The sequence below is a fragment of the Populus alba genome, chromosome 1 (genome assembly GCF_005239225.2).
Source record: "Populus alba chromosome 1, ASM523922v2, whole genome shotgun sequence".
Classification (NCBI taxonomy): Eukaryota; Viridiplantae; Streptophyta; class Magnoliopsida; order Malpighiales; family Salicaceae; genus Populus; species Populus alba.
In genome coordinates, this window is record NC_133284.1 from 33,667,455 (window position 1) to 33,738,397 (window position 70,943).

Here is a 70,943-nt window from a genome sequence, read left to right on the forward strand (position 1 = left end):
ATATTAACATGAAAGTCTTGTGAATAGATTAACAACTCGGAATTTAATAATAAATAAAAAATAATTAGAGAATAACCTTAAACAAAACTTAAAGGAACATGTACGGTACGTGGTAAGAACTAAGAAGACCGCGGACTGAAGAAAATTAAAAGCATGTCTCATGTGGCAAGGCAAATATAAAAGTGAAAACGGTCTCACACGCCGGCAATGAGTCACCATCAATGACCCACATCTATGCCCCCAAAGCAGCCGCGTGGTGGCTGACGCGTATACCATTTTGCCCCACAACTCTTCGCTGACATGGCGGTCACCTAACCCCACATGCCTGCCTTATTTCTAGCCATGTCTACGAGTTGTGGGACCCGCTTTGTCTCCTATTACCCCTACATTTTGTCAAGGCACAAGTGTTTGTTTGTGTCCAAATTTCCCGTCCCACACAGACCCGTCAGCTTCCTTCCAAGCTCTCTTTTGCACCTTTAGGTCCCACTCTTACATGGCTCATGACGTGGCATACCATTTTCCCTCACGTAATGCCAGTGCTGACTGACTTGCTTCCCATACATAAAGCCCAACAATCCCTCCCTCCCTCCTCACTACTCAACTCTCAATTTCTTAAATCTACTGCAGCACACCCCATCCCTCTCTTAAAACACAAATCTTTTTTCTTCTTCAAAAATCTTTCCTTTTTTCTACATGGCTGTTGATGATGCTCTTTCATCACCTTTGGGTCCTCCAGCGTGTGAGAAAGATGCTAAAGCTCTTCAATTCATTGAGGAAATAACTAGAAATACTGACTCAGTTCAAGAGGATGTTTTGGCTAAAATCCTGACCCAAAACGCTGAGGTCGAGTACTTAAAACGGTTCAACCTTGATGGTGTAACTGACCGTGAGACTTTTAAGTCTAAAATACCCATGATCAGATACGATGATCTTCAACCTGAAATCCAACGAATTGCTAATGGTGATCGCTCTTCCATCTTATCAACTCACCCCATCTCAGAATTCCTTACTAGGTGAGTTTTATACAAGCATATATAATACCTTAAAGTTTCCTTGATTTGGCCTGTTTGGGTTCTTAAAAAGTCTACTGTGATTATTGGCCTAATTAAGTTTTTGTCTTCTTGAAATTTTGTAGTTCTGGGACATCTGCTGGCGAAAGAAAGCTCATGCCAACAATTAAACAAGAGCTGGATCGTCGCCAATTACTGTATAGTTTACTCATGCCAGTAATGAACCTGTAAGTTCCAAAAAAAATAAATCCCAATAAACGCGTTCAAGTTAATTATGCGGGCTTCATCTAATTCCAGCTCATATGCATGTGTGAGTCTTACTTATAAAATTGCACTTTTTATGCAACAGGTACGTGCCTGGCTTAGACAAAGGCAAAGGCTTATACTTCTTGTTCGTGAAATCTGAAACAAGAACCCCAGGGGGTCTCTTGGCTCGTCCGGTGCTCACGAGCTATTACAAGAGTGACCACTTCAAAACACGTCCATATGATCCTTACAATGTGTACACCAGCCCAAATGAGGCCATTCTTTGTGCAGATTCATTCCAGAGCATGTACACTCAGATGCTCTGTGGCCTTCTAGAGCGTGAACAAGTGCTTAGGGTCGGTGCAGTCTTTGCTTCCGGCCTTCTCCGTGCCATAAGGTTTCTCCAACTTCATTGGCGGGAACTTGCTGGTGATATCGAGTCAGGAATGCTAAACAAGGAAATAACTGACCCTTCCGTCAAAGATTGTATGGTGAAGATTCTGAAGCCAAACCCAAAGCTTGCAGAGTTTGTCAGAATGGAGTGTGGTAAGGAAAACTGGGAAGGGATCATTACAAGAATTTGGCCTAACACCAAATATCTTGATGTGATCGTCACTGGAGCCATGGCCCAATATATCCCTACCCTCGACTACTATAGTGGTGGTTTACCTTTGGCGTGCACCATGTATGCCTCATCAGAATGTTACTTTGGGTTAAACCTGAATCCAATGTGCAAGCCATCGGAAGTTTGTTACACAATCATGCCAAATATGGCTTACTTCGAGTTTTTACCCCACGATCCTGCTGGGTTCACTCATGATTCAACTCCAAAACTTGTTGACCTTGCTGATGTTGAGTTGGGTAAGGAATACGAGCTTGTGATCACAACCTATGCCGGTTTATACAGGTACCAAGTTGGTGACATCCTTCGAGTTACCGGGTTCCACAACTCAGCCCCTCAATTTCATTTCGTAAGGAGGAAGAATGTATTGCTTAGTATTGACTCGGACAAAACAGATGAAGCTGAGTTACAAAAGGCAGTTGAGAACGCATCACAACTTCTACGTGAATTCAACACAAGTGTTGTTGAATACACTAGCTATGCTGATACGAAGACAATTCCTGGACACTATGTGATTTACTGGGAATTATTGGTCAAAGACCCAGCCAACTCTCCTAGTGACGAAGTACTAAACCAATGTTGCCTTGCTATGGAAGAATGTTTGAACTCAGTGTATCGACAAGGCCGAGTTGCAGATTGCTCAATTGGACCACTCGAGATACGTGTGGTGAAAAATGGTACATTCGAGGAGCTGATGGATTATGCAATTTCAAGAGGGGCATCCATCAATCAGTACAAGGTTCCAAGATGCGTCAATTTTACTCCAATCATGGAGTTGCTTGATTCAAGGGTGGTATCCAAGCATTTCAGCCCAGCTTTGCCATACTGGACACCGGAAAGAAGAAGGTGATTTCTTTGGGCACCGACCAAAATTAAGTCTCCATTGGTGTGTAGAATAATAATATTAGAGTACTTATTAATGTTAGATTAATTCTTAATGTGTGTGTGTTTTTTTTGTTTTTTTTTTTTTTTTTCATTTGAGTGAGGAGTAGCTTTTGTGACAAAAGGTTAAAGGGTATTTTGACTAGGATGTTTCAGGGTCAGGTTTTGTGTTTCGGTTCAGCTAACCTGTGGAAATGATCTGACCTTGACTGAGATGTTTGTCTAGTGCATGAAATGTTTCTTTCAGATGCGATGGACCATGTAGTTTTTTTTTTTATCGTTTTTGACATATTTATATCATTTTCTTGCGGGCGAAAACATGCCGATGATCGATTCAGCAAATGCCGACAGGAACGGCAGCATAGAAGACTATTAGAGCAAAAGAGCAAGACCATAATATATATGCTCCTCTTCTGGATAATTTGTTCAGTGTTCTGTGGGTCTCCCAGGAAAGTGAAGTGAAAGGATAAAAAGGAAAAGTCTGAAATGTTACAGCAAGAAGTTACAGTATCACCATTTCATCCGTAGAGATTCGGGCGTTGGATGAGTATTATTAATTAATTAATCATAAGAATAGAATAATACTATATATTTAACCAGCGCTTCTTCGTGGGTTATCATTTTTTAAAAAATAATAATAAATATGCAAGCTGCTTCTATTTGTTTTCTTGCATAAAAATTTCAAAGTGTAAATTAAAAAGATTATGCAAATATCTAATTAAATAAAATGATAATTATTTATATAAATAAATGAAAAAAATAGTTAACAATAACCAAAAGAGAATTGAGAAAGATAAAATATTAATGTATATTTGATTGTTTTTACTTAACTTATTTATTTAAATCAATAAAAGATAAATCTACATACTAAAAAACTCATGACTTGATCAAAAATAATCACAAATAAGACTAATTGAATAAACTCATTCTCTTAAAAAATATTATGTGAGGCCCAACACATCAATAATATTTTTTAAAAATGAATATTTTTTATTTTTAGAAATAATATCTTGAAAAATCAAACACAAACACAAACACAAAATAATTATAAAAAAAATTATATTAAAAAAATGACATATAAAACTCGTGACCTAAGTAATAACAATGTGATAAACCTATTGGAAAAAAATTAAAGATAATCACAAAACCAATATTTTAAAAACAAGAGTAATGTAGAACAATAATATTGCACGAAGTCGAATCCTGGAAAAAAAAATATTCAAAGATGAAACCAGAAAAAAAAAAAATTACACAAAAGGATCTAAAAAAATTAAGGTTGAAAAAAAAAAAAGCATTCATTAGAGGTCAAATAAAACTTTTCAGATGGAGGGTTGAATTGAATTGAAAAATAACTTTAACAAAAGAAAGAAAATCAAAAGAATAAGGGTTGAATTGGAAAAAAAAAAAAAATTTGATTGAAGGATGAAATTAAAAGAAAAAAAATACATCAATAGGGCAAATGAAAAAAAAAGTTACAAATAAAAAATAAGAACCGAAATGAAAAGTAAAACATTTGAGAAATTATAATTGAAGGAATAAGTTGAAAAGAAAAAAAAACTTCTATAAAAATAATAAGAACAAAACAAAAAATTAAAAGAATGAGAATTGAAATTAAAAAAAAAATGATAAATTGTAATTGAAGGACTAAATAAAAAAAAACTTCTTTAAAAGGAATAATAATGAAATAAGAAATTAAAAGAATGAGAACTAAAACTATAAATGGAAAAAGAATGGAATAAGAAATTAAAAGAATGAGGACTAAAATTGAAAAACAAAAAACAAAAAACAAAGAGGATAAATGTGTAATTTATCTGTCAGGAAAGAGAAAAGTAGGGGGAATGATCACTGGTGAAAATTTGACCATCACAAGCCGACACGCATCATCTTGTGTGGAAGAAGACCTAATCACACGTTAAATGAGACAACGGAAGGCCAAGTTTAGCAACTAGATGGTGTCACATTTGTTTCCATAAATGGCACAGACACACAACTAACACATTATCAATACTTGCCAGTAATTTTTTGATTTAAATAATCAAAAGTAAACATAACAAATATCAAAACACCTTTTCATGACCTGTTAATTACACAAAATACTTGTGAAAATTTACAAAAATAGCCTTAAATACAAAGCTACTTTTTATTTTATCTAATCTGAGGTTAAAGTCGTACTTGTACTTGTACTATACATGGTCAATGAGAAAACCAAAAAAAACCCTTGTCCAGTAGCCCAACAATTTTTTTATCTTGGGGGCAAAGAAGTAATTTAACTGTTAAGAAACTTGTGAAAAGTCAAGAAAAACCTTGGTCAATAATTTTAAATTTTGTTGACTTTAAAGGTAAAATAATATTTTTATTATTTAAAAAAAAAGGAAAAGACACATACACTCCCAATCTTTTAATGAACAATGCCCTGGTAAAAAAGACCAACAAAACCCTGGCCTCAAGGCCTAATTTTTTCTCATTTAAGGGTAAATAAGTAATTTCATTATAGCAATCCATAATAAATAATGTATATTGCTACAATGAAACACATTTTAAAGAAATAAGAGATATTAACTATTTGAGTTATAACACCAACTGAGATTAATAAGTTGGTTTTATTTTAACTAGACGATAAAAGAAAAGGCAATGATATTAATTGGACAATTTTAAAAAAAATCATGATAACTTGGGAAAAAACAACGAGAGTATGAAATTGAATTAAAAAAAATTGACAGGTCAACAAACTCTAAAGAACATAACGAGGAAAAAAGAATTAACTACTAAAAAGAATTTAATATAAAAAATGGTAATTAAAATAATGGGGTGAAAATCAAAATAAAAGGTAAATTAGAGGACAACTATTTCTTTTTTATTGTAGGGTTAAATTGAAAAGAAAAATAACTAAAAAAAATGAGGATAATAATGAAAAAAATAACACACCATAAACTTGGATTAAATGGTCAGATTAAAAACCAATAAAACTTTTTATAAAAGTGATAAGGAAAAAAAAAAGATATTCGAAGGTTAATGACAAAAAAAAAGAGTATATGAAAAATTGAAATTGAAGGATTAAATTTAAAAGAAATAACACTTATACAAAAAGAAAATGGACAAAAAAAGAAATTACAAGAAAAAAGGACATAAGTTTTTGTTTGCAGTGTTAAATTGAAGAAAAAAATAACTCAAGCAAAAAAAAAATAAAAATGGAGGACAAAACTGAAAACAATAACACTAACTAAATTTGGATTGAAGGGTGACATTGAGAAAAAAAAAAAAAACTTTTATAAAAGGGTAGACTAAAGAAATCAGAAATTAAGAGAACAAGGTCCAAATTGAAATATATAATATATTACAAATCGGAATTAAAGGATTAAATTAAAAGGAAATAAAACTTTTATTAAAGAGTCAATGAAAAACATAAAAAATAAAAAAAGAATTATTGAATCACAAATACAAAGAAGAAGAAGAAGAAGAAGAAGAAGAAGAAAAGAAAAAGACTAATTTGTGATTTTTATGAGTGGAGAGGGAAAAAGAGAAGGAGGAAGAAGAATTTGAAGAAGAGATTCACTAGAGACAAACCACTCAACCATTAATGACATGTATTGTATTAGTTGAAAAAGAACGCTACAATGCATTTAACTACACGGTGGATGGATAGTTATAACCAATGGGAGGTGTTGCACGTGTCACTCGAAGTATGTAGGTGTGATATGTGCAACGCACGCAACAATAACTTTTTAAATTTAATATTATTTTATTATTATAAAATACAATAATGTCCTTGATAAAACAAAAATAAATAAATAACTTCGAAAAAAATATAAATATCTCTCTACCAAAAGCTTTGATTTTATTGATTTAAAAAGCATTTTAGTAATTTAACCGTAATAGAAAATATAAAAGCCTTTAATACCCATGAACTAAAGGCATATACGTTTTTTTCTTCAAGGGAATTTTAGTATTTTAACTATTCATATAAAACAAAAGGACCTTAATGCCCTCCTAAACAAGGCCGCTAGTTATTTGAATAAAGGGTAAAATAATAATTTTGCTATTATAACTCACATGTATCTAGTGCTATAGTAAAATCATTGTTATAGTCGTCCTACTGTTTTAGTATATTTGTTATATTCTATACTAGCATATACTAGCATAATTACTGACACAATGTCGCAATTAGCTTTAGAAAACCCGTTTTAATATTTTAATTAATTTAGAAAATCAAAATGAATTAATACACATTTTGTAATATTTAATATCATGCGTGTTCGTGTTTTTCTTTATGGGTTTAAATTGAAATCAAGAGGTGTTCAAGCAATTTACACTGGAAGTGTATTTAATTTTGAGTAATGAGTTCATAATACTGATTACAATGACGTAATTTTGAACTCTAATTTTCGTTATTCGAAATCAAACTATAAATTTTAAAAGGAAAATAATAATATCAAGCAAATTATTTGATTTGTCTATGTTACCTGAAAAAATAATCAATAAAAAATAAATATAAATTAAAAGATGATAAATTAATAATCAATAAATTACATTTTTTTCTATTAAATGTTAATCTATCATAGTTTTGATTTTTTAAAAAAAAAGAAAAGAAAAGAAAAGCAAAGCAGTTAGTGTTATTTCACTCAATTTCAATATCATTGCTATAAATTTTTTGAAAACTATAAATGTTAGATTGATTAATTATCAATCATCGAAACCTCTATTATGGTAAAATTTCTTGATAAATGATCATTACTTTTTGTAAACTAGTTATATGGAGAATCACAATTTTTGAATAATAAAAAAAAATTGTGAAAAATAATCATTAATTTTTTTTATAAGATTGTATGAAAAAAAAAAATAACCACTAATTATTGAGAGAATTTGGTTTTGAGGAAGTAATGAAAAAAAAGAAAAATAAAAGTATGTTTAATTATTTTTATTATAATATTTATTTAATTGTCAATATATTTTTAAGATTTCGTTAGCTTTATTCAATAAAACAGCTGATTTTTAGGAAATTAGGAATTATATATAATTTTATTTTGATTTATGTTTTGTATTATTAAGATTTTCTTAATTTTCTATTTATGCTACTATATTAAAAATTTTGAAGAGGATATTTACTTTACTTTTAATGAAAACCCTGCTTCACGACAGCAGCTGCACATTATGATGTCCACTTCATGTTTTTTTTTTTTTTGGTCTGCTTAGGATAATTGGATAGATGTTCAACGGCACTAAAGGCAGCTATTGAAATTCACGAGGCAGACTTTAACCTGGACACCTGTTCTGTCTATCATTACTAAAAAATTAATAAATTAAAATATCAAAATCAATATAATTCTTTTATTAATATATTACAGTGATATTTAATAAACAAATTTATCATCATCAAATCTATTGATAAAAACCGACAAGAATATTCTTACAATATATATCAAATAAATCACAATAAAAAAAAAGAAGTAAATAATTAGATGACATGTAAATTTTAAATACAATGTTATTGAATTTAATGGTAAAATTCATGCATGAATATGCTAATAAAAAAATTTAGCAGCATATACTGACAACATTAATTATAAAGGGTATTATTGTGATATTCAAAAAAAACAAATCATATGATAACATAATATTTTTACAATAATATTATCGAGAGAGTTACTGTGGATGTGTTTCTCTTTTCAATTCATCATGTTTTTTTTTTTTTTTTCTAAAAATAACTTTCACTTTATATTCAACTTTTCATTCCTTGCCTTTCCAGTGAATTATCCAGACTGTCTGCCAATAGATTTGCCATGGAAATGAGGTGGATAAAAGCTCAGAGAATCAATAAATCTAAGATTTAAGGCCCCTTAATCGTACCAAGCAAGTAATATAAATGGATATTGTTACCTTTCTCTCTTACTACCACACTCAAATTTAAAGAATATTTATTATTATTATTATTATTATTACTAATGTAGGTATTCAAACTAGATTACATACACTTTAATTAGAGGTATTTTTTTCTTTTTTCCTTCAATTTAATAATTTGATGACATAATCATTAGATCTTGTTATGAGGCCATAGAGTGGATGGGGCTCTGAAATACAGCAAGGAAAAAGACAAAAAAAAAAAAAAAAAGGAAAAAACACACGCCCCTGCCTAAACCAAGGCAAGTTAGTGTTTTCAAGGTAGGTATGATGTATTATTCATTGCAAAAGTAGGAAGAAAGAGTAGTGAGAAGGCAGAAGAGAAAATCTCTTCTTCGGAATAAGCGAATATGCTTGCCTCTCCACGGAAAGCACGGAAAGAGGTGGCCCTAAAGGGCTGATGCATTGTAATTAGCAAGCATAGTTGTCAATTCATCAAACGATAAAGATGAATAATTTTTCTTTTCGTTTTTTCAAAATCATATTCGTGATAGATTGAAAAGTTCGACTACAGAAGTTCTTGACCTAGAAGTGGGGGTTTACTCCTCGCATTTCCTTTTTGGCATAAAGTTTTTGAGATCAATCACGGATTATGAGTTAGCATAATTAGTATGATTATTATATTATTTTCCGAGCCATATTATTTTTAAAAATAAATCAAAATCATGAACTCAAAATATGACACATATTAAATAAATTTTTTTTAAAAAATTATTAAACGAGAATATATTAGATTGACTCGAGTTAAAAATAAATTAAAATCATGGACTCAAAATATAATACATATTGAATAAAATCTTTTTTAAAATATTAATACAGTGATATATTAAATGATATTTTTAAAAAATATTGAGACAATAATATATTGGATCGACTCAAGTTAACCTGTTAAATCTATACTTGGACAATGAGACTGCGATAATCTTTTAAAAAGAAAATCATAATAAATTATAAAAGTCAATTTCTAATTATCTCAATGTTAAGGATAAAATTAAAAATGATAAAAACAACTACCCAAGTTAACTCGAGTGTTAGCCAAACCATAACTCGGATCATGAGATCTAGACAACTCTATAGAAAGTAAATCCAAAAACATTATGAAGCATGATTTCCAACAAAGGTTGGAATCAAAAGAAACATCAATTAAAAAATAAAAAAAAAAAAAAAAACAACAACAACAACTCAAGTCAGCTTAACTAATTGGTTAAACTCTTGATTTGGGTCTTGGGTTCGGGATAATGTTTTTTTAAAAAAAATTATGAAACTTCATTTCCAACAGATCCAATCTTAACGGTTGAGATTGAGGGGAAAAAAAAACTAAATCCATTAGACATGGATTATGTAAACCCCTGAAGTAAAGTAATAAAATTAAGGAGGGAAACAATAAGTCAAATGATGGAAATAAATTTATTAGATCTTGTGGGAATAATTATTCATGTGAGAAATTAAACAAAATTATGGTGAAAGGGTTTTAAGAAAATGAATTTGGTGTAAACAAATGTTTTGAACAAATAAATATTTACCTAGAAAAATAAAAGGTTGAAAAGTGGGACACAAAGATAATTAATCAAATTATGATATGTGTGTGTCTATATATATATATATATATATATATATATATAGGAGCCTTGGGCGGCCAATAGAATGAGGGAAAAAGAGAGAACTCTATATAGAATTCTAAAGAAACTTAGGAAAAAGAACCTACAAGAAAGTGGAAATTAGAGAGAAAATCTTGAAGATTAGTAAAAATCAAGTACAAAGTGGTAAAAAAAAAGAGGAGAGGGGGTGAAAAGGGCCAAACAAGGAAAATCTAGGAAGTTATTTGGAGCACATTTAAGGCTTGTACAAGTCTTGGTAAGGTATTCTCCTTTGATTTGAACAAGTTTACATGAAAAGTAGATAAATTGAGTTAAAATTCTCAAGTTCTCTTTAGGATTTTTTATGGATGAATTGAGTTTTTTTTTTTGTTTTTTAATGAGTTTGAATTGGAATTATTGGTTTGTATATAGTTTTGATACCAATGATATTATAACAAAATTTGACAAAACTCATGGTTGTGTCTTATGATGCATAACAAATCATGAAAGAAAAAAAATTTAAGGGTGAATTAAATTAGTATGTCTTGAATGTGTGCATATGTAAATCTAAAAACATTAAAGAAAAAATTATGGTTATTGGAAGGGGAGGAGCTGGTCATGGTAGGTGAAAATAGGAAAATATTTGATATAAACTTGTAAATGAGGAAATTATAAGTGAATTGTAGTAACAGATGAAATTGTATTAGAGGAATAAATAGCTTACACAATGTGATGATTCTAGTGTATTTGGTATTGAGTTTCTTAAGCGCTTTTGAAAAAAATGTAAATTTTATTTATTTATTTCTTTGCTTCAAATTAATATTTTGATCTGCTGATATTAAAAATAAAATAAAAAAAATATTATTTTGATGTGTTTTAAAATGAAAAGCACTTTGAAAAGAAACCGCTACCACACTCTCAAATACACTAAAAGAGAAGTTGCTACTAAAAAATGAGGGTTACTCAAAGGAAAAAAAAGAGAAAAAGAAATGAGAACTTAAATAGGTAAGTGAATTGTTGTATGATGAATGGTGAACTAACTAGGGAAAAGTTAAAAGAATATGTTGAAATCATGTTTATTTTGTTAGTGTAAACATATTGATGATGTTTTAAAATTTACTAGAATTTAAAACAAATTAGTATACGTTGATTGATAATGAAATGGACTGTTTGATATGGTTTACAAGTAACTGGACTATTTCATGCAATGATTTTATTAAATAATTTATTGCGTCTTGACATTAAGCACATTGAGTTTATGAAGTTTATAATGAGTTGGAATTCTCTTATTATATTAGAGGTTGCTAGGATAGGAGCTCGGGTAGAAGGAGTTGGGCTATTGCGAACATGAGATATGTGTTTTTCACCTCATTTAAATTTTGAAATTTATATTTATAATTGCATTTTCAAATTTTACTGTTATTAGATGTGTTTGTACACACATAAGAAACCAAGAGAATATAAATAACAACGGATTTATAAATAACCGTGAGGGGTTAACAAATTATTTGAAGTCAGAGGAATTGTTGAATTTATGGGGATTTATGGGCAACCATAAGGAGTTACTAGAATAATAGAACATAGGAGTTGCCAGATTTATGGGTAATTGTGAGGAGTTATCGAAGTATTGGCAATCAGATGGATTGCTGGAATTATTAGCAACCATTAAGGTTATTGAATTAATTACTATCAAATTAATTGCCAGAATTATTGTTATAACCCAATTTTGGGTTATTCCTCAAAATTTACTCTTATTTAAAAAAATAATAAAAAAAAAAATTGTCAATATGAAGAAAGCATGTTGGGGGATATAACTGCAATTTTAGAGGAAATTTAAGGCCCAATTATATCCTATTCAAAGCCCAAAAATAGAGAAAAATATAAATTAAAGGTCAAATGCAAATTAACTTGAAATAAAGTGGGTTAAATTAAGATTTAAGGAATTTATTAATATAAAAAAATAGGAAGGATATTTTAAAAATAAAAATAAAATTAAATAAAAGTGACGAGACACTTGATAAATGGAGAGAAGAAATTAATTAAAAGCTTAAAGGAAAATTAGTATTAAGTGCATTGAGGGGTAAAAGGTAAATGGCCATGGAAAATAGAATAAAAGGGGCTTTATTTTTCTTTTTTTTTTCTCTCCTTGGACTTGGCAAAGAAAGGGGAAGAGAAAAAAAGCCTCATTTCCCATCAAATTCTTAGGAAAAAAAAACCATGGATAATAAAAAATTTGAGAAGAGATTGATGAAAATTGTTACACACTACATCTTAAGCATATAATCAAGAGAAAAAAGAGGTGAAAACCAAAGGGAGAGGCTATACTATTCATGACAGCAGGGAGGAATTAAGGGAAGAATTGAAAATTTTTGACTGATTGCGATTTAAAGACTAGAATAATATCTGATAAAAAGTTTTAGACTTATTTTAGCAATTTTATGCAATTCAAATAATATTTAAAGTAGAAATCATAGATTTTAGGTTAGGTTTTATAGAAAAATTTAGGGAAAATTCAAATTAACTATGAATTGATCACATTGGGTTAGATTAGGCTATGTTTGGTGTTAAACTTAATGGAATTGATGAAGAAAAAAATATAGGGTCCTTAAGAGCCTAAGTGGCTGACTAAAAAGGGATTTAGGTTCTTGATGTATAATTGCATGTTATTGAGTGAAATTGTTTTGAATTAATATATTTCTATATAGGGAAATGATTTTCAAAAGAATTGAATTATATTTTGAATTTTGATTGAAATGCTTGTCATAAAAGATAAAGAGTGAAAGGAACTTGTTTTCTTGTGAATTCTCTTTTGATTTCTTGGTTGTTAGAGGTAACAAACTTATTTAATTAAGTTTTCTAAATTTTTTTTATATCTTCTTGAATGATTAAGTTGCTAGAGTCTTATGAAAAAAAATAGGTTGATGAGATTAAATGTTGAAGTATATGTTTTGATGATTACATGATGCTAATTGGGATATGTGATGATTGAATAAAGGTTTAATAAAAGAAGTTTTAATTGTAAAGGATAAATTCGATTAGGTGAGTGAAAGAATCATATTGAGGATGATATAAAATGAATTAAGTGGTTTTGATTGCTATAAATGATGGAAAGTTGCATGGAAACATTTATTTACATGCTAAAGCTAGAAACACAAAAACAAGACAACCTTGTCCTTGATGTTTAGTTGAAAATAGGGTTTGAAGATGATAGAATTTGAAATAAGTTCCTTCATAAAATTTATAGGTACGAATGATAGTTTTAAAATTTAACTGGTCTAATTTAAATTAGAGTTTTAAAAATCCAAATATGAAATAAAAATCAAAGAAAGGTGTAAACCAAGATTTACAAGGCAGTTTCTAAATACTGGTGTAATTTATGATTTTAGGTGTCTAGATGGCAGAACTGGGTTTAGTGTTCTCGTCAAAATTTTATAAATATGTTTTATCTTTCCAAAGAAATAAACCATGCATAAAATAGATTTATACAATTCCAATTATGATTAAAACACAAAACAATGTTAAGAGTTGATTATGATGAATGGCCTGAAATTGGTTAATTTAAATTGTTAGATAAATATTTAGATTTGACAATTTATTTAGTAACGAATATATTAAGAAAATTTGATATGTATATTGATACAAGAGAGGCTCTGGGAGCTATGCAACAACAAGGAGAAACTCTGAAATCTTCAACTGCAGGTAGGTGTTCAACACCTTAACATTTTTTTTGTTAGATTGTTGTTATAATGTTTTTGATCGATATGTTATGTTATTTTGTATATTTAATTTGAAAAGTATATAAAGAGGAAGAATGTAATTTCATGTTGATGGGATTAATGCCAAGTAAGGAGCCGTGAAACTAGGTCACAGTGATGGGATTAATGCTTGATAAAAGGATAGAAGAAACTAGTTCTTAATAATTGGAACGAAGTTCGGTAATGGACATAAAGATCTTTTGTTAATAGACAAGTGACCAATGAAGTATTGTAACAATACAATAGACATTTATTATCTAGGGATCTTTTGTTAGTTTTGTAAAGGATTATAATAATTATCCTTTTGTAACTGAATATTAATTTCCCTTAAATGATGTAATTAAAACTTCAACTTATTTGTGGTAGTAATAATGATGTATTTATGCCCTTTTGTCATTGCTTAGACTAATAGTACCATATAATTTATAGTTATAGATCTTTGAATTGAATCTTGAACATTATAATTGAATGCATGATATGATATAAAAATGAATTGCAATGATTGTGATTACATGTGTTGCGAAATGGTGAGTCCAGGATGGTTGAACAATGATTGAGCTGCATGTGTGATGAGTATATTAAAGTGTTACGAGTATTTTATTGATAACTTGGGATTTCCTAGTATAAGAGAGATTCTGCCAAAATTTTGATAAAATTCTCATAGAACTAAGCTTATATAAAAAAAACTCACCAAAAAATAGAAATTTTTATAGGAAATAAAGTTTAAAATGTATCAAATTGTTAAGGTTGCTACATAGGAACTGAAAAAGGTTTGAGAATTATTTGTGACAATAGTCGGAAAAGGTTTGGGAATGACTAAAATTTATTGGTGAAAAAGACTTGAAAAGGTTGGGGCATGATTATAAATTTTTTTATAGCAATGGATGGAAATGAAAAGGTGTCTATTGGTTATGAAAATATGATGTTTGTTGTTGCTAGTAAAAGCGTGGGGGAATTGGAGTGATAGTTTTCATTATATTTTTGCTTTAGGGTCTTTGTAGTTATTTTTTAAAAAATAATAGGAATCTTGTAAATATTTAGACAAATTTTGTTGACTTTTTTAAAAGGATGTAAAGTATTATCCAAATTATAAACTATAAAAGGCAAAATATAATTTTTTCAAACTACAAAGGTAAAGTATAATTCACTCCAAATCATGGGATGAAAAGCCAACATGCATGTGCTCTTCCTTTCATTGGCCTAGGGTGTTGGGATTTTTTTTTGCTGTTTTTGTTTTTTAGTATATTTAGGTTAACTATAGATTTATGAAAAGAAAATATTAAATGCGGTAGAGTTCATGTGACGGATCGTGAGTTCGACAGGTTAAGCCATAATATTTAGTCTATTTTCTTAATGCAATTTTTGTCCATTAATTTAAAAGAAAAATAATGCAATTTTATTATTTTGTTATTGATGATTTATTTTTTTTATTTAACTTAAAAAAAAAAAAAATACAATTTGATCGTTTGTTTTCAATCATTTGCTTTTGTTATCTTAGTCTCAACACGCATGTGATGGTTTTTTTTTCCTTTATATAATATTTCATATAAAAAATTCTCATGTGCTTTATTGTTATATAAATCTATCTAATGAAAAATAATTTATGAGATAAAATTTTTATTGAATCCGATAGCATGCATGACTTGCTTCACGAGATTAGTTGATTGACTTGAGATCACATGTTTTTTTTAAAAGAGTTTTTTTTTTATCAATTTCATCCTTCAATATTGAGTTAGTTGAAGATTTTAGTTTCTAATTTATTTTCTTCAAGATTATCCCTACAAGTCTTGCATGTCAATCTGGATTGATCTAGATAGATCTAATATGTTTCCATCTCTATATTAGAAAAAAAAAATCAATATGCAAGTGATTTTAAATTAATGATTAATATATATAGAAGACACATTAACAATACCTAAATTTGTTTTGGTGTTTGAAAAAAAAACTTGCTTCGATCTCTTTGGCATAACATGAACAATAAGCTAGTCTCATGTTATACATGTATGCCCATGCAAGTCATGTGACCCAATTCAAAACTATTAAGGCATCAAGATTGGTGTGCTTTAATTTTTTCACTTAATTTTCTAATGAATGGATATTTGAGAGTGAATAAGTTTTTCTGGGAGCAAAAGAAAAAGCAAGATAAAAATAAAAAAAAAAACTCAAAGAGAGTGCCAGCTATATTTGTTCACAGAAGTAAGTTCAATCCAGACGATGGAGAGATACAAAACCCAAATAGCTACTTCCTACTTTTAGTTCAAACTTTTTTAATTTATCTTTGGCATCTTTGCTAAAATTGGTGAGAGTGGAAAAGTCCTACCCGAAGCCTTAAACACCATAGATCCTAACTAGAAAGTAAAGAAAAAAAAAAATATGTTATAACTTATGACAATTCAACTAACTTGCTATGATAATAATAATAATAATAAACACTCTTTGCCTAAAACCAATAATAAAAACCAATTGGGTGGTAGCCCAATTGGTAAAAGATTCAAGGATGAGCTTCAGATCTTTATGGTTGTTAATATGATGATCACTAGTAATTTACATGGTTATTAGATTTATGATCCGTGGGATTAGTCAATGTACGTCCAAGCTGATCCAGACACCTATATTAATAAATAAAAAAAAGCTTTATTTTATCTTTTTATAGGATTTAAAAACAACCCATATGGCATAGAAAAAAGGGAATTGGAATCCAATCTTAAACAGTTAAAGGCTGGAATCAAATTCTAAGCAATTGAACATATAGAATCTGCATACAGAGAATTTAAACAGAGATTCTGACGAAGTGGAGATGCTGAATTCATGATTTCCAATTAAAGGCTGGAATCCAAATTTTTAGGCAATGTTTACTGACAGAGGCGTGAGTCCACACATGCAGGCCATCGAATAGGCGCAGACTTTTAGCAGAGTAAAAATTGCCAGATTTCTTTTATCTGCTTATGGCCCAATACAGAAATGCAGATCAGCCCACGGTTGACCTTTCTGTATAAGAGTCCAAATATTAAAAACGAAGGCCCAGCCCATAAAAGGGAACATCGGGAAACACACAACAAATATCACCGAAAGCGCACAATAGCAGGAACGGAAAGCCCTCTTTTTTTCTTAGCGACGGTGGCCCTGATTTAGAGGCTTCTTTTACTCCCCACCACCACCACCACCACCACCACCACAATCAACCGCTTTTTTCTTCTTCTTGTTCGCTCGTCACAAATTCTCCCTCTCTCTTTCCAAATCAAAACTACTGTGCAGAAACTGCTACTATATGCAGCAAAAATAAAATGCTAAGGTCAGTTCTCTAAACTAAAATTATATCAGTTTCATTTTTCTATATATCCCCTTTTTATTCGCCTTTTCTCTAGAAAACTGCAGAAGATAAACTAAAATCTCCGATAAAAGTTAAGTTTAGAGAGAGATAAAACCTGTTTTGGTGTTCCATGCTTTTGTTTTGTTTGAGCTTTAAAAGGAATGTTGCGTAGAAATGTCGCCCGAGTGAAGAAGAAGCTCTTTGATAGATTTTACTCTCTCTCTCTAAAACAAAAGAAAGAGAGAGAAAAGAATTAAATTGATATATATATATATATATATATATATATATATATATATATATATTTAAAGTGTAGCCTTGCAATCTAATGCTTAAGTTAGCTACATATAATTTAGTTTATGCCAAGTAAATATGCATTACAAAGAAAGAGAGAGAGAGAGCAGGGGAATATGTTTTTAAGGTCCTATCAGCTTAGTGCTAAATAATTGCCAGGGAATGAGAGTAGAGGTTTTGGACCATGGAGGCTAGAATCTATTATATTCAATAATTTATCACTTATCCTGTTAATTGATGCTAGCTAGATTTGCACAACTTTAATAATTGGAAAAAAAAAAAGAAGATGCACGTGTTTGATGCAAAGTGTTGCAAGTGCACTGCTAAGTTTTCTTTTACTGACTCATGTCGTTTACGCGGGAATGCATATATTGCCATTCGAGGCGAGGGAGAGAGTTCAAAGCTTCCAGATAACCATTTCTTTCTTATATAGCGGTGAACTTGCTTAATAGCAGTCTATTAGTGAACAATTAGTGCAACTGAAGGGACGATGACAGACTTGAGTTCTTGAGAAGATTTGCTTGAATCTACTCATGTGAAGACGAAGTAAAAATCTGGTGTAACTATTATTCCTTAATTGTCTAGTCATTTATAGCTCACTGCCTTGCTTTGTCCATGCTTGTTTATATGGACTATTCTTTTAGATCTGATCCTATCTCTCCCTCCAAGAAATTTCCTGATGTTTAATGTATGCTGCAAGTGTATGGAAAAAAGATAGGAGAACAATATCCATGCTATTTGTAGTGACTGGGACTTGTTCTTTTCACAGTAGTTTTGAGGGAAGACCCTTCAAATACAAAGTTCGATTTTGAATTCTAGAGAGCTGATATATTTTACTTAAAGCCTATGTCCAAGGCTGAGCACATGGGTGTTTCTCCATCAAAAGTTTCTCGTACCAAAAGTTATTCATGCCCTGCACAAACTACACCGGAAAATACGCATGAACCCAGTGCTGAATACAAGTTTGGTGGATATCTGGAAGAGAGACATAAGCTTGAGTGTGAAATCATACAAACTGAAGCTGGAGATAGCAGTGCTGCAGTTCTCCAATCTTGTTCTGGTGAAGTTGTGCAACCATCTACTGATGATTTAACAAAAAGTTCTCTTATTGATTTGGACCCACCTCCTGACGATGCAAGGAGTGCACCGTTTGATAATAGTCCAAGACCTATATCAACCGCTATGGATCAGAAACTCGAGCCAGGTGCTACAAGTGTGAATACTGCTTGTGTATATAGTGAATCATCAAAAGCAATTGACTCTAGTACTCTACTGGATGAACCTAGGAATAGCAACACAGAATTGTCAAGCTGCATTGCAAATGAAACCTCACAAGCATCACTTGAAGATCTAGCCAATGATTCTCATGCTGAAGATGCAGGACTGTCACTTGTAGAGGCAAGCAATAGTGACCTGATTGATGAAAGTTCATACTCTCAACAAACTACATCTGGACAGACACGTGAGTTTCCTTCTGACAGAGCTTGTTGTAAAACATTGGAAGAAAGACAGAAGCTCGGCTTTGAACTTGCAGAAAATGAATCAATGGAAATTGGCACTGGATTATCCAGTGGTATTGCTATTGAGAATTTGGAGCCGCTTGCTGAACTTGTGACCAAGAGTTGTCCTATCAAACATATAGGCATGCCTCCTGGTGATGACATCAGCATTCCTGCAAATGAACAAATAAGACCTACTCATGATAATGAGTCCAAATACCCTGATTGTGAACATTTGGAAAAACTTTCTGGAATTGTGATTGGTATTACTAGTCAAGGTGTACCCAGTGTTAAGAGAACTTCAAAATTGTCAGGGAAGAAATATACAAGTTCTTCGAGAAAAACTGATAGAGTTCTCCGGTCAAAATCACAAGAGAAACCTAAAGCTCCCGAGTCGGGTAATAATTCTACATATGTTAATTCCACTGGTGAGGAAAAAGGGAGAAGGAGGAAAAAGAGAAGAGGGAAAAGTATAGTGGCTGATGAATATTCCAGAATCAGGGCACGTCTTAGGTACTTGTTGAATCGGATGAGCTATGAGCAAAGCTTGATCACTGCTTATTCCGGGGAAGGCTGGAAAGGACTTAGGTATGTACTAATCACTTTTCTATAGCCTTTTTTTGTACTTTGTTTTCAGTTAATTTTGTCATCACGTGATGTTTTTGTTTTGATTTTAGTACTAAATTTTACAGTATAGAAAGTTAAATCCAAATTTAAGTGATGGCTATCCACCGGAGATTTATTGCATTTGGAAATTGAATACAAGTTAATCTGCGAAGCCAATGTCAGAACAAAAATTTAGAACAGGGATTGTTTTTAGATAAACTTGCAAGGAGTTCAAAAGTTATTCACATTGGATAACATATGTGATGCTTGGCCTTTGAACCAGATGATCATCATTGTTAATTGATTCCATAACAAGAAGTGCTTAATAAATGAGCAGTGGGATTTTTAAAGGATGCTGATTTAATTTTTTTGATATTAAACTCTTAGAAAGTTGATAGCTTTTCATGCCGAAAAGCATGCCAATAATGTTTTTTTAATTTTTAAAAATTATTTTTGACATCAGCACATTCCAAAAAGTTAGCAACTGCCAAACAGGCTTAGTGTTATTGTCAAGTAATATCCCTCTTCTCTAGTGCATCTTTCTCTGTGGGCTCACAGTTTCTCATTCCAGCCGATTTTTTTTTCTCCAAAAATTTTTCATTGCCTGTATTAGTGTACATGACTAAACATATCAATATCTTCATCAAGGAGGCTAATTTGGGGGATCTAAGGAATTGAATTTACATGTATGATTATGAGAAATAGAAGAAAACCTTTTTGTTTATAAATGAAATCCAGTTTGACCTGCCCTTTAAAATGATGCGATCTCAAGCTGTTTCTGTACATTATATGTGTATTGATCTGTTCTCCACTGGAGAGCTTATCTGTAATTGTTTCATTGACTGCTAATGTAATTTGCCAGCCTAGAAAAGTTAAAGCCCGAGAAGGAGTTGCAACGGGCCACATCTGAAATCATCAGACGCAAAGTGAAAATAAGGGATTTATTTCAACATATTGATTCGCTATGCGATGAAGGAAGGTTCCCAGCATCTTTGTTTGATTCTGAAGGACAAATTGACAGTGAGGATGTAGGATTTTTTTTTTTTTTTGCCATCTTCTCTTGTTAACAAACTTCTTATATCCATAATTGTTGCTGTTTAGGATGGTTTTTGTAGCATTGAATATCTCTTGGAATGTAATTACTTAGACTAAATCCATTTGTGGCAGATATTCTGTGCAAAATGTGGATCCAAAGATTTGACTGCTGATAATGATATTATACTATGTGATGGTGCTTGCGACCGAGGGTTTCATCAATTCTGTTTGGTACCACCATTGTTAAGAGAAGACAGTAATGATCTATCCACTAGTTTGATGGCACTGAGTTGAATAATGGTTCCTCTTTGGTGATTTCTACTTTCCTGATTGTTTTTTTGCATTTTTCATATAGTTCCTCCTGGTGATGAGGGCTGGTTATGCCCTGGATGTGATTGCAAAGTTGACAGTATTGACTTGCTTAATGACTCTCAAGGAACAAATATATCTATCAGTGACAGCTGGGAGGTAATTATGCGGCCCCAGCCTTAACATTTGTTTTTTAGAAACCGAGTTTGTTCCTTATTGTACTCCCATCCCATGTGCAGAATGTTTTCCCCGAGGCAGCTGCAGTAACATCTGGACAAAAACTCAACTACAACTTTGGATTGTCTTCTGATGATTCTGATGATAATGATTATGATCCTGATGGTCCAGATATTGACGAGAAGAGTCAGGAGGAATCAAGCTCTGACGAATCTGACTTCAGTTCTGCGTCTGATGAATTTGAGGCTCCGCCTGATGATAAACAGTACTTGGGGCTCCCTTCTGATGATTCAGAGGATGATGACTATGATCCTGATGCTCCAGTTCTCGAGGAGAAGCTGAAGCAGGAAAGTTCCAGTTCTGATTTTACGTCGGACTCTGAGGATCTTGATGCCACTCTTAATGGTGATGGGTTGTCTTTAGGAGATGAATACCACATGCCTATTGAACCTCATGAAGATTCTAATGGGCGAAGATCGAGATTTGGTGGAAAGAAGAATCATTCTTTAAACAGCAAGCTTTTATCCATGCTAGAACCAGATTCTCACCAAGAAAAGTCTGCACCTGTTTCTGGAAAAAGAAATATTGAAAGATTGGACTACAAGAAGCTCTATGATGTGAGTGCCTCTGATCTTATAGCATATGAAACAAGATTCCTATTACGTGGTCTTCGCTCTTTTTTAAGTTGTTGCTTAACACTATTATTTCAAGCATGGTCATATAATTAGAGTTAATCCTGATATTTTGTTTCAAATAGGTGTTTTGCCTGCTTCGTCTTGAGAAGTGAAGACATTGTGATTCTTTCCATATAAATAAAACTATTTTTAACCTGACTAGTGTCTGTTCCACTCCTTTTCAGAGAAGAGCATCAAATATAGGGAAGGAGTTATTGATAAATGTCATGCACTATATACTTAAGGAATTATGATGATTATAAAAGCAGAATTTTCCATTCTTTGTAGCATGTTAATGCCAAATATGGGTGATTCTTGGAAGCAAATATAACGGTAATGCTTCCGTATGAATGTATGTAGTGCCCACACATTTGTGTACAAAATAGTTTGTGCCACATCATAGATAACGCTACATATATAAAAATCTTCAGCAATTTTTTCTTTTCCTAAACCAATAAGATAAAGCTTCTCAGGCAAAAACTTTCTCAGAATTATTTCACATTAAATTTTGTCCACCTTCTGTCCCCATAGAGGTATAAACTTAGTTTCAAATGTTAAGATTTTATTCTTGATATGATGCTACTTTTTAATCATATGATTTTTTCTCTCAATAGCTCGATTTCTTGTTTCTGTTCTCTATTCGTGAAGGAAACATATGGAAACATTTCTGCTTCAAGTGATGATGATTACACTGATACTGTTGCACCAAGGAAGAGGAGGAAAAACACTGGAGATGTTGCTACGGGGATAGCAAATGGAGATGCTTCTGTTACTGAGAATGGAATGAATAACAAGAATATGAATCAGGAATTAAAGAAGAATGAACATCCTTCTAGGAGAACTCGCCAAAACTCGAGCTTTCAAGATACAAATGTTTCCCCAGCAAAAACACATGGAGGTGAATCTCTCTCTGGTTCTAGCACTAAAAGAGTTAGGCCCTCTGCTTATAAAAAACTTGGAGAAGCTGTAACTCAGGTATTTTTTTGTGAGTTATTTATTTAATATGTTCAACAGTACTGATAACTCATAAAACCTCTTGTGAGTTGAAGATATGCCATTATTCGGTATCATCTCCTCATCAAGGTGCTGGGTATTATTGAAAATGTGCAGTATGATTTATTTGTCCTCTTTTTAACAAAAAAACGAAATGAATAATCTATTTTTTAGTCCTCCGTGTTTCATATTATTCTTTAATCCTTCAATTGCATGCTGGTCTGTGTTGAGTTGGCATTATTTTTAGGCTTCGAAGTTTGCTTTAACAAATTATACTTGTGCATGCAAGGTTCAGAAATGATCCAATTACATAAGAAACTTTTCAAGTGCTTTGCAAAAGCTGCTTATTTAGTTGTTGAAGAAAGAAAAATATCAAAGATTGATATGGAGACTGGAGAGATTATTATTTATTTTCAATGTGAAAAATGTTGAAATCAAGTCTTTGCCAGCTCCTGGTTTCAAGATTTTTTTGATGTCATGGTGTTATCCCCTTAAGGCGATGATCATTCTTGTATGCAGAAACTGTACAGTTTCTTCAAGGAAAATCAGTATCCTGACCAAGCCGCAAAGGCAAGTTTGGCAGAAGAGCTAGGAATTACTTTTGAGCAGGTCATACAACTGGAAAATTGTTTTATTCTTTTTAAAATTAACTTTCATTTGGGTGAAAGATAAGAGAAAGTTTCAGGTTTTCCTAATATAGAAGTTGTATTCTGCAGGTTAACAAGTGGTTCATGAATGCTCGCTGGAGCTTCAACCATTCATCACCTGAAGGCACAAGTAAAGCTGAAAGTGCTTCAGGAAAGGGTAGCTGTGACGGGCATGTGAGGGATAGTGAATCGAAGAAAAAAAAGAGCAATAAACAAAAAACTAGTACCCCAAAATCGAGGAGATAGTGTGAAGTAGATCTTCAAAAATATTTTATTGATCGAGAATGGAGGAAGCCGAGGTCTCCTTTCAATTTGCACAAAGCTCTTGTGCAAATTGTTGGTCGGGAAATCCATTTGATTCTATGATCCTAGTAGACGAACTGACCATTTACCTTCTGCAAGAACAAGATGCTAGGAGATAATATACTGGTTTTATTGCGAACGACTTACTCTGCCATGAAGGTGACCCCAAGACGCCCCTGTTGTGCTGTAATTGGTGATTCGCGCACTGCTGTTTTCTTTTATTAGTAAGTTGCCTTATTTTAATTCAACTCCATTCACAAGGAGTTTTACAATAACAAAAAATGTTGAGCGAGTCCAGCTCATCATCAATTCCTTTATTTTTCATTTTTTTAATGAGATTATAATTTGTTCTCTGTGTTATATCTCTAAGCCACCAATTTATGCACAATTTCTTTACTTCTAGTTCGATATCGCATTGCCTCAATTCTGGAATTTGGTATGCAACCTAGAACATAGAGAAACAACATCCTAGAAATGTCATGTTTGGCAATTAACAGAAAATCAGTGGTCTTTTATTTCCTTAGCTGGGACGAAGGAAGGGATTATTGTCTCTGATCGAAGTCCAGGAATGCATGCCCATTTTGGCAAGAGTGAAAAGAGGAGATGTGTAAGCAGCTATCCAACCCAAGGTTGTCATTGCAGTAGTTATTGGTGGGTTTTACTGATCAAATGATTTATATCTTCCCTGTCTTGTTTTTCTTTTCCTAAGAAATAGTATTATTCTTTCGGAAATAATCCAAATATAGAAAATTAAACAAATAAATACTTTGGCACGATGTAATTCTACAAATCTCTGGTGGAAAAACACTGTATATAAATCTTTGTTTATTGTGTATTTTAATGGTAAATTGATGGTTTTGTTCTTGAAAAAACTCAATAAATCTTTTTTAGGTAAAAATTGATGGTTTTTTTAATTGAAATAATCCATATAATTAAATAAAAATTAATTATTTTTTCTTGTTTTGTTTAGGGTTATCACCATCTTGATCAAATGTCTATTATAAATTATAAAAATGATGTTTTAAATTGTGAGCATCTAATTTTTAATATATAATTAAGTAAAAATTATTTTTAATTTTTTTATTATTAAAATCAGCTATATTCATGAATTGAGTTGCGTATCATCTAATATGGTAGATTTTTAATATTTAAAAAAACAAAATTTTTGGTTTTTTATAAGCTCATCAATATTTTTTTTTCTAGTTATTCAAATTTTTTTTGAACCTATTAAATCAATTAATTCACACCAAGTTAGTTTTTTATATGATGTAATTGAAAACTTGTGCTAGACAATGAGCTAGATTAATAAATTTTAAAATTTACTTACTTATATAACAGTATTATTAAAAAAATTCTCACTCTCTTAATATATATATATATTTTTTAAATTAATCCAGCTCGAAGTAGAGCTGCCGCGTGCAAAAGTCTTGAGTTCCACGCCAAGAACTGATGTTTCCTTTTCATTCTCCATCCTCGAATTGTTATTCTTACCTCCTGATTAAAAACATGTTGATTCCTGGGTGAAGATCATTTAGACAAGGGCTTCGCCTTTCCGGTCTGATTGAGCTAATGTTTTAAGAACATGAACCTCTGTTGACAAACCCGAAGTTCCATGGAATAAGTGTGGAATTAGTAAGCAGATTAGTTTTCATATTATCGTCTCGGATCCAGCTAATGACATCCTTAACTGTTATTTCATTTCTTTATTTTATTAATATCTAAATCAATTTTATTAAAATAACAATAAAAACAAAACAACATTTCATGCAATTTTTACGATATTATTCATTGTACATTTTTTTCTATTTTAATTATATTATTTCAAATTATATTAGCATAGTTTTATATATCAAGAATCTTTTCCCTGACATACTTTTACGTACTTCACATTGGGTTAAGGACAGATTTTATAAAATGGCATTTTAGATTGTGGTTAGAAAATAAATTAAAATAATAACAATAACAATAATAATAAAATTATGAATCCAACTAATAAATGTTTTTGCTTAATTTATTTAAATTTATCATTGTTTATAATTCTAAAAAAAAAAAAATAGTCAAATCTATTTAGAAATATAGTTGTTATTTTTTTTTTCAAAGTGTTTTTTACTTGAATATTAGTGCATTAAAATAATATAAAAACATTAAAAAATATTAATTTAAAATAAAAAATATTTTTTTTTATATTTTTTAAAAAATATTTTTAAAACATAAAAATAGAAATTAAGTAAAAAAATAGAAAAAAAAAAGAGTAATCTTACATGAACTGTCTAATTTATTCTTTTAAAAAATATTACCAAATTGGATGTTCTATTTCGGCCCAACCCGAACCCGCCAAATCTCGTACCCGAAATGCCTAAAACTTCAAACCCAGAAAGGCCAAAGCAAAGCAGAAAAGCCGGAAAGCAACCGAAAAAAATCACCGCAATGGAGTTGGAAGTAGATGACAAAGACCTCAAAGCCGCCGGCGCCGAGATTTTAACCGACGGCCACCATGGACTCCGCATCCACGGCTGGGAAATCGTATCCTACAAGGGCTCCATTCTCAAGTCCTCATCTGTGATCACGTATTCTCTCTCTTTCTCTTTAAATTAGTTTCAAATTTGCAATCATTTTAAGTTTCTCATGAGCACCTGAGTACAAATTGTTAATTTTTGAGTCTTTGATGCTTGCTGTGAACGCTGCAGATGGGAAGAGAAGCTAGAAACTTCTCATTTACCAGAGATGGTTTTTGGAGAAAGTTCTTTGGTGCTTAAACATGTAATTAGTGGTGCCAAAATTCATTTTAATGCATTTGATGCCCTGACTGGCTGGAAAAAAGAGGCTTTACCGCCGGTTGAAGTTCCTGCTGCTGCACAATGGAAATTTAGAAGGTAATGTTAAGTATTTGTTTCATTTTGTTTGGATTTAATTACATCCAAATGTACGGCATCCTGAAGTGCACTGCGGTAATAGACAGTTGAATTGTTTGAATTTTTGATATGGTAATGTGTGAGAGTTTAGCTAAGAGAGATTGTTTTTGGCTTATGTTAACACTTTTGAATTTAATTTGCAGCAAACCATTCCAACAGGTGATATTGGATTATGATTATACATTCACGACGCCTTATTGTGGTTCTGAAACAATTGGATTGGATACGGAGAAGGTTTGTTCTTTTACTCAAAAAACTTTTTTGTTGTGTTGTGTTTGGAGGGGAATAAAATATTTTGTTGAAGCCATATTCAACACAACTTGCGGACTTGATGGATTAATTCATGTCCTCACTGAGAATTTTTATGTTTGCATTTTTTATTTTAATGTTAAATTTTCTGTTTTTCTTTTCTTCGTTATTTATGCTTTATTCTGTCATTTTTCCCTTCAAAACGTTGATAGCTTCTAAAATAGTTCCTGATTTAAACTTTTTTTAGGATGTTTGGGTTTACTGTAAAGGCTATGAAATGATGGTTTATATATATATATATATATATATATATATATATATATAAATTATGTTATTTATGGCTGAGATTGATCTCTGATGAATAGCAGTCATAAGTTGGCTCAGATATAGTGCAATTAAGCTTTTGTTGAATATAAAAAAATGTCTATCCTCTTCCTCATGCCAATATGAGATCATATCCTTGGTTTTGTGATCAGAAAGACAGTGGGGAAATTTTGGAGGCTAGCTGCCGCCCCTGTTGGGAAGACTGTGAAGAGCAAATTGATGTGGCTGCACTTGCATCAAAAGAACCTATTCTTTTCTATGATGAGGTTGACTCCTTGTGCTACACTAGGATCATACATTCATAAAACCTGATATTCATTTTCTCTTCCTGGCATTTGTGGGTGTATCTTGATGAAATAATCTGTTTAATTCCACAGGTAGTTTTGTATGAAGACGAACTGGCTGATAATGGGGTTTCACTTCTAACTGTAAAAGTGGTAAATGCTAAAATATTTACTAATTGTTCCAAGCACTGATATGATATGCTGCTGATAATCAGTTGCTAAAGAACTGTTTGTGTCCTCTTTGAATTTTGTAGAGAGTCATGCCAAGTTGTTGGTTTCTTCTTTTGCGCTTTTGGGTGAGTTAATTGTCATTATTTACTCAATTTTCTCATCCATTGCAGTAAAAACAGCTCTATTTCTATGCATCTGCATGTGTGCATGCATCAATGCTTAGTATAAAGAAGCTCTAAACAATTTTTTTCTCCTGAAAGGGGACACATTTTTCTTCACCTTTTACATTGTTTCACCAAATCAATCTCTCTTTTTCACCCCTTTCTGTTACAGCTTAGAGTTGATGGAGTGTTAATGAGATTAAGGGATACTCGTATGCATTGTGCTTTTAGTGATAGTGCAAATCCTGTCATTCTTCGAGAAAGCTGCTGGAGAGAAGCCACCTTTCAAGCTCTGGCTGCTGTAACCTCTCTCTCTCTCTCTCTCTCTCTGTCTCCCCACACACACACACAACCATAATAATGAGCACATGTATGGCTAGATGTGTCTTTGAACATGCTTGCTTGTATTTGTTCATGAGATTGACTATTTCATTAGCTTTATTTTCCAAGTTTCTACTCTTTCATGATAGAGATGGATTCTTTTCTGAGTGTCATCATGGGAATGATCACCTGTTTTTTGTTATAAAACTAGCAGTAGTGTGCAAATAGCTTTCAAAAAATGTATCTAAAAGAGTGAGGAGCGAAAAGGCAAGCAAATCTGGATAGAAAAGACATACAGAATATTCCCTAGAGGATGAACTGAATAAGCTCTCTAGCATGTCCTGTGAAACTTTAGGCATGGGACATGCTGCTGTCTAAAATACATGTTTCTGTTCTTTGCACATATTTGAATCTTGTAATTTCTGCACTATTGGGTATTTCTACAAAAGTTCCACATAAGTTGGTTCTACTTGGAAGTGTGTGGCGTGGTGCGTATGTAAATATATTGCATTGACATAATATCGCAGTATTTATACTGAAATTCATGATGTTTTTGGATATACATCTCTTAAGACGCATCCACATAGGCTAGCTAAATCAGCTAATATTGAATTTTATTTGTCTTCCTGTTCTCAGAAAGTTATCAGCTTTTATTCTTTCTTTTTTCTGTTGGTATTTAGAGCCTTGCATAGATACATTTCTAACTGTTGCATGGTTGACTTGTGTAACATGTAACAACTGTTCTCCTATCCTTATGCATTTTATTTCTGTAATGTTATTTTGCAGAAAGGATATCCTACCGATGCTGCTTCATATAGTGATCCAAGCATCATCAGCCAAAAGCTTCCTGTCATCATGCATAAGACTCAAAAGCTTGTGGTCCGCGGTAACTTGTAAGGCTGTAAATTGTCTTTGTGCATGAATATTTGAATTGTTTACTATGTTGAGGTCATATAGAAATCAAGCCCTTTCTGGTGGATTCAATTCTCCTAGTGGGTTTTTAAGTCGTTCTTGTTACATCAACAAGCTATCTTGTGGATTTATTTGTGGAAAGAGGAAAAAAAAACGATATCCTCTAGATAAACAAAGATATTAGTTTAAGATATTCTCTGTACATGTTTGTATAATTGTTTGCATGAATCAGGAGATAATATGATGTAGAGACTAATTGGAATGCATGAACATAACATTGCGATTAGGATAAACTGAGATATATAAGCACTAGGAGAACATATGAGCCATGTTTAGAGTGTAGAAAAGAAGCACAATGAGAAAGGCCACAGCTTTTTTAGTGTTTCTATCAACTGAAATGCATCACAACTGTTAAGCGAATGAAGGAGGATAAGAAATGCTCAGACGACAAGAGAATAGGGAAGCGAAGAGTTCACAGAACTCTTTACAAGGGTGAAGAAAACTTAGCCACCATCAATGATAGATAATATCCCTTTATATGACATTGCTACTTGGTGTTTCCCGACCATATTCATGGAGAAAATCAAGTTGGGCCCTAGAAGATTGACATTTTCAACTGATTTACACCTATAAAATAGAGTTGTATTTGAAAAAAATATGCCTATGAGTGAGTATGGTTAACTGAGCATGTTGGAATGGAATTTGCGAACGAAACAATTGAGCACTGGATGAAAGAGTTGTGTGCAACATTGGAGAAACTGATACAAGCTAAACATGATACGCAAGAAGAGTTACGGGAAATGCAATATGCCACATGGAGAGCCATAGTGTTAGTGTTAGATGTTATTGTTTTCCTTCCATTACCATCCTTCCCTGCTTTGCATTTTATCTGGTTTGTGTTGAGATGTTCCAATCAATGTTTGTAGGTTAAGATAACTTATGTGTAAAAGAATAATTACCTGGGGTGTAAAATGGATAATCATTGCACCAAAAAAAAAAAAAAAAACACTGCATGTACAACTTCTAATTAAAATAAGTAAAAATGTCTAATAATGTTAAACTGCATTATCATTATTTTTAAAAAAGATAGCTTAATAACTGATGGCGTGGGATGGTATAATTATTGCACCAGAAAAACTTCATGATCACTTAAAAAAGAAATGTACAGTGGCTCAAAACTGGAAGTTGATGATTAGGATTGAAGGAATCCCTATAGTTAGCTGCCATATAAATATGGTCATCTGGCATTTATTTTTCCAGAAATTGAACTGAAGAGTAGGGGTATTTTCTAGGTTTCTTGTACATGACATGCACACTTGGCAGAGCATTTTCCATGTTTCTTCTAGAACCAGGCAGAATCTGTATGATGTTTAACACCTCATAAGGTTGGTTACCCACCTGTATTAGTTTCTGTATTAGATGGTCCGTCAAAAACTGTTCTGCGAGAAGAAAATTTGGAACCACAACAAAGGGATTGATTAGAGTCGAAGGTTCAAGTCAAGCTTGAGTGACTCTGATGATGTCTCTGGTGGTTGTGGATCCAAGCGAAAGCTGCCTGGCCATGTCAAATCCGTTGTATCATCAACTGTGAAGGGCATCCATGACATATCAAATCCTGAACTGGCTTCGTTAAATCTCCCTGCAATAGCAGTTCCATCTCTATTTGGCTTGTGCACAAGGGTGTGGGGCCTGACCCCAAGTGATCTAGCCATCGGAGAATTCACTGGCAAACCCATAATTGTCATCATCCTCTGGGAGTGGTATCTTCTCGCTGCACCCCTCTCCCTTTTGTGGGCGTTCTGATGACCCCCGAGTGCCTGTGAGCTGAAGAACTTCCTTCTACAGAAATTACATGAGAAAACCTTGCTAGAAGTAGGTCTTGATTGTGAGTCATAATCTCCTGCTGTTGAGGGTGAATTTCCACCTAGGCTCAGATTCAGCCACTCTCCTGGATTGTTATCATCATAGCCTTCATTGCTATTGTTGCTGTTCAACATCTCATTTTGGTGTTTGAGGGTTTTTATTTCAATTGCTTCTTCCTGGAAGATCATATCTTCACGAATCTGAACTTTCTTAGAGGTGTGTGGAGGGGAGATGAATAGGGAAAGGGTGGAATAATCGCGGCAGACTTGAAGGTTTAGATCAAAAGTAGGAGAGGGGAAACAAACGGAGATAGATTTAACAATGGAAATCAAGTTAAGTTTATTTGGTCTCTCAATTCAGGAACCCCACTAGTCGCTTGGTGTATCATGGGACAATGCTTATGTCATTTTACCGTTGCCCTTGTCAAGCTTAGGATTCCCCACTTTCTTCCACCTTCTTTACCTTTTCACTCCTCAAATCAAGCCAACTTTACATGGTTCTCTTTTGGAGTAACTATGGAAACTCATGGTTGACAATCAACAATAATTCCCATCCGTCGTCAAACTCATGATCTTACAATTAGTTGATTCTGCCTTCAGTGCTTCTTATATCACGCAAACATATAAAAATTGCTTATCTGTCTTCAGTATAAAGGTTCTAAGATTCGGGTTTATTTACGTGGATGATGGGTGGATCTACTCACCTTCGTAGATAAATGTGAACATGCAGAAGTGCCCATTTATCAAGTGATTTTGATTACAGTTGGATCCCTTTGTTGATAGCAAGCCATCCATCTATGCAGATAGGATCACCAGTAAATGATTCTTATTCACAATAACTATCTGTTTCTATACTCTTTTTCTTCAGCGTATCTAAGGTAAACACTATATTTCTATAATGGTGGGCACCAGTTACCAAGAGGGACATTTGTAGTGTTCAATGCTGTCAAGTCGGTGTGTTATGTGATAACGACATTGAAAAGATGCATTTCCTATTCGGAGAAGTGAGTAAGAGATAAGCTTCAAAGCTCTATGGAAATATTGAATTCAGTGGTGGTAGGGTTCCTTTGTTTTCCAATTGCCTTTTGATTTAATGTTGGTGGGGGCTGAATCGTGATGGGACCCAAGGAATTGCCAATAATTGTGTTTAAAGCAAGAATAAGATAGAGTGGTCTCTTGCCAGTTTAATATTGTTTTCCTTCAGACAAGAGTATCCATGTGGGGGTCTTCGTCTAGGAGTTTCTCGGGCAGGTTTTTTAAACGCTTGGTGGCCAATGTTCATGTACAAACAGAGAAGTGCATTAGCAGCCATTTGTACTTGTTGTGGAGCTTGGAATGTTATAATATAATAGATTTTTGTTCTACCTTTCTTAGAGAGAAGCGTGCCCTAAGAGAGGTTAGAGACCTGTGGGAACAGTCCGAGGATAAGAGGTTGTGTCGTTGACAGTTTAAAATGAGCAGGCATAGACTGAGAATTGTCCCATACTCCTTGGATTTGGAGCACTTGAAAAGGTATATTGTTTTTTGGTCTACGAAGCTTGCAACTTGGTTTTTTCTTGTAGCTATATGCGGTGCTGAATATTATCCTTCGATGCATAATTACATACTCGACTAACGTCACGAGGATGTAGAAATGAACAGTTGGGTAAAGACAATTTTGGAGTTAGGTCTGTTGTTTGATGTTTAGCACACTGCTCTAGTCAACTTTCTATCATTCACAATCAGGATCATCTCTGACTCCTAACCAACGCACAACCCTCCCAATCTATCCATTCCTGATTCCTTACCCATTATTCATGTGGCACTCGATATTACACAGGACAATGCTTTAGAGTCCTTTCGAACTCTTTTTTTAATGGAGTTTTTCAGGTTTGAAGTTTCCCGTTTGATGTCATGTCAAGTGGTAAGAAGGGTTTGTGCGGAGAAGACTCAAACATGAACGGAAAGGGATTTCGTACAACACTCTCTTTTCCAGACTTTCTGAGACTAGAGTTCTCCTTCGCTTTGGGACTTTAATAGCTGTATCTGGGCGTCTCCCCTGTTAAACACTGCCTCGCTTGATAGTTAGATCAAAGGTGTCGTGGGTAATTATCAACCTTTTACGCTGGCAAATCGTGGTTTTCACAGTGGCCATTCAAATACAGCTTGTATTTTTCTTGAGATTCGAGTCTATTTGAGATAATGTTTATGTAATTGTTGTTTTAAAGTTATATTTTATTTAAAAATATATTAAAATAATATATTTTTTATTTTTTAAAAATTATTTTTAATATTAACGTGTTAAATGATTTAAAAATATTAAAAAAATATTAATTTAAAGTAAAAAGAATAATTTTTTTAAAATATAAAAATAAATAGTATTCAAATATTTGATATAAGCAGGATGCCAGCATCATTTGGTGACACATCACATCGGTTAATTGGAGAGCAATTGAATGGGACTTCAACAGTACAATTGGTCAAACGAGAATGACACAAAATGGTTATAATCAATGTACCACTGTAAGTGCTTAAAAAAAAGAAAAAGGAATACGAATGGTGGTGATGCAGAGTGACCTGTCCATCTCTTTTACAAACTCGGCTCACGTTAGTTTCTCTTGGAAGAACTAGCTCGGAGGTGGAAAAGGATAGACACAAGAGTCTCCGTGGTTAAAGCTCCGTTTGGCTACTCTTGTGTGTCACTTCCAGCTGTGATGCAAGTTCTTTTCATTTCATGTGCTATCGGTGAAAAAAGAACGAAGCAAATTTTCTGGGAACAAGTTTTCTGTTGTTGGAAGGCAAAGTTCTTACGTAATCTGGATAATCAGGAGAGCCATCACTATTCATGAGCCGATGGCTTGCATCCATGGACCCTTGTAACATAAAATGCCAGCCACTTGATGTTCCTTCATGAGTTGCCTTTTTCTGGGATCAGTTCATGCAGAATATGGACGTTTAACAAGTCGATTGTGGCCCCGAATTCTACCCTTTTACCGAGTATCGATTCAACTGCTTTCATTTAGCCAATGGCCTGTTGCAGAGTGGCACAAGCTTCCTGTACAGAGGAGAGCGAGTGGTAATCATCTGAAGAGCTTATTCGGTTGTTTCTTTGTTGCACAGGACGGGTTCTGAGCTTCCTCGTTAACGTTCAAATTCGTCAAACTTCTTGACTTTTCTCAGCAAGCCCATAGGATTGAATGACCTCAATAATGTATTTGGTGAGCAGATGAAACTGAGCATCATAGGACTGTCTAATGGTAAAAAAAAACAGGACACGAGACATGATTAAAACTGTCTTTCGTTGCATTCCACATGGCCTCCATCCGCTGAAACACCAGTACGAGTAAGATTGTATTATCCCAATTCATTCCCATGTATCGAAAGCTACGAACAGTCTGTCTGGAAAGCTATGCTTGTACGGAGCTGGCATGCATTTGATATCAAGATAGTAGAGAGCTCTCTTTTCAGCTTCTAAACTAGCATTAGTCACATTAAAATGAAGGTGTTTGGAGGTGGCGCCTTCTCAGATCCTCGCAAATGGCAATGACATTAAAGCCAAAATATGGATGCACAGTGTGCTACACGTTTGACACCACCAATATGGATCAGGGTCCTGGTGCACGAGCTGAAAACGACAGCCCTCGTGCTGTTTGTTCATAGATTACAACTAAAATATGAGACACTAGTCAGGCGTGGCATCCCATGCGTTCACCAGGTGTTCCTCCACAAGAGAGTCAAAAGGTCAACATAATTCAGATGCAGCATCTCAAACTAATGCTACTTGACTGTACCTTGCTCGTCACCATCAATAACTTTTGGGAAATTCACACTCCTCTCCTTGGAGAGCAACCCAGCCATTCCATGGAACAAAATCTCACCAATACGAATGCAAGTTCTAGAAACCATACTTGAAAGATCTTGTATCTAGTTTTAAGAAAACGGATGCTGGAATGTCCAGTTAAAACTCCAAGCCTTTTTTTGAACCATGTTATAAAGCCACGTCCCAAGAATTCCCCTGCACTTTTGGCTACTCCATGATAGCACCACACATCATCGAGCACTTACAGGGGGGTAGTGGATGGCCCGTGAAAACCCTTTCATTTAATAAACAAGGACATAAATTCCAGAAGCTAAAGGAGGTCCGATAGTGATAATGAAGCATCAACAGCAGGACCTTGCGGAAACAAGGTATAAATCAAAGGAACATGCAAATAAACTCATACTCAAATATTGCCTACGAAACCATAAAATTTGATTGTCCCAAGAGCAAAGGAAATCTAACATTGATCTCAGATGTAGCATAGAACATAACATCATTATTAAATATGCATGCCAAAAAGCCTAACATCCTAACATCCCAAAGGGTACTCCATTCACCGACTTCCTTCAAACAATGTTGCACTTGGTTGTGCTAATCTAAAGGCTCTTCAAGTACCTGCAACAATAGCGTAAATGGTTCAAAATCCATGCAGGAATTCTGCATCAGAAATGCGTAGTTTTTTTGGGGCATAATTCCTTCAAGCAGTAAGAAACTTAGAGTTCATAGCAGGAAAATATTGAATTCGAAGATTTCTAGTTTCAGATCTTAATCTGAAGTTTGGAAAAATCTTTGTTGCTAATAACTACATGAAAACTGGCTAATTGATTTAGAAGTCAGCCTTACCAGTACAGATTAGAGATTACACAATCTTGTGGCTCATAGGAACATTTAATTTTCATTGCGATGGAGCTGTCAAGTAATAAAAACAGAGAAGGAATACACCTTGGTTTTTGCTTGTAACTTGCAGAAAACTATACACAATAAAAGGAAGAAAATGGAGGACAAAATCTGAATCTGGCCTATCATTCGATAGAAGAGAATCCACTGAATTCTAATTCCAAATGCATCACTTGAGATGTGTCTCTCATGGGATCAAGCAATGACTCTTACATTCAAACCATACTGAGAAAACTAACACGCTAAAAGTATTTCTCATTATTTTTTCTATCAGCAGTAAAGAAAAAAGAAATATGCACAAGGGGGTTGCAAACCAACTTATGATGAGAATATTAAAAAAAACCACAACAAAAACAATAAATGAAGAAAAAAACCTAAAAATGCAATGTGTTTGTTATCTTAGAAGCAAATGGAGACAAGTTTCAGCCTAAGTAATATTAACTAAAATGATCGGGAGAGATATATCTCCCAGCATAAGAATCTAGAAACATAAAAACCTTGCAAATGTTCATTTTGAAATGCATGAAGCAATTGACTATATGCCTCAAAAACTTATCTTGAAGGCTCTGGTTTCTTTTTGGACTCAATACAGATGCACTACATTTATGTTTTCTACGAACAAGAAACAAGAACAAAACGAGAAACCTACAATTGTGGCATCAATTCTGCGCCTTTAGCTGACAGTAAGTCCACGTGCATCACCCATCTTTTCCATTCCTCCCTATCAACCTCAATCCCAATTCCTCTCATTAACCAGGTTTCATGAAACCAACAAAAACAAATCTACTTCATAACGTAAGTTTGACAAACTTGAGGAAAGAAACTCAAAAAATTTTACTCTTCCCAATCAAAGTTATTCAGGGCAGCAGTTCACTAACAACTTTTGCTTTGTTGTGTGCCCTAGAAACAGTAAAACTCACAAAGAAACTATTAGCGATCCGGACAAGTACGGCAGAAGGTACCATGAGACAGCTCACAGAAAGCCCGCAAATTAGCATTGATACGTGATGTCAAGTGCCCCGAGGCCACCAAAGGCAACAACGACTGCGTGCATCCCAGTTCTCCCAAGTTCCTAAAAAAAACACAGTACAAAGAAAACCGCCCATTGATGAACAATATGCAAAATTTGTTTAGGAAAAAATGAAAATTTTCTTGATTTCTTACAAAATCTAGAATTAGCATTGACAATTTTCTAAATTAAGGATCCACAATGCTTAACCTTCCATCTCGAATGAGCTCATTAAGCCACATGCAGTGAGATGAAATGGGTAGTGATGTTTTAATCTAAGAAATCGAGAAGAAAAATCTAAGAGGAACGGCTACCTGGAAGGAGCGAAGGATAAACGGCGAGATTGGAAACGGGGGGAGGAGTTAGGCGGCGGACGGAGGCGGGGGAGCGGTGCGGATGAGCGGGGGTTCGGCGCCCTGGCGGCGGACATGAGCGAACGCGAGAGTGATCCTCCACGGCGCCAAGCCATTACAGAGCAGAAAACGTGAAACGGTTTTCGCGGAAATGAGAGGGAGGTGTGAAATGAAAATGAAGGTGTAGGGTACAGCTGTATCTTTCGGCCCATGACCAGGCCCAACGTGTTGAAAGCCTGCAATTGAGCTATGTTGCCTGTGAAGCGGGCTGTGGGCCAATGCTAGTAGCAAAATCTCCTATAGATGAGAGAACTTTCCTTCCTTTCTATATATTTATTTTGACTTATGATTATGGAACGAGAGAGCTCACAAAACGGCACTCATGAGAGGAGGAAGCGTGCCTTTACACGTTGTTAGAAAGTGCAAATTGTTCTCTGATAAGCTGGCGGCGGCTCTAATTCCTCTGTAATGTTCTCTCCCCTATCTGCTTACAGTGGTGACTGCAACAACTGAATTTCTTAATCATTGACCAGAGTTTGGGGAGAAACTCTTCCCTCCTCCGTTGATCTAGTTGCTGGGATAAATCTCAAGGACAAAAGGTTAAAAAAATTAAGAAAAATGCTTTTAATAAGAGGAGGGTGTTCCAAAGTGTCTCCAAATCTTTCCTTCTGACAATTTTCCGGCCCAAATTAGCTCGAAAAAATCAGATAAATGAAAGGTGCTCGCTCACCTCTAGTTGTGGGGAATGGAGACGAAAGCAAATGGGGTCGTTGCGGATTTGCCATTGTATTAGTTGGAGTAAAATATGATTTCATCCTTGCACTGTTAATTATTTTCTTTTGAATGATTTTATCCAAACAATTATTATTGAAGTAATAAGTTGTTTTCTTTGCCAATTTCCTTCTTAATCATCAAAATATATATTTTTTAAGAGATAGCGTTTTCTCTTTTGTTATAAATTGACATATTTGAAAAATTTCGTCATCCTTCGATTTAAATTCAAAATCAAGAATAAAATTCCTTAATATTTCGGACAGATACGGACACAAACATTATACATACTTTTTTATATTTTATGATAAGTTTTTTTTTTTTAAATATATATTTTTTAATTTCAGATTAAAGTTTTTATGTGTTTTTAAATTGTTATAATATATTAATATTAAAAATAAAATTTTAAAATATAAAAAAAATTATTTTAATATATTTTTAAATAAAAAAAAACCCACATACTTGAATTTGTAAATACATGTTCATGGAAGATTGAAATTTAACAAAGAATATCTCTAAACTCGAGGGAAGGCCACTTCCGAAAGCGAGAACGACTTTATACATTGCAACTGTGAATTAAATGTGTAAATTATCCCAGATGATAAGCTTGTCGTAACTGTAGTTCCTCTATAATGTAATCTTTGGAGAGAACAACTCCCATCCTTCTTCAACCAAAGACCAAGTTCTTGAAGATCTCCTTTGTCCCAGCATATGTTGACTGTATTCCCCCCCGTGCTTGCAATCCTCTCACACACCCTTTTGCCCATTTATCTCGAGGAAGAGCAGGAAGCAAGTACAGATCCGTCATGGTACTCTGGACAAGCATCTCCGAAACTGCGGCTGGAAACCTGGAACCAGAAGCGGAAGAAAAAGAACATCTGTGTGAAATCATTAATATCAGAAACGCACAGATGTTAATTTGTGGTTTCTGGTGGTCTCCCAGATCAAGATGAGCCCTTTTGAGCGGGAAGTGTTCATTGCATTTTCAGGGACAACACAGACAATGCTGCTTACCCCAAATTGGCATCGATCTGGAAAGGAGGGTGTGCTGCAAATAAGTTGCTGTAAAGTCCACCTTCGAACCCTATCTTCTGATCCGCCGGGTCCACCAACCTAATCAAATGCTTAACCATTGTATAAGCGTGCTCACTGTTCTGTAGACGTGCCCATACAGCAGTTTTCCATACAGTCGACCATCCTGGACCATCCTCTCCTGTTAAATGAAAATTAAAAAGCAACATTATGTGACTATTATACTCTGAGTAATGCCATGCCTGCTGAAGTTTCAAATATTAAAACCACGACCGTTGAATGAGATGGATTTTTCGAACAGCATAATATTTTAGGTAGGATCAAGTAATTGCTTCGAAGACATTTTGCCATCCCCATTTGTGGACAACGCATATCAGCTGCACAATTCATTGAAAGTAAACTTCGAATGCTTTAGCATGCATATTGATGTTGAAACCAGAATATGACTCTTTATATCGTCATTTTGCACACTTGCACCAAGAACTTCAATGAAATTCTGTAGCTGCGTGAATTCTTCGATTCATATTGAAACAACTAAAAGTCATTTACCATGCACAATGACCATCTGCGAAACCAAAATGCACCTTTTTTATATCATTTTGCGCTTGCATCAAGAGCTTCCGTGTTCAAAGCAGGACAACTTTTTTGAAGTTTGACAGTTTTATACTTTCATGTAAGAAACATTTCTCAAACTTATAATCTATCAGAAACAGAAAGAACAGAAAAAGCAATGCAACAGGATGGAACAATTCCACTCAAATGCCCCTAGACTAATTTTATATTGAAGGGAAAAGGTCACAATTAATCTTTGCCAACCTCTTTTGTAGAGAGTATTTTCTGCGGCTTTACAAAGTTCCGGATTTTTCTTCAAGGTTATTGAGTGCCCTGGAAACAGCCCAAATAGATGTGAAATATGTCGATGCTTCACCTCAGGATCCTTGAAATTGAGTGCCTGCACCACCACAGAGAGGATTTCACTTGTCAGATTCAGCAATTAAAATACAGGAAATGAATTCATTATGTGGATTAGGACCCATAATATAGAAAACTACTCGCTTACCCATTCCATGATAGAACCATCTGGAGCAATTTTTGGTGGATAAAGCCTTGGTTGAGCCTTGAGCACTTTCTGAACAAGAGCATCCTCACTTCTGCCTAAAACCTATTTCAACAGTTTTCTAACATGCATAGTTTGTAGACAATTTAGAAAATACAGTTGTGATTACTACAGCCGTTGAGAATAAAAGCTTTACCTCAGAAGCAGAAACAACTGCAGAAAATACTTCGTTGATGATAGCCATATCCATGGTTGACGAGTAGCTCACAGAAGCAGAATTACCATCTGGGGCAATAAACATGTGTTCTGGAGATGTTGACGGGTTGGTTTCCAGATATCCATCATTCCCTTCAATCAACCAGTCCACCAAAAATGATGCACATCCTTCCAACAGAGGGTATGCCGTATTTATAAGAAAATCCTATCATTTAGAAATTATCAGCATAACAGACCCCACAAAGTAAATTATGCTATTAACAAAAAATTATAAAGAGAAACTCGAACGAAATAAGAAACAAAATTTCTGAAGTTTCATTAGATGTTCATCAAGAATATGGTAAATAACAACAAAGGGGAAGGCATAATCTGATGTAAGTTGCAGCAGAACCACTTAAGAACACAGAAACCATCCAATCTTAGTAATATCTTGTCCAAAATTATGAGGCGGCCTGCCCCCTCAGTCATCAGATGAAAATGCATGGTACGGTCCCCATTGATGAATCACTTGAAAGTGAAAGAAAGGATTAAGGAGAGCTACAGCTATTTAGTTCACGGAGAAGAAAATGAGCATGCCAATGATCAAAGACAGCAAGGTAACAGACAATTTATGGAAAAACATATCTCTTACTTTGTCCAGTGTATAAGTGTAGTGCTCCCATAAGTGTGTACAAACCCAGGCCCCAGCCATTGGCCATATTGCCCACTTGGGATTTCCCATATCTGCGGATGCTTTCGCCCATATGTCAGACCTATGATGCGCAACCCAACCACTTGCAGTGTAGTTTACCTGCAAATTATGAGACACAAGTAAGAAAGATTTGGGATGAAAAATGAATAAAACAAAAACCACAAGGGATCAGGGGTATAGATTGGGATGTTGCTGGTTTTAGGCCTAGGGATTCTACACTGAAATGAACATGCAGTACTGCACCTTCCTAGTAGAATGATGACGAGTGTAAGCAGGTAGAGCTGATTTGAGGACAAGACTCTCTAGGCAGCCTAGCTATTTTGACATGGAAACCCCAAATGAAAAGGTGAAAATACGAGACACCCCTCATCCTAGTATTACTGCTTTCAGTTGTGACTGCAAATCTGAGATTTCTTAATTGTTGGTTAGAGTTTGAGGAGAACCACTGCCATTGAAATCTAATCAAACAGTCCAGTGAGTGGGACAAATTATAAATAAACGGTCAAATAAATAACAAAATGCTTTTAATATGAGATAGAATGGAAAGGGATCTTACTTGTGCAACTTTACTTCCATTGATTGATAGAGATTTGATGAAATCAAACAAGGGCTCCTGGCACTCTCTGAGGTTGCAAGGCAGGGAAGGCCAATAGTTCATTTCAAGATTGATGTTCAAGGTTGGAGCAGAACTGAAGAAAGAGATACAAGGGTAAGTAGGAGTCCAAATGAAATGTTGATGCTCAAAGAAGTGGAAGTCATCATTTAACTTTAACTTATGATGGATATTATTAATAACCAATAGTTCAGGTATGGTCATGTACTTTTGAGCGATAAAGAAACTTAGAAGTCAAATTCCTGATACTCTAAATCTTTTCTGTTTTCGATCTCCCATATGTTCCCCTCGAAAACTAACTTCTACACATATATAGATAGAAATAAAGAGGGAGGTAAAAAATTAAGAAGATTGGAGAGTGGAATATACTCCCATGCTGGATGAAGATCCTTGTTCCATATTCCTTGAAGATTAGCCACCTGAGTTCCGGGGCGTGAACAAGAAATAAGCAAATATCGACCAAACTGGAATAGAAGCTCCACCAAGGAAGGATCTTCATCAGATTCAAAGGACTTTATTCTCTCTACTGTTGGAACCACAATATCTTTGTCCCCTTTGAAATCTTCAATCACTGAAGGCATAAGATTCTCGATCTCTAAAACCCCATCTCCAATAGCAGAACTCTTCTCCAGCTGCAATGAAACACGGTGAAAAAGATTCTGAAAGTCATCTAAATGACGTGAATAAAGCTGAGAATATGACAGCTTTTTTATTGAGTTCATTGCTTGAAGAGAGTCAGAAGTAGGATTTTTCTTTGAATCTGAAGGATCCACGAATGGCCCTTCAAATGAAGATGAAGCCACCAGCAGCAACACAGCCCAATCTGCTCCAACAACTTTCAACTTTTTGTCATCCAGAAGACGTACCAAACTTGCGCCATTACTAATCTGTAAATCAAGAACAGCAGTGAACTTCATTCCCTTTGGATCATCATTTGCCTTCACTTCTGTTGTCATCCTTTTTCCAGGGCAAATTCCTTCCATTACAAGTTGATTTTCATCTGTTAGGTAACATTGATGCTCTAATATGCTGTCTAAAGATACAGCAAAGGATACAGACTGTGCTTTGCTTCCAGAAATCTTGGTCACAATCACTTGATCTGGATTAGATACAAAGTGTTCCCTTGTGAATTCTACATCATCCACGGTATACTTTACTCTTCCTGTTGCAGTATCTAAGTCTAGCTCTCTATAATATGTTCCTTCGGCATATGTGGAACCATTAAATTCTAGCTTGATATCACCAAGTACTTTGTAAACCTAAATCACCAAACGAAATTCATCAGAATGTGCTTACCCTCTTCCATTGAATTAATCATTAAACGTTAAAATTGAATTGTAACACAAAAATGGTGATATTAAATCCCATTAAGTTTTAAAATACCTGAGAACAGAAATTCATTACTAACACACAATAACACAAAAATTAAGATGGAATATCAAAAAATTGATCTTACGAAGGGCTTGAACAAGAAAACATCAACGCTAGAAAAGAGAGAGGAAAGAAAAGAAGGGTGTGTTACTTTAACATACGTTGGTATATTTTCCAAACATCCTTGCTGCTGCTTTAGTTGCTTCTGAAAATTTACCACTGTCAACAAGATTTCTAACCTCTGATAATGCTTGTGGTATAGCAGGGTCAGTAAAATCAGTTGGAATCCCTGTCCATAATGTGTCCTCTACAAAAAAACAATTCAACAATATCATTATCACCGTCTATATTCTAATGCATTGCAATAAATCAAACAGCAAAAGTTAACCAACATTAAAATTGGGAAAACAAGTTACCATTCAGTTGGATAAGTTCTGATGAAACACCACCCCACACCATGGCACCAAGACGGCCATTACCGATCGGAATTCCATCCGTCCAGTACTTGGCCGGCCCGCTAAAAGTGACCTTTAACGGTCTGGAATCCTCCAACTCAGTTGAAGTTGGGTTCCACAAGTCTTTCTCGGTTGGTCGTGTTACAAAAACCCACTCTCCACTTTCCATTGTCAGTACAAGTGGGTGAAGAAAGGAAGAAAATGTGAATTAGAAGAAAAAAGAAAAAAAAAAGAAGGGAAGCGTAGAGTTTGTTTTGTGATTGTAAATGATATTTTCTTAAAATAGCTTGGCGTAGGAAAAGTGACAATTTTGTTTTTGTCTTGTTTTGTGGTTTGTCATACTTCCCTGACGTGCTCTGTGTCTCTTGTTTTTAACTTTTTGTGTTTCTTTCAAGGCAAGAGAACGAACTGGCAGCAACTGAGGAGCCAGGAGTGTTGCTCACTCGTCACGATATTACTGTTGATATTGAGAAACTTGAGGCTAATTGATCCAAGTCTCCCTAAACTATTATAGCCAACGAGAACTGAACTCCTAACTCCTCTATCCTCACCCTTTTTCGGAAAGGTTGGAGGAGGAGGAGGAGGAGGGACCAAAATAAGGAAACTGGAAGATAATTACGGATTTAATTGTTGTTTTTATCTCAAACAAACCCAGAGCAACTACTGCCATAAACTTATTGATAGATAGTTGAAGGGCTTACTGTCACGACCCGAATCCCGGATCCATGACCGGCACATAGGCAAGGTTCCCCTCTAAGGTTCCAAACCTATGCGAACCCAAACTTACATACAATCTTTTGAACAACTCAATCAGAGTTTAACACAGCATTAACAACAAATTAACTTCATAACATAATTCGATTGTCTTAATACAAGAGTTAATATAATTTCATAGTTTTGGAGCACTAACTTGACATAAAAAGAAAGATACAAATTACAACCAAAAGCAGGTTCGGAAGATTCAACAAAAGTGACCTGCTATCAAGCTATAAGCCTGAAAAGGATAAATAATGAGAGGGTGAGTTCAACAACTCAGTGAGTAGATAACGTTCAATATACACACACGAGGTAATATAACAATGAGAAATATATATACAAGTATGGCTTTAGTTCTTATACGAAGGTTTATCAAATAGGCCATAACAAGAATATCATATGGTAGAACTCGTCAGAAAATCAAAATGCAATGAGCATGAGGCTCCGTACTGTGGGATGATCAGTCCACACAGGTTGGTGTCTCCCCCGACCAACTAGGGTTCAGATACGATGTGCACAAAGACTAACACTACCCTGTTAGCATGGGTATTCTGACTGACATACCATAGGTTCATAATCATAATCAAACAAACATATTCATATCTCAAAGCTCAACTCATGACATCAATCAAATGAGGAGCATCAATTCAGAATTCACTTCAAAATACATACTGGTTCATATCAAGAATTCAGATTCAATAATTGATCATGCTTTATCATAACAAGGATAATAATCAATATATATTATCAAGAAGCATGATCCAATTCATATTAACAAATCAAATATTTATAGTATTTCTCATGCATATGGAAAATTATCCACTCACCTGACTCAAAAGCAAACAGAAGCCAAAAGCAGACACTGAAGAAAATCCTACTGACGTCCCGCCGGTAGAATATCAGGATTATCTGAATACAAAGAAAACATTTTCAAGAACGACTCGAAAGAACATTTAACCTATTTAATACACTTAACTAAGGGTGTATTCCGTAACCCTATATGTTTTTAAACTAACTAGTCAATTTTCTCAAAAACCCAAAATCTAACGGTTTTCCCGAAATCTAATCCATAATAAAAACAACTAATATAATTCACTAAATAACCCTTAATTATTCATCAAACTAATCTGCAAAAGTTAATATTGCAGCTAGGGACTAATCTGGAATTTATCATATTTTTAGGGCCAAATTGTAACTTTTATCAAATGGAGGACCAAACTGAAATTTGTCATAAATCCATGAATATACTGAAATTCTGACCTCAATTAATCCTCAATTCTGTCCAGGATGTATCACTATGCTCCAGGGATCATTCTGGAATTTTACTAAATTTTTAGGGTCAAATTGTACTTTTTGTCAAATTGGAGGACTAAATTGAAAGTGTTAAATTATCTTATCTATACAGTAATTCTGTCCATAATTCATATGTTATTCTGTTCAGAATCTCGGAATATGCTCCAGGGACCAATTTGTAATTTTCCAAAGTTCGGGGACTAAACTGTAATTTTCGGAAATTGAGGGACCAAATTGAATTTTCGTCATCTTCAACCTCAAACCCAGAATTTCAACAGATCACCTACTGTTATCCCTTGATTTCTAACACAAATTTCACCATTTACACAATTCTATAACTCAAAATCATCATAATCTTCCATAATCAACTAAATCATCAATTAACCACAACAATCAACCCCTAACCTTCAATTTAATTCATCAATTAAACCCAAAACACAAATTCTCAAAACCCTAACATTCATCAAAACTGAAATTAAAGTTGAATTAACATATTATACATATTAAACAACCTAAATCTTACCTTTTTCACTTATTTCCTCCAATTCTCTTCCTTTTTCCCTTATTTTCCCCTCTTTTCTCTTCTTCTTCTTTCCTTTCTCACTTCTGCCGATTCTCTTCCTCTCAAAATCAGATTTCTATTATTATTTTTTTTTTTTACTTCCTATTTATATTTATCAACTATTTATCCAATTACTACTATACCCCTCATTTAATTTATTCCTACATCTAAGCCTTCAAGGGGTTTCTAGGCTTTTCCTATCCCTTTAATACAAAACATCACAATCTCCCCACCTTATAAAAGTTTCGTCCTCGAAACTTAATAGAAAAGATTGAATACTTACCGAAATTATCGAAAAGATGAGGATACTCCTCGCGCATCTTATCCTCGAGCTCCCATGTCGCTTCCTCACGTGAATGGCCTTTCCATTTCACTTTCACTGAAGCTATGTCCTTCGACCTAAGCTTCCTCACTTGTCGGTCAACTATAGCTTCCGGTTGCACCTCATAAACCATATCATCCCTCAAGTCAATGGGATGAACCTCTAATACATGTGATGGATCTGACATATATTTCCTTAACATGGAAACATGAAATACCGGATGAATAGCAGACAAGTTTGGTGGTAATGCTAACCGATAAGCAACTACCCCAACTCTCTCCAGAATCTCATACGGTCCAATGAATCGAGGACTCAACTTGCCTTTCTTCCCAAACCTGAATACTCCTTTTGTAGGTGATACTTTTAAGAACACACAATCACCCACTGAAAACTCTAAGTCACGCCTTCTTCTATCTGCGTAACTTTTATGTCTACTCTGAGCTGTTTGAAGCTTCTTTCTAATTACCTCAATCTTCTCTGAGGTAATCTGAATTAACTCTGGTCCCAGTAGCCTCTTCTCACCAACCTCAAACCAACAAACCGGTGATCTACACTTTCGACCATATAAAGCCTCATAAGGTGCCATCTCTATGCTAGCCTGATAACTGTTGTTGTAAGCAAATTCCACTAATGGTAGGAACTTACTCCAACTAACTCCAAAATCCATAACACAAGCCCTTAACATATCCTCCAAGGTCTGAATAGTCCTCTCAGACTGACCATCTGTCTGAGGGTGAAAAGCTGTACTCAACTGCACCTTAGTACCCATAGCTTCTTGAAATTTCACCCAAAACCGCGATGTAAACTGTGGACCTCTATCAGACACTATCGAGATTGGCACTCCATGCAACCGTACAATCTCACTAATAAACAATTCCGCCAACTTTGCATATCCATAAGTAATCTTAACTGGCAGAAAATGGGCTGATTTTGTCAACCTGTCAACAATCACCCATATCGAATCATAACCCTCCTGACTCCTAGGCAATCCTGTCACAAAGTCCATTGTGATCCTTTCCCACTTCCATTCTGGAATCAACAATGGTTGCAACAATCCAGGAGGTTTCTGGTGTTCACCCTTTACCCTCTGACAGGTCAAACACCTAGAAACAAAATCTGCTACATCAGCCTTCATCCTATTCCACCAATAACACACCTTAAGATCTTTATACATCTTGGTGGAACCTGGATGCATTGTGTAAAATGTCTGATGTGCCTCTATCATCAATTCTCTCCTCAGATCATCAACATCAGGTACACAAAGCCTATCCCTATATCTCAGCACATCATCATCACCAATCACAAAACTTGCAGCCTTACCCTGCTCAACCTCATTTCCAATCCTGAGTAGTGAATCATCTTTCTTCTGAGCTGCTTTTATCTTATCAAACAAATCTGACTTAACCTGAAAATGAGCAATCATTGCTCCAGCTTCACTAAGATCAAATCTGACTCCTTCATCCACTAACTCATGCAACTCCCTAATTAGAGGTCTTCGTACTTCCTGAATATGAGCTAAGCTCCCTGATGATTTTCTACTCAAAGCATCGGCAACTACATTTGCCCTACCCGGGTGGTACTGTATGGTACAATCATAATCTTTCAGTAATTCCATCCATCTTCTCTGCCTCAGGTTTAGATCCCTCTGCTGAAAGATGTATTTCAAACTCTTGTGATCTGTAAAGATCTCACAAGTTTCACCATACAAGTAGTGCCTCCAAATCTTCAAAGCAAAAATTACAGCCGCCATCTCTAAATCATGTGTAGGATAGTTCTGTTCATGCTTCTTCAGCTGCCGTGAAGCATAGGCAATAACCTTGCCATGTTGCATTAGAACACATCCTAACCCCACTCTCGAAGCATCACAATACACTGTGTAACCACCAGAACCTGATGGTACTGCTAGAATAGGCGTTGTAGTCAATCTCTCCTTCAACTCTAAGAAACTTTTCTCACAAGCTTCAGACCACTGAAACTTAACATTTTTCTGCGTTAACTTAGTCAATGGTGCAGAAATTCGAGAAAAGTTCTCCACAAACCTTCGATAGTAGCCGGCCAAACCTAAGAAACTTCTAATCTCTGTCGCCGAAGTAGGCCTAAGCCACTGCTTAACTGCTTCAATCTTTTGAGGATCAACCTCAATCCCATTCCTTGACACTACATGCCCAAGAAATGCTACACTCTCCAACCAAAACTCACTCTTTGAGAACTTGCCATACAACTGATGATCTCGCAGAGTTTGAAGCACCATTCTCAAATGCTGCTCATGCTCCTCTCTAGACCTCGAATACACCAAAATATCATCAATAAAAACTATCACAAATCGATCAATAAATTGGCCAAACACTCTATTCATCAAGTCCATAAAAGCTGCTGGTGCATTCGTCAACCCAAAAGACATCACTAAGAACTCATAATGACCATACCGAGTTCTAAAAGTTGTCTTTGAAATGTCTGCCTCCCTAATCCTCAACTGATGATACCCAGATCGAAGATCGATCTTAGAAAAGAATTGAGCTCCCTGTAACTGATCAAACAAATCATCTATACGAGGGAGTGGGTATCTATTTCGAACTGTCACCCGATTCAATTGCCTATAATCTATACACAACCTCAATGACCCATCTTTCTTCTTCACAAACAACACCGGAGCTCCCCAAGGGGACACACTTGGTCGAATGAACTTTTTATCCAATAAATCCTGCAGCTGCTCCTTTAACTCTCTCAATTCTGCTGACGCCATTCTATATGGTGCCATTGATATTGGTTCAGTGCCCGGAACCAAATCAATACAAAACTCAATCTCCCTATACGGAGGCAATCCAGGTAAGTCATCAGGAAATACATCGATAAACTCTCTTACTATAGGGACTTCCTCTAACTGGGGAACTTCTTTCTCTACATCCACTATATATGCTAGGTAGCACTGTACCCCTTTTCGGGCCATTTTCCTCGAGATAGCCGACAACATAATTGATGGAGACCCAATCTTATCTCCTTGAAATACCAACCCAACTTCTTGATCTAGATCAAACATTATTTTCTTACCCCAACAATTTACCGAAGCCCTATGCTTAACCAACCAATCCATTCCTAAAATCACATCAAAATCAACCATATCTAAGACATTTAAGTCTCCCATAAAGATCTTATCTCCAATCTCTATTTCACAATCCAGATACACATACTTTACTAATATTAACTCATCTAAGGGAGTGGAGACTGAAATGGGGGATTTTAACAAGGTTGGTTGTTTATCTAACCTCATGGCAAAATATGGGGACACAAATGAATAAGTTGCACCCATATCAAACAAAACTTTTGCTTCAAAAGATCAAACATGAACAACATGTTGAGGTGTGGATGTACTGCCCTACCTCCTATACCTTGCATTTCTAAACTTCACAATATGGACATCATCTTTATTATCATTTACTTTAATAGTATCAGTTGTTCGTCTATTCCTCGACATTTCCTAAAATAAAAGTGAGAGCACTTAAGTCATGCTAGAACAATAGCATGATAATTATCACAGAATTATAGGAAAGCATATCTATCACAAGGAAGAAGACATACTTGATGAGAATTTAAAATTTCAAAAACAACAAACAAGACGATACGGATCCTAATGCTCCACTTATTATGAAATTAATTATATTATTGTTTCTTTAACCTAAAGCTCTGATACCAAGTTTGTCACGACCCGAATCCCGGATCCATGACCGGCACATAGGCAAGGTTCCCCTCTAAGGTTCCAAACCTATGCGAACCCAAACTTACATACAATCTTTTGAACAACTCAATCAGAGTTTAACACAGCATTAACAACAAATTAACTTCATAACATAATTCGATTGTCTTAATACAAGAGTTAATATAATTTCATAGTTTTGGAGCACTAACTTGACATAAAAAGAAAGATACAAATTACAACCAAAAGCAGGTTCGGAAGATTCAACAAAAGTGACCTGCTATCAAGCTATAAGCCTGAAAAGGATAAATAATGAGAGGGTGAGTTCAACAACTCAGTGAGTAGATAACGTTCAATATACACACACGAGGTAATATAACAATGAGAAATATATATACAAGTATGGCTTTAGTTCTTATACGAAGGTTTATCAAATAGGCCATAACAAGAATATCATATGGTAGAACTCGTCAGAAAAATCAAAAATGCAATGAGCATGAGGCTCCGTACTGTGGGATGATCAGTCCACACAGGTTGGTGTCTCCCCCGACCAACTAGGGTTCAGATACGATGTGCACAAAGACTAACACTACCCTGTTAGCATGGGTATTCTGACTGACATACCATAGGTTCATAATCATAATCAAACAAACATATTCATATCTCAAAGCTCAACTCATGACATCAATCAAATGAGGAGCATCAATTCAGAATTCACTTCAAAATACATACTGGTTCATATCAAGAATTCAGATTCAATAATTGATCATGCTTTATCATAACAAGGATAATAATCAATATATATTATCAAGAAGCATGATCCAATTCATATTAACAAATCAAATATTTATAGTATTTCTCATGCATATGGAAAATTATCCACTCACCTGACTCAAAAGCAAACAGAAGCCAAAAGCAGACACTGAAGAAAATCCTACTGACGTCCCGCCGGTAGAATATCAGGATTATCTGAATACAAAGAAAACATTTTCAAGAACGACTCGAAAGAACATTTAACCTATTTAATACACTTAACTAAGGGTGTATTCCGTAACCCTATATGTTTTTAAACTAACTAGTCAATTTTCTCAAAAACCCAAAATCTAACGGTTTTCCCGAAATCTAATCCATAATAAAAACAACTAATATAATTCACTAAATAACCCTTAATTATTCATCAAACTAATCTGCAAAAGTTAATATTGCAGCTAGGGACTAATCTGGAAATTTATCATATTTTTAGGGCCAAATTGTAACTTTTATCAAATGGAGGACCAAACTGAAATTTGTCATAAATCCATGAATATACTGAAATTCTGACCTCAATTAATCCTCAATTCTGTCCAGGATGTATCACTATGCTCCAGGGATCATTCTGGAATTTTACTAAATTTTTAGGGTCAAATTGTACTTTTTGTCAAATTGGAGGACTAAATTGAAAGTGTTAAATTATCTTATCTATACAGTAATTCTGTCCATAATTCATATGTTATTCTGTTCAGAATCTCGGAATATGCTCCAGGGACCAATTTGTAATTTTCCAAAAGTTCGGGACTAAACTGTAATTTTCGGAAATTGAGGGACCAAATTGAATTTTCGTCATCTTCAACCTCAAAACCCAGAATTTCAACAGATCACCTACTGTTATCCCTTGATTTCTAACACAAATTTCACCATTTACACAATTCTATAACTCAAAATCATCATAATCTTCCATAATCAACTAAATCATCAATTAACCACAACAATCAACCCCTAACCTTCAATTTAATTCATCAATTAAACCCAAAACACAAATTCTCAAAACCCTAACATTCATCAAAACTGAAATTAAAGTTGAATTAACATATTATACATATTAAACAACCTAAATCTTACCTTTTTCACTTATTTCCTCCAATTCTCTTCCTTTTTCCCTTATTTTCCCCTCTTTTCTCTTCTTCTTCTTTCCTTTCTCACTTCTGCCGATTCTCTTCCTCTCAAAATCAGATTTCTATTATTATTTTTTTTTTTACTTCCTATTTATATTTATCAACTATTTATCCAATTACTACTATACCCCTCATTTAATTTATTCCTACATCTAAGCCTTCAAGGGGTTTCTAGGCTTTTCCTATCCCTTTAATACAAAACATCACACTTACTAGGCATCTCCTCACCATGCAAGCCATGTATTCAGAACTAAACTAACCTCATGCTCGGTTTTAAGTTTCACAAGCAATTGATGTTTTAGACAGATCTTCCACATTTAGATTAATGCATTCCTCGAAGACTTATCTCTTACATAGCCTTGTTTTGGTTTTGGATTCAAGCCTAAACTGATACTTCCATTCACAAAATGATTTTACTGACTGTTAACCCAAAATAGGGTTTTAAAGTGCCATGCCTTTCCTACATTTTCCACGGGGCTTGTTTTGACAGGTAGTTGGTCACAGTAAGATCGCATTTGGTTGTGTGCAAGGCCGAACCTGACCCGAGTAACCTATATTTTGTCCTGATCGAGCACCCATTACCGACACTGGTTGCCCGTGACCTGATGTTTTTCATATTCGATCACTTTTAGAGACCTCATCTCAATTATCAACCAGGAAGTTAATTACTAAGAAAGTGGGAGAAGTTGCAGCATTCATTTTTATGTTCTTTTGACGAATCCTTTTAGTGAAAATCACCAGGCAATATAAGCTGTTCTTCGTCAACTTCTACTTGTTAATGCATAGAAGATCAGATACCACTTCAATGAGCCTAAGAAAAACGATTTGCTTTAATGGAAAAAAGCTCATATGCTTTGCAATTTTTAGATGATGTCAACATCATCCAAAAGCAGTCAGATTTTATCTAGTTCATTCCTTCATTACTGACTCATCAACATAATTTGCAGTCACCGAGAAGGGACTGCTGCTCACAATTAGAGTCTTGACCATGTAATCTTAGTGAGAAATTTCATCTCCTTTCCCAAAGAAAGCCCAATTCATACAGGAATAAAATCACTATTGATTGTATGAATAGAAATAAACCTTATAAGACTATTTTTATCACCTTACAGGCTTACAGTTTGTACCAGAAACTCACAAAATCAGATTTTGCATTCGTCAAAGTCAGTAACCTACAATGAGATTGTTGGCTTTCTCTAAAAACGTATACACTCAAAACGATAAATTTAATTTCCTTCCAGAGTCTTGAAAGATTCTGTTAGATGGATTTAGAGTTTAAATAATTATTTCAAGTTTAAATTATTATAAATTACAAGTCATTTAACTATTCGATCTTTGATAATAATTCACAAGAATCATCAATGAAAAATCTTTATACTTTTAAGTGCTAGTTTTTTTTTTGATGTATTTTTATATTGTGCTATTATATTATCATGTGTAGAAAATAAGATGTATAACATTTTATTTATAAGAAAACCTATAAACCCTATAAATAATAAAATATCAATTTGTTTCTTAAATAATATCATATATATTATTTTATAATAATTTTAGAAGCTTATTCAATGAAGTCCATAATTAATTTTTTCTAAGTTTAGAATTGTAATCACCTGTATTAATTGCATTTTAGTCCGTAATTTTTAAAATTTATTTATAATAAAGTCACACTTGATTAACCATTCTATTTTTAATTTCTGACCAATTATTCTTATATGTGTAACCCATTATGTTTCCTAATAAGTTGATTCAAATATAAATCATAATCATAAATAAAAATTAAATTAAATAAATTATACAATTTTAATTTATTATCAATTAAATAATTGATTGATTTATATTTGAAGATCAACTATAATGTCTAGCAATTTGTTATGATTCTTAATATTAGAAAAGTCATTAGTGATTTGACTTAATATTTCAGTGATCAATTTCTTAGTGTAATTATTATCTCTTTTATCAAGAATATTTTAATTTAAATATTATAGCATGGAGTATATATGCTTTGTTAAATTATTTTTGTTTTCAACATTATAGTCATTGATTATTTGAATAAGATTTGGAACTCTTTTCAAATTTCGTTTTATCTTGGCTAATAATTTTACAATCATTACTATTTGAGAACATATAAAATATATTTTTTAATTAACTTAAGATGATGAATCATCTCTTGATTATTCAAATATCTTCATATAGTTTATGTTATACCTAATATTTGCTCGTTTGTTATCCTTGATTAGAACAATGTGTGATTAGGATTAGAGCATAACATTCCATATATAAGATAACTAAGTGATCTCAAGTCTAAAAATTACTTACATAACTATAATGTGAGTCTTTCCATAGATATATGTGATCACTCTATATATAATTTTATTGCGAGTCAGTTTAGTGTATATATCGTTTGACAAACATCTACATATTAGTTTCAGGTATTAGTCAATGTTTCATACCTCAATTTATAAGAGTAGCTGTTCTTTTTTATAAGGAAATGAATATAATATGCAATGGTCTTAACAATTCTAATTAATGTCTAGTCTTAATAAAACATTGGCTATGAACATGAACATTTAAGAACAATATTTTGATACAATATTAATCTTATAATTATAACAACTTTATAATTTTCTATGCAAACATTTTTGTTCTTCAGAATTTATCTTTTCTTTAGATTTATTAATCAAAATATAAATAAATATTACAGAAAAAATTTATTAATAATAAATATGTTTTATATAAATAAAATTAATGTTACATATAACTAACTAATTAGCTACGTAGCAAACATATTCACTAAAAGAGACATTTGTTGCTCCATTCATCAGTATAAGCTAATTGTTAACAACCTCGGTTTTTTCTGTAACCAAAATGTTTGTTTTCTACAATTTTTGAAAGTGACATTTAGGACTGTGCTAACAGAGAAGAACAATCTAGTCATCTATAGCTCCTCTCTCTACTGCAATTACATTTTTGCCACTTCCGGAAGCTTCATCAGTTTCATAAGGCTGAAAACAATTCATTACTCATTGGCTGTTCAATTTGATCATTGATTGCGAGATCCTGGGGAACTGCTCCCATGTTTCTTATGCTAAGTGGTGAGGGCAACATGACTACTAATATGAGGCAGTGGAATCTCATGATCAGCATGATTAGATTTTGTCAAAAGCTTCATCATTTTTAAATGATAACCACTAGATATTTACATGGTTATTAATTTCAGGACCCGTAAGATTAGTTGAGATGCACGTAAGCTGATCCGGACAACCACGTTAATAATAAAAAAAAAAGATGAAATGATTCGTTACTCACATGATGTGCTTCAGTTTCATTACTGAGTGCGTAGTCCTGAGGAACGGGTGAAATCAGGGTTTTAGCTGATGTTGTGGTGAGTGCAACACGATTTGTATGTATTGAGAGTCGGTGGTATCTCATGATCAGCACGATGCATAGTCTTTACAAAATCTTCACCATTCTCGTAAAGAAGAAATGATTCATTACTCACTGAAAGTGCTTGAATTTCATTACTGGGTTTGAGGTCCTCAGGAACTTGTGCAAGTGGGGATGTGGCTGATGCAGCAAGTGAAACATGCTTAGTATCGAGAGGCAATGGCGTCACATGATCGGAATGATGTATACCCACAATTCTACCATCCTTGATGTCCAGGTTCACTAATTTATAGAAAAAGATACAGAGTAATTAATTAGGGAACATAAGATGATATCGAAGTGATTTCTAGTTTTCAAATTAATCTCTGACCATAAATAGAATATTTCCATTTCATTGCTTAGATTAGATAGGTAGGAAATTTCAAGAATATGAAACTGTATGCTGATCCAAATATATCAGATTCATTCAATTGCACCTACTGCTATTTGTAATGTTTAATGAAGTGTGATTGTCTCATATATTAAGCAAATTTCTCAGAGAGATCCGACCAGAAGTCAATATACTCTTGAAAGGATCCCGAAGTTACTAACTATCCCTAGTGCAAATCAATGACCTCTTTTTCCCTTCTCCACATCACTCCTTTCAAGCACCATTCATATAATATGAAAGCTTTAGTTTCCTGCACAATCTTAAGTTGTAAGTGCCCGTTCAAGGAAACAAAGAAAAAGACACTCCTATAAAAAGGAAGAAATCATGAATTTCAAACAAGTAGTAGAAGAAACCGATCAATACTTAAAGTAAATGCCATTATCAAGAACCAAAAGTTTCAAGAAGCGCAACGAAAACCAACTCAGTAGAAGAAACCGACCATTAACATTTTAACTACATACCATCACCATTTTAACTGATTACAAAAAACAGTAGCATGGTTCAAAAACACGGTATACATACAAAGCAAGAAGCCTCAAACCAAGCAAAACAAACAAATATTTGTGATGTTTTAAATAAATAGAGAAAGAATAAATACAAAAAAGACAACAATGCTCTTGGAGGCTTAGAAAAATGTATAAATAAATGAGGGCTATTATAGTAATTGAACAAATAGTTTGATAAGTATAAATAGAAAAAAAATCTGAAATTAAGAGAGAGAGAGAGAGAGAGAGAGAATCGGCAATTTAAGAAGAAGAAGAAAATAAAGAGTACGATAGGGGAAAAGGATTGGAGAAGCTAAGTACTTTAGGTAAGACTTGTTTTTTAATGTGTAATTGAAGTAATTAGCTTTGATTTTTGGTTTGTTAAGGTTTAAGGTTTTGAAGTTTATGTTTTAGGGTTAGATTGATGTATGAATTGATGAATTGATTACATGTTATGAATTTGTTGATTGTAGTGTGATGGGTTGAATTGTTATAGGTTGATAATAATGGATTTTGAGGTTTTTGGGATAAGAATTATGATATGCCATTTTAGAAAAACTAGTTTAGAATTCCGGTTAACCAGTTGGGGTTGAACCGGTAGATCAATTGGCTTACTAGACTTCGGTCCACTAGTTGGGATGAATCGGTAAACCGGTTAGGTGTTAGATTTTGGTTGACCGGTTGACCTGATAGTGAGGGAAGAATGATTATTTTAGGTTTGATTAGTTTAGGTTATGTTTGGAATCGAGAGTGTATTGATTCCTATTTATAATTATGTTTTGATTCCTAAATGTATAAAATCATGAGTTAGATCTTATGTTAAGTGTATTAAATAGATTCTACATTCTTTTCAAGTTGTTTTTTAGTATGTTTTATTTTGTATTCAGACAATCCTAATATTTTACCTACAGGACATCAATAGAATTTCCTTGGATATATGTTTTTTTATTCTTTCCGCTTTTGAGTAAGGTAAGTGAATAATTTTCCATGTGCTAGAGGATTAGTATAAATATTTGAATTGTTAATATAAAATTGATCATGCTTCTTAATAATTCTTATATTGTTATATATTCCTTGTTTATAATTAAACATGACCGCCTATTAAAACTGAATTTTTGATACGAGTTCTTATGCACTTCTGAATTTATAATTTCTCATTTGAATAATGTCATGAGTTGAGCTTTGAGATATGATTCTATTTGGTTGATTATGATATGATCCTTGATATGCTAGTCAAAGTATTCATGCTAACAGGGTACTGCTAATCTTTGTGCACATCATATATGAATCATAGTTGGTTGGGAGAGTCACCAACTTGTGCGAACTGATCATCCTATAGTTAGGAGCCATTTGCTAATTGCATTCTGATTTTTTTAACGAACCTTACCTTATGATATTTCTTATTATGACATGTTTGTGAAACTTTCTTGTAAAAGTCTAAAGTGAAATTTGTATATGTTTCTCTTTACTTTAGTACCTCATATGTGTATATTGAACATTATCTACTCACTAAGTTGTTGAACTCACACTCTTGTTATTAATTCTTTTCAGGCTTTTAGCTTCTTAGTAGGTAGTTTTTGTTGGACCATCAAAACCTACTATTTTAGTTGTTATTGTACTTTTTCTTTATGTCTAGATAGTGCTCCATAAATTACTGAAATTATATTAAGACGATCAAATTATATTATGAGGATAGTTTATCAATGTTGCATAGAACTATTTGGTTATATAGGTGAAAAAGTTTGTATGTTTGTTTAGATTTAAATAGGTAAGAATCCTGAAAAGTTTCATTGCTTATGTGTTGGTTATAGTCAGGGATCGGGTCATGACAATATTAAAGAATAGAAACCAATAAAAGAGACAGAGCAAGAACTAAACACCTAGAAAAGAGAACCACCAGAGTGTGAAGAGGCACAACAACATGTTATGGGTCAAATGAAAATGGCTTCCCCTGCTACTAATATTAGTGTTATTTAGTTAACTAGCAAAGATCATGACCATATATCAACTTAATAAATGAAGAAGAAATGAAAATTGGATAGAAAAATGAGTGATTCACCCAAATCTCTCTCTTCATATGTTCATTGCATTATAGTTTTTCAGCGTGGTTTCAATTCTGTTACAACCAAATACACACACACACACACAATTGGTTTGTTCCGAAACTAAAGGATAACATTCCTTATTACACGTGTCTCCTTAAACATTGCAAAATAAAATAAAATGGTGCGTTTAGCTGTTTGATGAGTTCCTGCTTTAATCATTGATTCAAATCTCCACTATTTCTATTATTGATTGTTCTTCGTCTTTGTCCCTTATAGCGTTATTGCTTGCAACATGTGAAAAATGTTCCCCTATTAAAACAACCTTGTCCTCAAGGTTAAAGTGTGGAAAACGAGCCGCAATTTCCTCTGCATATTCCTATGTAGCGTCTGCAGGTGAGAAGCCCTTCCAATGAATCAACACTTGAGTAGTTGCCTGATTCTTTCTCTTTACGATGCATTTATCTATTATTGCTTATGGTTGTAATGTAGGGGTCGGAGGTATTTGTGGCAAGGTAGTCTGTACTGGTTGGCTCCCTACATACCTCTTAAGTTGTGAAACGTGGAACACTAGATGTATGGTAGAAGAAGGTGGAAGCTCTAGTTTGTACGCCACTTTACCAATCTTGTCTATCACCAAGTAAGGACCGAAGAACTTTGCTGATAATTTCTGTGATGTTCTGTGGAATACTGATTTTTGCTTGTAGTGTTGGAGTTTAAGATAAACATAGTCCCTTATAGAGAAGCTCCTTTTGCTTCGCTTGTTATTGGCAATTTATGTTATCCTATTTTGTGTAGTTTGTAGATTCCTCTTGACTTGTTTAAGCATTTCTTCTCTCTTGGTTAGAATGTCATCAATTGACCCCACAGTAGAGTCTTTAGGAAGGTAAGGAACATGTATAGGAGGAGGAAACCTATACAGTATTTCATCGGGAGTAAGCTGAGTCCAAGAATGGAAATTGGTATTGTAACACCATTCTGCTAGTGATGGCCATCGTGCCCACTAGTTTGGGTTGGTCCAGGTCATGCATTAGAGGTAGTTTTCAACACATTTATTTACTATCTCTGTCTGGCCATCAATTTGAGGGTGATATGCTGATGAATAAAATAAGTACCTTGGATAGAGAACAATTTTGTCCATAATTTACTAAAAAAACACCATAAATGAGCATATTTGCTAAAGCGATCGACTACCACCATAATGATGTCCTTGCCTTTAGATTTAGACAACCCATCGATGAAATCCATGCTAATGTCAATGAATGGAGCATAAGGAATAAGGCAGACGTTGTAGTAGCCTTGGTGCGGCTACATTCTTATGCTTGTTTCTGCTGACAGATTGAGCATGCTCTCACAAACTGGAGAATATGTTTCTGTTGGCCCTTCCAGTAGAACAAACTTCCCACCCTTTTCAAAGTGGTTGTGCTTCCTGAATGGCCTCCCACTGTTGAGCTGTGATACAATGAGATTAACCTGGAGTGTAAGTCTTAATCACGCCCCACCATAATTTTTCCTTTCCTCTATAGGTGGCCATTGACCTATGTGTAGTGTGAATACGATGCTCGAGAGACTTACAGGCCTTGAATGGTAGTCTATAAATGTGGATCCTCTTGTCGAGATCATGCAATCTCCTTCATAAGCTTGGAAGAGATTAAAGAGACAACCAATGAGTAGAGTAACTAGCTTGCAGTTCGTTAGAGAGCATCGGCTGCCACATTGTCTTTTCCTTTTCTATATTCGATCTCATATCATACCCCATTAATTTAACGAACCATTGGTGCTACATAGGAGTAACTATTTTATAGTCTAGGAGATATTTAAGACTTACATGATCTGTGTGAATTTTAAAATGCTACCCCTAGAGGTAATGCTTTCATTTGTTGACTGCATGCAGTATAACCAACATCTCCTTTTCATGGATAGACATAGCTTGTTGTTTAAGGCCTAGAGATTTATTGATATAGGTGATGGGATGCCCCTTTTATATAAGTACTGCACCCACACCTACCATGGATTCGTTGGTCTTTATAACAAATATTTTATCTAGAGCCGGGAAGGATAATACATAAAGAGTAGTCATCAAATCTTTGAGCAAAGTGAATGCAGTAGTTGCTTCAAGGTTCCAGCCGAAGGCATCTTTTTTTTTAAGATTTGTGTCAAAGGCTTACAAATGGATCTGTATCCCTTGACAAATATTTTTTAATAGCCAGTGAGCCCTAAAAATCCTCTCAGTTGCCGTAAGTTCCTAGGTAGTGGCCAATCAATTATAGCTTTGATTTTGTTGGGGTCAGTAGCAACTTTATATTTAAATATAATATGACCTAAGTATTCGACTTGTTCGCTACCAAAACTACATTTACTCGCCTTCACAACCAGCTGATGTATCCTCAACAGGTCAAAAACAGTCTGTAAATGTTCATAGTGGGCTGCAAATGTCTTGTTGTGTGTTAATATATCGTCGAAGAATACCAAGATGAACTTCCTGAGGTGTGTTCTAAAAACCTCATTCATCAAGCTCTGAAACGTAGCTGGAGCAGTGGTTAACCCAAACAACATAACTAATAACTCGTTGTGGCCATTGTGTGTCCTGAAAGTTGTTTTGAATTCCTCCCCCAAACCCATTATCACCAGATCGAAGGTCAATCTTTAAAAATATTGTTGCTTTAACCAATTCCTCCAGTAACTCTTCGGAATGAGGTATTTGTCCTTGATAGTAAGTTTGTTTAGTGCTCTATAATCCACACAAAGTCGCTATGTGGAATCCTTTTTCTTAACCAACACCACTGAGGAAGCAAAAGGACTGTTACCGGGCTTTATAATTCATGTTCCCAACATTTCATCTACCATCTTTTCTAGCACATTCTTTTGCAGCCTTGAATACGTGTATGGTCTCAAACTTACTGGTTGACTCCCTTCCTTCAAGGGTGTAACATGATCATGGCCCCTATCTGATGGTAATCCTTCAGGCTCCTTAAAGAGGTCATTGTAATCCTCAAGCAAGATTGTTAGCATAGTATCCTGGTTGTGATGTTGCTTTACTGTAAGGGAACTAAGAGCGAGGTCATCATTTCCCAAGACTTGTAAACTATATAGGTGGAGTTCTACCACTTGTTTTGGATTGTTTAGTAAACCATTCAGTTGTGCAAGCTCAATAGTTTGGAATTTGATTGAACTTTCTCCCTTCAGCAACACCATCTAGCCCTGCCAATCAAAGGACATCCAAAGATGCTTGTAGTTGCATAAAATGTCACCTAGCATTGATAACCATTGAACACCAAACACTATGTCATAGTTACTCAAATCTATGATGAACACGTCTACTTCAAAACCCACCCCTTGTATCTTCTATTTCAGGCCCTTACACACTGATGTACACGACATCTTTCCTCCATTAACAAATTGTATAATTATAGGGGTGATGGTTGTTAAGTTGTTTTGTAGTTTATGGGCTAAATAAGAGTTTAGGAAGTTGCGAGTGCTTCCATAATCCACCAGAATATGAAGAATTTGCTTCCCTACCTTCCCTGTAACTTTCATGGTGTGGAACCCGACAGTTCCTTCTAAGGCATTTAATGAAATATGGGGTATTAGTTCTCTAGTTGACACCCTTCCTCACAATGCCCCTCTAATTTCTTCCTCCTTTATATAATATTTAAAGAATACAACCTCTTGTTCCTGCATCTATGACCTAGTACGAATTTGTCATCACACCAGAAACACAATCCCTTCAATCTACATTCTTTAAACTCCTAGTTTTTTTTTAAAAAAAAGATTTTCATCACACCAGAAACACAATCCCTTTAATCTACATTCTTCAAACTCCTAGTTTTTTTTTAAAAAGATTTGGTGTGTTTACTGAAAGTTTTGTTAAAAGAATTTTAAGCACTGTTATTTGGCCAATATGTAGGGTTAATCTTTGGTAAGTTGGTTGCTGTAGTAAGATTTTTAGGAGTTGAGTTTAGTGACCGAATGGTACGAATGGTTTTTGGTGGTAGACTGTGGCTGGTGGTGGAGACTGAGTGTTTTCATATATATCCTGAATTTTGTCTATAGGCTAAGGTATTGGCATGCAATCTAGCGAGGTTGTAGGCTTGTCTAAAGTCTTTGGGTTCGAATATTTTGACAGTGTTTTTAATCTCTAGTTCTAGACCCCCTAAGAATATGACTAAAGCTTGTTTCTCCCCTATGCTTGTCTTATTCCATAGAATGTCAAAATCGTGGATATAACTCTATAAAGTCCCTACTTGTTTCAGGTCAATTAGGTCTTCCATAGTGTCCTTCTGCCTTCAAACCTGTAACACAAAGCTTCTACATACTCACCCCAACTTACTCCTTGGTTATTTAAGTTTCTCATAAAATTTTGGTGCCAATATAAAGCTATGCCATCTAAATAATAAGAAGCAAGTTTCAGTTTATCAAAATCCTCAATGTCCTTAATTTCAAAATATTGATTGCAGTTATACAACCATCTATGCATATCTTCCCCTCCGAATATTGGAAAGAGATGTTTTGGTCTGTGTACCTTATAAACAGCTGGTCTTCCCTTAGTAGAATAGCTAGGTCTACCTATCGATTCATTTTGATGAGGCGCATGCTTATCTCTGCCCTGGCTCGATTCTCGTGAAACAAATGGAATCCTTTACATAACAAACTCCAGCTATTGCACCAGACTATTGAGCAAATTCTTTATGTCTTCGATTTGAGCTCCATAACAGTCTGTGGTAGTGTCTAACTTTTGGCCTTGTTGCTTCACGAGTGTAACGAGCAAATCATACTTGTGGTTGGTTTCTCTTTTTTTCAATTCAACAAACTCCTTAAGCCTTTTAATCTCTATGATTCGTGTGTCTAGTGCCATAGCCTCAGTCCAAAGAAGGTTAGCTCTGATACTAGTTGTTATGGGTCAAATGGAAATGGCTTCCCCTACTACTAATCTTAGTGTTATTTAGTTAACTGGTGAAGATCATGACCAGATATCAACTTAATAGATGAAGAAGAAATGAAAATTGGATAGAAAAAGGAGTGATTCACCCGAATCTCTCTCTTTATGCGTTCATTGCATTATAGTTTTTCAGTGTGGTTTCTATTTTGTTACAACCAAATACACACACACACACACAATTGGTTTTTTTCAAAACTGAAGGCTAACATTCCTTATTACATGTGTCTCCTAAAACATTGCAAAATAAAATAAAACGGTGTGTTTAGCTGTTTGATGAGTTCCCGCTCTGATCATTAATTCAAATCTCCATTGTTTCTGTTATTGCTTGTTCTTCATCTTCGTCCCCTATAGCGTTATTGCTTGTAGCATGTGACACAACACAACCACAAGAATAACATGAACCCATTTTTTTCACTCATCATATTAAGAATGATAAGGCGGAAAAATAGCTAGATCTTTTGTCCACCCTTCTTGGTGCATATTTTATTTTCTTGAATGTCTGTTCTATATTGATTATGTAATCCTGATCTTGAACAAGTGCTCAAAATAAGTTATTTATTGGCCTCTACTGCATTTTCTTTCTCAGAAACAAAAATAAAAGATAATAGAACGAGTACTTTTTTTTTGGTGTAAAGGGTCTAAGAGATTAAAGAAGAAGAAGAGGTGGTGAATGTTATTAGCAAAGGAGGGAGAAGAAGATTCCTGATTTGAATTCAAATTAATTACTTTCCATTACGTACTATTTTACTTAATTTCTTAAAACACATCGTTTTACTTAGTTCTTTTATTGTGCCAGTGTTAAGAACATTCCACATGTTTGTAGGCAAGGGCGGACCTAGGAAATGTTTTTTGCCCTAGGCTATATTACATATACATATAAATTATTTTTTAAGATCAATTATTAACTTGTATATATAAATTTATTAAGCTAATAATAAAATTTCAATCTAAATACATAACATAATATATAAAATAAAATAAAATAAAATAAAATTTAAAGTACATAAAAATAAAAATAAATTACACTATCAAAGTTGCACCCTTCAATGTTTTGTATAATAGAATTCATCTATGATAGAATCAGAATCAATATCTTCAATAAGCTCGCGTTCAATGTAAATCGTCATGAAATCCACTAAGAACTCCTTTTCCTTTACTGATTGATATTTGTCCGCTTTGGTTTAAAAAAATGAAACAATAGAATATTTATAAAATGCAAAATATACAAGAATAAAATAGTAATGCAGACTACAGGAAGATTTGAGGAACTTAATTTTGAAATAATTAACAAGTAAATTATTTTTTCATGTGTTTATTTTATGTTTTTTCATGAGACTAAATTCGAACCTCACAACCCTCTTGTCATGTTTTTTCATGTGTTTATTTTTTGTTGTGTCCCCATAACTTCAGTTATGGGTTGTTGTGTATAACCTTGGCTTGTTTAAGCTCAATTCAAATTCATGTTAGCTTGGCTTGAAGTGGTTTCAAAAATTAAAAAAATATGGTCCAAAATGGTTCATTAAAATAAAAACACGAAAGAGAAACTATCATTAAACAATTTGGTCACGCTTCTTTCTACTCTACACAAATTAAGACAACACATTTAACAAGGTATTCAGCGAATCATAACCTATAAATTGAGACTCATTAAAATATTAAAAAAACCTAACGTATTCAAACTATTAGATTTTTAGGATACAATCTACTATAATGAATGTAAAATATTGAATTTAAAATGAAAAGTCAAGGTTTGTAAATTCTTACTAAGTAATTTTACACTTTTGTAGTTTTCGGTATATTGTTAAGAAGAAAAAAGCTAAAACTCCATGTTACTTAGAAAGCATGTAAATTTGATTCTCACACTAATTAATTATTTGTGTTTAGGTTTTCTACAAAAAAAAAAAAAAAAACAGCCAATTAATTATTTATATTAGGTTTTATGTAAAAAAAACAAAGAAAAAATGGGTTATTAAATTTTTTATGACAGGATTGAAAGAATGACACCACAAAGGGAACAAGCTAAACAATACAAGCAAGCAAGCCATCAAAGTTTAATGAGTCGGAGGTTAGAAACAACTTGGAGGTTTCCCTCTAACTAACTTTGCGCACTTACAGTTGTAGGCCCTTTGTTTGCTTCTTTTGACATTCCACTTAGGACGAAAAACATGGGTTACTTTGTTATTGATTCAGGAACTATTGATATTTTAGATCAATATTAAATTTTTTACTTGAGCTACAACCCACCCAAGCCTTCTACAAGGCTCCACCCTTGCCTGTAGGTGTGGGAATAGTAAAGAATTGCCATTCAATTTTATAAATGAGTGTAACAGAATGCATGGATTACACATGCAAATAAAATAAAAAATGAATGACATTCCTTGAAGTTAGGAATTCAATCTTCCCTTCACTCTATGCGAATTACACCTCACAGCCACCATGGCTAAACACTGAAACACATAATCCCATACCCTCTACATGCTGTTCATTCTCCTCCTCCACTAGATCCAATACTAATAGGCACAATAAGTGTTTCACCCATAACAGTGAAATTCTTGGGTTTTCTTTGATACCTTCCATGCTCTCCTAATTTCTTTGTTTATTTCTTTCTGCTAGTTATAAGAGGATGTGGGATTTGGCTTTGGTTAGCTACAGGATTTATAACGACTTCTTGTTTTTACTTTTTAGAGGGGGGAAACCTTACACGCGATTAAGACGATGAATGAAAGCTAATTTAGTCTTTCAATATATCTGGCCAAAAACTGTCATTAAGTATAATAAACAAGAATAACAATGACAAGGACAGAAGATTTCTTAAACTAAAATCATGGTAGAAATTGAAAGAATCTGTAGTTCCTTGGCAGCTTTATTCACGAAAGTTCAATGTTTTTTCTTTCGAAGAATTGCTTAAATCTCAACATTCAACAGGAAGCTGCTGATGGGAGAGGTTGTCTCTTGATGCATTTCAACGTTCTATTGAATGTGTAAACTCTACCAGGTGATAAATTTGCTTTCACTGTCGTTCCTCTATAATGTAATCGTTTAAGAGAATTCTGCTCGTTCGACCAAAGCCCAACTTCACGGAGATCCCCTTCTTTCCAGTATATATTGACTGTCAGTTTGCCACGTGCCTTCAGTCCTTTCACGCAGCCATTAGCCCACTTATCCCGAGGAAGGGCAGGGAGCAAGTACAGGTCTTCCGCAGTGCTCTGGACTAGCATTTCTGCAATCGCTGCTGGAAAACTGAAATGAAAATAAATATTGAAAAACTATGAGATCTTTCAGTAACTTGCATAATTTTGAATAGGAAATGTTCGTCAAGAATCCATGTTTTGCTGAGGTCCACATATAGAACTGATGATTGCTTGCACTTTCATTCACAGAAAATTTAAAAAAGAATCTTGCTAACCCAAAGTTGGCGTCAATCTGGAAAGGTGGGTGTGCAGTGAACAAGTTACTATATAATCCTCCTTCATAATTGCCTTCATTTTCCGGGTCCACCAGGACAAACAAATGCTTGACCATCCTATACGCACGCTCACTGTTGTGAAGGCGTGCCCACAGTGCAGCTTTCCACATGGTTGACCATCCTGGACCATCCTCTCCTGTTTGTAAAGCAAACGCTTCAGAGAGTAAACGGGAAACGACCCTATAATTACTTCAGTGCAGTTACCATCAGAATCAATAGCCGAACAGCATAGTTGCATGCAAGTTCTCAATTTGAGATTGAGTAAACAAAGTAGCTCTAAACTCTTCAGCACCACAATGGCGTGAAGGTGTTTCTACAAAATCAAATTTTAGAAGGGCATTCAGAAGATAACATTTGTCATCTTCTGTTTCACAGTTTAGTTACCTTCTTTTCTGAAAATTTCCTTAAACTATACTGCGCATTTCATGACCAATTACCTATCCAGTATGCAGGCATTAGATATATACCTCTTTTGTAAAGGGTATTTCCTGCAGCTTTACATAGATCTGGAGTTTTCTCTACAGTTATTGTATGCCCTGGAAAAAGGCCAAAGAGGTGTGATACATGTCGATGGTGAACCTCTGGGTCCTGAAAATCCTGTGCCTGTCAAAGCATAGAGAAAACTTCTTAACCATGAAATATGATACAATTTCTGATCAGAGAAAAAAATTATTATTTGTACTGGATCTTTTAACTTCTCAGGAAAAATTGAGAAACTCGAGTCAAGAAACATACCCACTCCATAATGGAACCGTCTCTAGCAATTTTTGTTGGTAAAAGCCTTGGAAGAGCTTCAAGAACTTTTTGAACAAGTTCGTCCTCCTTTCTTCCCAGAATCTGTTTGTAATAAACTTACGAGCATACACAGGTAAGGAGTCAACAAAAGTTAGAAGAGTGAACTACCATTACTGGGAAAAAGAGTATCACCTTAGCTGCAGAAACAATTGCAGAAAATACTTCTTTTATGATTGACATGTCCATAGTTGATGAGTAGCTGACACTTGCAGGTTTACCATCTGGAGCAATAAACATATGTTCTGGAGAAGTTGATGGGTTGGTTTCCAGATATCCTCCAGGCCCTTCAATCAACCAATCCAGCAGAAATGATGTACATCCTTCCAATAACGGGTATGCCTTATCTCTTAGAAAATCCTAATTATGCAGCACTATGTTAACAATTATCAATTTACAAATAACATTTGTAATACGTGTTTTAACTTGCAAGCAAAACACATATAAAGCTCTTTGCTACAGGATGAGTAATGATGTCTCCTAGAACAGTTAAAAGTAAAACGATTATCATGGATGTTCTGTCATCACAGGTGTTTACGGATGTCATAAATTGTATTAGTCCATGGCAACTTACGTCAAAACTCTTGACTCTCCGAGTTTTTCTTATAATCCTTAGAGCATCAAATCTAAGTCAACCACCTTTAACAATGGTAGTAACTACAATTTAGAGATTCTCCTACTCCCTTCAGAGAGATTATTTTCCAGACGAAAATATCTTCACTCGACTTATTTATTAGTTTCTTTAAAGGGACAGCAGTTGTTTCACGAATCAGTTAATATTAAGTGCAAGCCTCTTTGTCTAACAAACAATGAAGCAATAATGCCACTCAAACCCTTTCCTGAAATGTTATGGTGGATTGGATCCTAGGTATGACTTCCCTGGACCTATGAAGTATAAATGTATGTCCTTCTGTACCAGTGCATGAAGTTGAAACAATGGCAAGGACAAAAATAATAGCATGAGTTGAGTGCTTCACCAGCAAAGACCACCTAACTTGTTAGAGGGGACTGTTTTATGGCTTCAGATTTTACTTCTCCATTCCCTTGGCCTCTTTTTTTTCTTTTATTTTTCTTTTCCTAATCGTAACTACTACCACAGCAAAGAGATCAATGGAACACTTACTAAAAAATGACCATGGATCTCTGAAGAGTCTTTAGGATCACTAAAACCGAGTAAGGTGTTCCCTGATACTTATTTTTCAATACTGCGATTTTGTGTGCCTTGTTAGCTGATGCCACACTTGTGTTGACATCAGCTAGAAGTACCAAGTTGCTGAGATTTGGAATCTTACTTTGTCCATCGTGTAAGTATAATGCTCCCACAAGTGTGTACAAAGCCAGGCGCCACCCATTGGCCACAAAGCCCATAAAGCTTGACCTGCATCTGGTGATGTTTTCGCCCACAGGTCAGAAACTTGATGTGCAACCCAACCTTTGGTTTCGTAGTTCACCTGTAACATTCAGTACCAAATAAGAAAAGTTACGCATTCTCAAGTACAAAGGGGAGCAGATGGACATTTTGAGGAAACTTTACGGCCTGGACATATCTTTTTAGTATTTTATCCACAGGCTCACTACTAAAGAAAGTCCCCTTCCAAAGCAAATTCATGAAGCCTTTGCATAATATATGGACTAAAAGAAATGCAAGGACTAACAGAGGAGGTTTGAAAGGCTTCGAATGAAAAAGAAGTGGAGGAAAAGGAGACTTACTTTCGCAGTCTTACTCCCGCTGATTGACATAGAGGAGATGTACTCAAACAAGGGTTCTTGACACTCTTTTAGATTACAAGAAAGAGAAGGCCAGTAGTTCATTTGTAGGTTTATATTCAAGTGTTGAGCACCACTGAAAAACAAGAGAGGGAGAGAGAGAACCATAAAGAGAGAAGCTTTTGATGCAAAAAGCTGCAGGAAATCGGATGCATCATAATAGTCGTAATTACTTATCCTGAGAGAAAGTTGTTTAAGTTGTTAAACTAACATGTAGGAATGCAATTGAAACCCAGGCTTTTTCAAAAAAAAGAAAGAAAAAAGAACAGGGGTGCAGTAAGAAAGACAGAACAAAAGAATGCTATCTTGTTTATTTTCTTTCACCCTCTTTTTTGGGGGGATGGACGATACATTTTCTGAGATATAAATGTAGTGTAGAAAATGTAAATTAAGCAATAAGAAATTATAGAGATTGTGTAACAAAAAAGATATATAGAGGGAGGAGTGCTGAACGTACTCCCATGGTGGTGTAAGATCCTTGTTCCATATACCCTGCAAATTTGCCACTTGGGTTCCAGGCCTTGAACAAGAAATAAGCAAATATCGACCATATTGGAATAGAAGCTCCACCAGGGATGGATCTTCATCAGTTTGAAAGGCTTCCACCCTCTCTGCAGTCGAAACTGTATCATCTTCCTTTCCCTTCAAAGATACATCACTCTTAAAGGGCATATGTTCCTTTCTAGTCAAAGATGCATTTCCTGAAACATTCTTGGAGCTTTTTGAAAGCTGGAGTGAAACACGATGAAAAAGACTCTGGTAATCATCCAAATGATGTGCATATAGATCAATGTACGACAAATTGCCTATAGACTTTAATGCACTCAGGGAGTCTGAAGTAGGGTTCTTCTTGGAATCGATAGGCTTAGTAAATGGCCCGTCAAATGAAGACGAGGACACTAAAAGTAAAACAGCCCAGTCTGAACCTTCAACCCTCAATTTCGAATCTTCTGAAACACGAACCAGTCCTCTGTCCTCACTAACTTGTAAATCGAGAATCGCAGTAAACTGAATTCCCTGTGGACTGTCATTTTCATCCAGCTTTTGTGCATACCTATTACCAGGACAACTTCCTTCTAGTATAATCTGATTCTCACCTTTTACATATGAATGATGACTCATCTTACTATCCAGAGACACTGTAAATGATACAGACCCTGGTTTGCTCCCAGAAATCTTTGTCACAATCACTTGATTAGGATTAGAAGCGAAGTGTTCCCTCGTATATTCGATATCAGCCACAGAATATTTTACTCTTGCTGTTGCTGTGTCCAAATCCAGCTCTCTCTTATATGTTTTCTCGTCATATTTGAGATGTGAATCATCAAATTCCAGCTTGATATCGCCGAGTAGTTGGTAAACCTTTAACAGCAGAAAATAATTATTAGGAGAAAATTTTTGCAGTTGGCCTGGCCAGAGAAAATATTACTGGTTTGGGGCAAAGGAAGTCCTGGCCCAAGCATTTATGCATTAGGCACCAACCCAGAGCCAGGAAGTCCCAATCTATCATCCTCCACTATTGGCTATGTCAGTGCTCAATCGCCTAGCCTATATTCTATATTACTCTATGATAAGATTAGAATAAAAAATACCAGAGTCGCCTGCTCAGAATATGCACCGAGCCACTGAGGTGTTCCTATTACACATGTTTCAGAAGGATAACTAAACAAGCTTTCACCACTAAAAGCACTACATAATTAATATTGATAAGTTTTCAGCATTTATACCATATGACATATTTATAACTGACGTATTTCCAATTAACCAAATAACATATTCATAACTGACG

General features: G+C 34.4%; 6 protein-coding genes, 1 long non-coding RNA gene and 1 pseudogene across 14 annotated transcripts in view; 3 read left to right on the forward strand and 5 right to left on the reverse strand.

Annotated features, from left to right (window-relative positions):
* The first annotated feature begins 608 nt into the window (after window positions 1-608).
* LOC118055461 (probable indole-3-acetic acid-amido synthetase GH3.1) lies at window positions 609-3,011 on the forward strand. The gene is made up of 3 exons (XM_035067377.2): window positions 609-1,013; window positions 1,136-1,237; window positions 1,360-3,011. Exons 1-3 carry the CDS (start codon window positions 694-696, stop codon window positions 2,726-2,728), a joined length of 1,791 nt encoding a protein of 596 aa, XP_034923268.1. The 5' UTR covers window positions 609-693; the 3' UTR covers window positions 2,729-3,011.
* A 14,044-nt stretch (window positions 3,012-17,055) lies between these two features.
* LOC118055460 (homeobox protein HAT3.1) lies at window positions 17,056-24,194 on the forward strand. Of its 3 annotated transcripts, none has more exons than XR_004688656.2 (9): window positions 17,056-17,279; window positions 18,361-19,678; window positions 20,559-20,724; window positions 20,864-20,987; window positions 21,087-21,199; window positions 21,280-21,834; window positions 22,540-22,789; window positions 23,404-23,493; window positions 23,601-23,824. XR_004688656.2 is itself a non-coding variant. In XM_073404560.1 (9 exons), exons 2-9 carry the CDS (start codon window positions 18,438-18,440, stop codon window positions 23,775-23,777), a joined length of 2,793 nt encoding a protein of 930 aa, XP_073260661.1. In that variant the 5' UTR covers window positions 17,059-17,279; window positions 17,975-18,437; the 3' UTR covers window positions 23,778-24,194. The 3 variants fall into 3 exon arrangements, 2 of the variants coding, with proteins under 2 accessions (XP_073260661.1, XP_034923266.1); XM_073404560.1 differs by having other exon boundaries at window positions 17,059-17,279; window positions 17,975-19,678; window positions 22,540-22,866; window positions 23,601-24,194; XM_035067375.2 differs by having other exon boundaries at window positions 17,059-17,279; window positions 22,540-22,866; window positions 23,601-24,194.
* A 1,977-nt stretch (window positions 24,195-26,171) lies between these two features.
* Window positions 26,172-29,370, forward strand: LOC118055458 (TIP41-like protein). Its single transcript, XM_035067373.2, has 8 exons — window positions 26,172-26,401; window positions 26,522-26,707; window positions 26,890-26,980; window positions 27,472-27,585; window positions 27,697-27,756; window positions 27,858-27,899; window positions 28,108-28,236; window positions 29,043-29,370. The coding sequence occupies exons 1-8, from the start codon at window positions 26,187-26,189 to the stop codon at window positions 29,151-29,153; spliced, it is 948 nt and encodes a 315-aa protein (XP_034923264.1). The 5' UTR covers window positions 26,172-26,186; the 3' UTR covers window positions 29,154-29,370.
* Window positions 29,371-30,218: 848 nt separating this feature from the next.
* On the reverse strand, window positions 30,219-31,845 carry LOC118055459 (zinc finger protein 7). The gene has a single exon (XM_035067374.2). The coding sequence runs from the start codon at window positions 31,217-31,219 to the stop codon at window positions 30,647-30,649; it is 573 nt and encodes a 190-aa protein (XP_034923265.1). The 5' UTR covers window positions 31,220-31,845; the 3' UTR covers window positions 30,219-30,646.
* Window positions 31,846-35,215: 3,370 nt separating this feature from the next.
* Window positions 35,216-37,267, reverse strand: LOC118055457 (uncharacterized). 5 transcript variants are annotated; one of them, XR_004688655.2, is made up of 4 exons: window positions 37,050-37,267; window positions 36,647-36,798; window positions 36,376-36,447; window positions 35,216-35,444 (listed from the first exon to the last, which is right to left on the reverse strand). XR_004688655.2 is itself a non-coding variant. In XM_035067370.2 (4 exons), exons 1-3 carry the CDS (start codon window positions 37,202-37,204, stop codon window positions 36,425-36,427), a joined length of 288 nt encoding a protein of 95 aa, XP_034923261.1. In that variant the 5' UTR covers window positions 37,205-37,267; the 3' UTR covers window positions 35,216-35,444; window positions 36,376-36,424. The 5 variants fall into 5 exon arrangements, 3 of the variants coding, with proteins under 3 accessions (XP_034923261.1, XP_034923260.1, XP_073265079.1); XM_035067370.2 differs by having other exon boundaries at window positions 36,689-36,798; XR_004688654.2 differs by having other exon boundaries at window positions 36,376-36,798.
* Window positions 37,268-38,351: 1,084 nt separating this feature from the next.
* LOC118055455 (alpha-L-fucosidase 2-like) lies at window positions 38,352-43,860 on the reverse strand (annotated as a pseudogene).
* Window positions 43,861-44,296: 436 nt separating this feature from the next.
* On the reverse strand, window positions 44,297-52,033 carry LOC140955559 (uncharacterized). Its single transcript, XR_012169782.1, has 3 exons — window positions 51,797-52,033; window positions 50,286-50,887; window positions 44,297-44,877 (listed from the first exon to the last, which is right to left on the reverse strand). It is a non-coding gene; the product is annotated as an uncharacterized lncRNA (long non-coding RNA).
* Window positions 52,034-65,845: 13,812 nt separating this feature from the next.
* Window positions 65,846-70,943, reverse strand: part of LOC118055454 (alpha-L-fucosidase 2) — a 6,605-nt gene continuing 1,507 nt past the window's right edge. For both annotated transcript variants that reach the window (XM_035067368.2, XM_073408445.1), the window contains 8 exons: window positions 69,612-70,516; window positions 69,098-69,230; window positions 68,680-68,838; window positions 67,523-67,747; window positions 67,331-67,432; window positions 67,063-67,198; window positions 66,536-66,731; window positions 65,846-66,369 (listed from right to left, as the gene is read on the reverse strand). In XM_035067368.2, coding sequence (XP_034923259.1) covers window positions 66,048-66,369; window positions 66,536-66,731; window positions 67,063-67,198; window positions 67,331-67,432; window positions 67,523-67,747; window positions 68,680-68,838; window positions 69,098-69,230; window positions 69,612-70,516 — 2,178 coding nt within the window. In that variant the 3' untranslated portion in view covers window positions 65,846-66,047. The remainder of the gene's footprint in view (window positions 66,370-66,535; window positions 66,732-67,062; window positions 67,199-67,330; window positions 67,433-67,522; window positions 67,748-68,679; window positions 68,839-69,097; window positions 69,231-69,611; window positions 70,517-70,943) is intronic.

Excerpts from the sequence above, each read along its gene's own strand:
- LOC118055461 (XM_035067377.2), top strand. The coding sequence starts at position 694 with ATGGCTGTTGATGATGCTCTTTCATCACCTTTGGGTCCTCCAGCGTGT. Across the intron at positions 1,014-1,135 it reads ATCTCAGAATTCCTTACTAG|TTCTGGGACATCTGCTGGCG; the intron begins GTGAGTTTTATA and ends GAAATTTTGTAG. Across the intron at positions 1,238-1,359 it reads CTCATGCCAGTAATGAACCT|GTACGTGCCTGGCTTAGACA; the intron begins GTAAGTTCCAAA and ends TTTATGCAACAG.
- LOC118055460 (XM_073404560.1), top strand. The coding sequence starts at position 18,438 with ATGTCCAAGGCTGAGCACATGGGTGTTTCTCCATCAAAAGTTTCTCGT. Across the intron at positions 21,835-22,539 it reads ACTACAAGAAGCTCTATGAT|GAAACATATGGAAACATTTC; the intron begins GTGAGTGCCTCT and ends CTATTCGTGAAG. Across the intron at positions 23,494-23,600 it reads TAGGAATTACTTTTGAGCAG|GTTAACAAGTGGTTCATGAA; the intron begins GTCATACAACTG and ends TGTATTCTGCAG.
- LOC118055458 (XM_035067373.2), top strand. The coding sequence starts at position 26,187 with ATGCCTAAAACTTCAAACCCAGAAAGGCCAAAGCAAAGCAGAAAAGCC. Across the intron at positions 26,708-26,889 it reads GCACAATGGAAATTTAGAAG|CAAACCATTCCAACAGGTGA; the intron begins GTAATGTTAAGT and ends TTTAATTTGCAG. Across the intron at positions 27,586-27,696 it reads CTATTCTTTTCTATGATGAG|GTAGTTTTGTATGAAGACGA; the intron begins GTTGACTCCTTG and ends TTAATTCCACAG.
- LOC118055459 (XM_035067374.2), bottom strand. The coding sequence starts at position 31,219 with ATGATCTTCCAGGAAGAAGCAATTGAAATAAAAACCCTCAAACACCAA.
- LOC118055457 (XM_035067369.2), bottom strand. The coding sequence starts at position 37,204 with ATGGCTTGGCGCCGTGGAGGATCACTCTCGCGTTCGCTCATGTCCGCC. Across the intron at positions 36,799-37,049 it reads TTATCCTTCGCTCCTTCCAG|GAACTTGGGAGAACTGGGAT; the intron begins GTAGCCGTTCCT and ends TGTTTTTTTTAG.